Here is a 72,089-nt window from a genome sequence, read left to right as displayed (position 1 = left end):
TGATCCATAAACTTCAGTGAAGGGAGGTTATAGACTTCCAGAAATAAAATGACTCTTGGTTCAGTCTTATTCATGGAAAAAATAGGATGCCGTTACCTCATATCCATTCTAGGAAGGAAAATAATGTTATTCCTTAACTAAATTGCATGAAATGAAAACATGTATGAAGTATAAATTCATCACACGCTGTTTGGAATATTTTGTCATTTCTTAAGGTTGAAGCCGTATAATGTGCAAGTAATTTACACTAACAGTTGGAATATCTGATGCAGGTCCTAAATCAAGAGACATTTCCCAGTTATACATATTGAATGGACTTATGTGCCTATTTGCTTAACCCCCGTCATCTCACCAAAATCATCATGAAACTTCAGAAGCATTTGAATATGAAAGAAGCAACAGTTATAGCAAAGGAATGACATGGAATGAAAAAAGGAGTGAGAAAGGTTGGAAAAGATGAGGAAAAAGAAACAGAGAGAACATAATATTGGAGTGGCCCATAACCAAAAAAAAAAAATAATAAAGAGGGAAGAATAGAGCAGATATTTGGAAAAGGGAGACCTAAGGAATGGCATCTAGGAAAAGAGAGATGGAAAGCTATCAAAATCAAGAAAGCAATCATTTTAAGGTTATATGGGGATAAAGGACTGTCAGACAATATTTACCATTATTTCTCTGAAGTTCATCTGAAAATAAGATGGAAAAAATCAATATAAATAGTCTTATTATAAAAATCAGGGTTAAGAAAATTCCAACTTATGAAAAACACAATGCAAAGTTTAAACTCAAGATACAGGGACACACACACACATCAAGCACTGGAAAAATAATTTTGCCCAAGCAACATGCTGCACAGAATGAAATAAGAAAAGGAAGAAATTTGCTTCATTGAGGAAGAAAAGAAATATTAGTTCTATGGTTATCAATAAAATATTCTATTTTCTGTCTATGTTATTTAGGCTTTTATTACTAGGGTTCTTATCTTCAATACTGCCTTTGATTCCCAGTAAATCTATGATATTAATTCTCATTATCATGGTAGCAATTTGTATTAAGTCACCATCAACCCTGAGTTAGAGAGTCCTGGGCCACTGCTTCTGGAAAAACAAACAAACAAACAAACAAAAAAAAAACAAGTTCAGAAGCCTCTAAGTCTCTGGCCACCACAGTACCAAAATATCATTTTGTTTTATATGCTTATATGTCAAGTATCTGACACAGATAAATCAATGTTTACAGGGAACGGAAGGCATTGCTGAACAAGAAAGAAAGGGAAATGATGGAAAGTGGAGGGAAAAAGAAATAGAGAAAACGTACTATGGGAGAAGTCCATTAGTCAACATATGGGGTAGAGAGTAGATGTTCAGGAGAAGGGTGAATCATGGAGCGCAATTACGGGAGCAGAGAACAAACGTTAAAGATACCAAGAGAGCAGTCATTTTAATGTGGCATAAGAGTTAAGGCTGTCAGGGGATATTTACCAGATTTTCTATGACGTTCTGAAAAATAAAATGGAAAACTCATATAAATGTCAGGGGGCAACATGGGTGTAGTTAGAGTACTTTAACACATGAAATCTTAAAAAACAAGTATCACAGAAACAGTGTACAAGGTTTATTATTAGAAACTGAAGGGGCCTGAAACTTCAGGTATGGAATACATGAAATTTGTATACCTTAAATAAAATTTAAAAAAAAGAAGCTGGAGGGAGGGAGGAGGGACAGGGAAAGAAAAGAGGTTGATCAAAATGTACAAAGTTTCAGTTAAAATGGAGGTCAACAATTTAGACTATAATGTAAACACAGTTCCTAACAATATGAATTTCAAAGTTCTTCTAAAAGGTACATTTTTAATACTCTTACCACTAAAATTATAAATTGATGACAAATATATTAATTAACCTGATTGAGTTTTTCTAAAATGTATACATGAATCAAAACATCACATTATACTCCATAAAATGCAAAATTAATAATTATCAAATAAAATTCAAGAATTTAAGGGAAATCAACAATGAAGATGAAAATGGGTTAAATTTCTACTGTAAAGGATATATGCATAGAATTAATATGATTTGTAGGATAAATATAACCATGAACAAATCAATAAAGTGACAAGGAAGCTTATTTCTAGCTTAGGAAATTGAAAAGGGGAATATAGAAAAGCTAAAACTTGATAAAAGAATTTAAATGATGGGAAAGAAAGATTAAAATTTATACTAATTTATACTAATTTTATAGATTAAAACATTAAAGTAATTCAACTAATCCAACACACATACACATGAGTGGAAGGGCTTTAAAAAGTGGAAAAATGGAATTAAAAGATGATACCTCTCTGTTTTTCTCCCTGTGCCCCTACCTTTCAAATACATGAATAAATACATAAACTTTTTTAAAAAATGGATTGTGCATTTGGAGCAGTTGTTAACCCACTGCATGGGATGTCAGCAAGGGTTCAAGTCCTGTCTCCACTTCTGAGCCCAGCTTCCTGCTAATGCACACCCCAGGAAGCAGTCATGATTACTCAATGGTTAGGTCCTGGCTACACCACATGGAAGACCCAGATGACTTCCTGTCTCCTGGCTGTGTCCTGGCCCAGCCTGACTTTTGTATGCTTTAGGGAATAAAGCAGAGAATTGGAAATCTCCCTCTGTCTCTGTATAACTCTCTGTCTTTCAAAGCAAATGAATAAATAAAATTTAAAAATAAGTAATGAGAATTTTCCATGAACTTCTTGAAGCCTCTTGTATGGGATGGTGCATTGCCTTCCTCTATAGGTAATGTATATTTTATAACACATGCCATCTTGGTATTAGTGTATTGGCTTTTATATTTTAATTTTCCAAGATTTCTCTTAATATGTCAGAAGAAACAAGATAGCTTTAAATAAAATATAATTTTCATAATTAGTATTCATCATTAGAGTGTGATCAAGATTTTTAAAAATGTTAATAGACATATAAAAATATACATATTTGTGAGGCACATAGTGACGTTTTGGTACATGTATAACTTCTAATCAGGGTAAACGTGTTCAAATCCTCAAACATTTAGCATTTCTTTTTAAGGAAAACACCCAAAGTCCTATCTGCTGGGTGTTTTGAATTAGAGAAATGTACAGTACATTAATACTATCTGTTATCACCCTACTGTGCAGTAGCATCCCAGCACTGTGCACTCCTATCTGACTATAACTTTGTACACATTAATCAACCTTTTTCCATCTCTCCTTCCCCCTTTGTCTCCTCAGCCTTTGATAACCTCCAAGTGCTTCTTAGAAAATATTAGAGCCATTAAGAAAGCAAATTACTGTAACATCTGGGAAGAATATTTTTGCAAGGATTATAGTCTATAGTTCTTCATATTTATTGAAATTCATTAGAGTTTAATTGAGTTGTCAATTGACAGAACTTTTAAATTTATCTTTGATAAACAGTTCTTCTGTGGTGTTTATCATTTACCTCAGGAGCCCTTCAAACAATCTGGTGACATTGCTTTATTAAGATCTTTACTATTCCTAATACTTATATATAAGAACGCAATTTCTCAGCCTACAAATCTTAATTTAAAAATAAGAAAATAAATGGAATAAAGTTGATATTGGTCACTGACTCAGGTGATTGAGAGAAATAAAATTAAATGAGGAAGAATAAGAAAGGAGGAAAGACAGAGGGATGGGAGGGAAGCATCATTATGCTCCTGCATCTGTATATGTGAAATACATGAAATATGTTCACTTAAATAAATATAACAACTATAAAAAATTAAACATGAGTGAATCAAGGTTAAAAATACTATGAAAATTGTAATTACAATATAAATGTATATCATGCATATTATGTGAATAAAAATCGATAGTGGGGCCAGTGCTGTGGCATAGTGGGTAAAGCCTCCACCTACAGTGCCAGAATCCCATATGGGTGCCCGTTCTAGTCCCAGCTGCTCCACTTCCGATCCAGCTCTCTCTATGGCCTGGGAAGGCAGTAGAAGATGGCCCAAGACCTTGGGCCCCTTCACCCACGTGGGAGACCCAGAAGAACTCCTGGCTCCTGGCATGGCTTTGGCTGTTGCAGACAACTGGGGAGTGAACCAGCGGATGGCCTCTCTCTCTCTCTCTCTGCCTCTCCTTCGCTCTCTCTGTAAATCTGACTTTCAAGTAAAATAAATAAGTCTTTTTAAAAAACCTGATAGTTTTATTTAAAGAATAACTTGAATAATTCACTGAGAAATTCATGAAGAAGAATTTGAGAGAATATTTAAATTGTTTGAGATAGACTTAGTTTTTCACAATTATTTTTAGGATTATATGATCAAAATGTTTGAAGACTGTGCTTTAAACTTTCTTATCCCATCTATTTCCCTATACATGACATTAAGCTTCAGTGATATTTCTTAAAAAGTTCACATGTACTTTAGAAGGATGAGCGCATAATCAAGAACACATAGGTATTGTTTTGATTGCTCCTTGGCGATTTTTGTACTTTATAATACTTCAAGTTTTTATATGATACTTAATTCTTTATTTGCTTCACATTCTTTAAAGAAACCCATTTTGTTGTGGTATTTCATCCTGGTTCTTTTGCCATTTCTCCTGAATGATCCATAAACTTCAGTGAAGGGAGGTTATAGACTTCCAGAAATAAAATGACTCTTGGTTCAGTCTTATTCATGGAAAAAATAGGATGCCGTTACCTCATATCCATTCTAGGAAGGAAAATAATGTTATTCCTTAACTAAATTGCATGAAATGAAAACATGTATGAAGTATAAATTCATCACACGCTGTTTGGAATATTTTGTCATTTCTTAAGGTTGAAGCCGTATAATGTGCAAGTAATTTACACTAACAGTTGGAATATCTGATGCAGGTCCTAAATCAAGAGACATTTCCCAGTTATACATATTGAATGGACTTATGTGCCTATTTGCTTAACCCCCGTCATCTCACCAAAATCATCATGAAACTTCAGAAGCATTTGAATATGAAAGAAGCAACAGTTATAGCAAAGGAATGACATGGAATGAAAAAAGGAGTGAGAAAGGTTGGAAAAGATGAGGAAAAAGAAACAGAGAGAACATAATATTGGAGTGGCCCATAACCAAAAAAAAAAAAAATAATGAAGAGGGAAGAATAGAGCAGATATTTGGAAAAGGGAGACCTAAGGAATGGCATCTAGGAAAAGAGAGATGGAAAGCTATCAAAATCAAGAAAGCAATCATTTTAAGGTTATATGGGGATAAAGGACTGTCAGACAATATTTACCATTATTTCTCTGAAGTTCATCTGAAAATAAGATGGAAAAAATCAATATAAATAGTCTTATTATAAAAATCAGGGTTAAGAAAATTCCAACTTATGAAAAACACAATGCAAAGTTTAAACTCAAGATACAGGGACACACACACACACATCAAGCACTGGAAAAATAATTTTGCCCAAGCAACATGCTGCACAGAATGAAATAAGAAAAGGAAGAAATTTGCTTCATTGAGGAAGAAAAGAAATATTAGTTCTATGGCTATCAATAAAATATTCTATTTTCTGTCTATGTTATTTAGGCTTTTATTACTAGGTTCTTATCTTCAATACTGCCTTTGATTCCCAGTAAATCTATGATATTAATTCTCATTATCATGGTAGCAATTTGTATTAAGTCACCATCAACCCTGAGTTAGAGAGTCCTAGGCCACTGCTTCTGGAAAAAAAAAAAAAGTTCAGAAGCCTCTAAGTCTCTGGCCACCACAGTACCAAAATATCATTTTGTTTTATATGCTTATATGTCAAGTATCTGACACAGATAAATCAATGTTTACAGGGAACGGAAGGCATTGCTGAACAAGAAAGAAAGGGAAATGATGGAAAGTGGAGGGAAAAAGAAATAGAGAAAACGTACTATGGGAGAAGTCCATTAGTCAACATACGGGGTAGAGAGTAGATGTTCAGGAGAAGGGTGAATCATGGAGCGCAATTACGGGAGCAGGGAACAAACGTTAAAGATACCAAGAGAGCATTCATTTTAATGTGGCATAAGAGTTAAGGCTGTCAGGGGATATTTACCAGATTTTCTATGACGTTCTGAAAAATAAAATGGAAAACTCATATAAATGTCAGGGGGCAACATGGATGTAGTTAAAGTACTTTAACATGTGAAATCTTTAAAAAACAGTATCATAGAGACAGTGTAGAAAGAGAACATGTTATGAGTCCAGCAAGGAGCCTTTTGGGGAACAGAGTACTTGCAGACCCAGTTAAAAAATTGACACATTTCTCTCTCTCCCTATCTCCCCCCACACAACGGCTCCAGGCAACATTTTGGGATTCACAACAACTGTAGAAATGCTTGTACACATGCCCAGCAACTATACATCTCGTCAGCAGTAAATGCAACAGCAGCTCAGGTGTGTGCACCCTGCAATCATCAGGGAGATAGCAATATTTGGACAGAAACTTGCCCATGCATGGCATCCACGTTCCTCACTGACTTTGACTCTGGCTGGAAGAATTGACGAGGGACTGGGCACAAATGCAGGACTGTGAGCTGCTCCCAGTCTCTCAATATATCACAGGCTCCAGGACACAAATCACATAGGCAGAGCACCCATGGACAGCTAGCTCAGGGAACATCTCTGCCTCTCTATAGATGGGACAGACTAGTAGTGTGCAATGAATCCTCTACACTCTGTGACTGTAGGAGAGTTATGTGCTGAGACTGTAGGAAATTTGTGACTACATGAGAGGGTGTAGCTGGGTCTCTGTGCAATCAGTATGAGTGGCTCCGCAAGCTCAGAGCTCCCTGATTGCCTGGGATGGGTCACTGCAAGGTGATCCATGCTCATGCTGAGGGCTGTACAGATCCTTCAGTTCCTATGGCAGCATGGGATAGCACTCAGACATTGATCACCTTGGAAGAGAAGAGGGGAGAGTGTAATTACATGAACAGAGGTGATCATAGTCACCTTTCTGCTAAACAAGAAGAGATCTACCACACCCAACTTCAATGTCACCCTGGAAATATACCCCACCCTGGAGCACTGACCAGAGCTCCCTGACCACACCCAGCACATACCTCTGAGTATTCAATGAAAGAGCAGAAACCCCAATAAGCCACAGAGGTATAGTTCAAAGATAAAAGCCATCAGAGGAAAAAGCCAACAAGTCTTTCCACAGATGTCTAAAAATAAACACAGAAATACAAAAAAAAATAAGGAAGACAACATTACCCTTAACAAAGGGACAAAACAACAATTCAATATTAGTACATAAATATGAAGAGATTCATGATATGTCTGAAATAGAATTAAAAAGACTGATCATAGGAACAATGAGAAAAAATTCACAAATTAAACAAATCCATATATGACATGAATGAAGAATTGTTCCATGAAATTGAGATTTTGAAGAGAAATCACAATGAAATATTACAAATGAAGAATTCAACATATCAAATAAAAAATAGAGTGTAAGTCCTTAACAAAAGACTTAGTGAAGCAGAACAAAGAATATCCAATCTAGAAGAAAAATCTTTACAAATTTTTCAGTTAGGCCAAAAAAATAGAAACATTAAAAACAATGATTAGGATCAAGGGATATTATCAAATGACCCAACATATGGGTCTGAGGATTTCCTGAAGGTGTGGAAAGAGAGAAAGGATTAGAAGGCATTTTTAGTGAAATACTAGCAGAACACTTTCCAGGTTTAGAGAAAGAAAAATATGTCCAATTACAGGAAGCACACAGAACTCCCAGTAAACATGACCAGAAAAGATCCTCACCATGACAAACTGTAATAAAACCCACCACAGTGAAACATAAAGAAAAGATTCTAAAATGTGCAAGAGAGAAACACCAGATTACTCTCAGAGGATCTCCAATTAGATTCATGGCAGAATTCTCATCAGAAACCCTGCAGGCTAAGAGAGAATGGCAAGATACAGCCCAAGTCCTAAGAGAAAAGACTGCCATGCCAGAATACTATACCCTGCAAAACACTCATTTGTGAATGAAGGTGAAATAAAGATCTTTCATAACAAACAGAAATTGAAAGACCAGCCATCCAGCACTGCAAAAGATGCTTAAGAACACACAGAAACACAAAAACATGGTCATCAATACAAAAAAAGGTAAAGGAAGAAAATTTCTCAATAAAAGATCAAAGGAAGTTCAAAGTATAAATGAGGAATATCTTTGGGAAAATGGCAGGGCAAAGTCACTGCTTATCAATAGTCACCTTGAAGGTAAATGACCTCAACTTGCCAGTTAAAAGGCACAGACTGGCTGCAGGGATTAAAAAACAAAATCAATCTATTTGCTGCTTATAAGAAACACATGTTACCAATAAAGTTGCATGCAGATTGAAAGTGAAAAGTTAGAAAAAGGTATTCCATGCCAACAGAAACCAAAATAGAGCTGGTGTGGCTATCTTAATGTCAGGAAAAATATACTTTAACACAAAAACTGTTAAAAGAGAAAAAGAATATACTGATTAAAGTATCAATTCAACAGGAAGATGTAACTATTATAAACTTATATGCACCTAATTACAGGGCACCTGTCTACTTAAAAGAAAGGTTAAGGGATTTAAAGGGAGACTTAGACTCTAATACAATAGTATAGGGGATCTTAAATAATCCACTTTCAGCAATAGACAGATCAACAAGACAGAAAATCAACAAAGAAATAGCAGATTTAATCAACACTATAGACCAAAAGGACCTAACAAATAACTATAAACCGTTTCATCCTACAGTTATAGAATACACATTCTTCTCAGCAGTGCAGAGAACTTTCTCTAGGATTGACCACATATTAGGCCATAAAGCAAATCTCAGTAAATTCAAAAACATCAAAATCATACCATGCATCTTCTTTGACCACATGGAATGAAGCTTGAAATCAGAAACTCAGGGAGCCAAGATGGCGGAATAGTGAGGACACGCACTGATAGTCCCAGAAAAGATAGGTTGATAAAAGAGGAACTACAGTAATTACAGGGAAAGGCTCGACAGAAAAAAATGCAGAGGAAACCCTTCTGGATCTAGTGGATGTGACACAGACGACCAGCGGGGAGAGCAGGGACGCCCACGGTTCGGAGTCCACACATTGGCACTGGAAGGGGAGGTGAGCTCAGTAACCCAAGACATTGTGGGGGAAACAGCGGACAGAGTCTAGAGGGAAGCAGGCTTGAGGCAGGAAAGTTCACCAGACTGACTACAGGAGAGAAGGAAGAAAAAAAATGGTGGAGGGGTACTGGTACTTGCGAGTTTCTCTCTCAGACGACCTTGCAAAGGCAAGCAAAAGACAAAGAGCAGGCGCCATTCTGGATATACATAACAAAAGGGTAGAGCTAATGAACTGAGGCCAGGGGGAAAAAAGAGACAGCAGGTGAGAGGTCACGTGAGTACTCTCCAGAGACGCTACAATTCAGTAACCTAGGCAATCCGCTGGGAGACCCCCAGGCCAGAGCTCTCTGGCCACACCCATCTCAAGCCTCCAAGGCTCCTCCAACAGCAGGCAGTCCACTTAACACAGACATAGTAAAAAAAAAAAAAAAAAAAAAAAAAAAAAAAAAAACTCACAGTGAGGGAAGAAGAATTAACTATGCCAAGCAACAAACACAAAAATCCAGGGAACAAGATCAATGAAGACACTATGACGCCTCCAAATAAACAAAACACCCCAAGCCAAGATTATGAAGATGATGAGATAGAAGAAATGCAAAAAACAGATTTCAAAAAAATTATGATAAGAACATTTAGAAGTTTTCAAAAGCAAATTCTTGAACTACAGAAATCCTCACTGGACAGGATAGAAAATCTCTCTCGTGAAAATGAAATTTTAAGGAAGAATCAAAATGAAATGCAGAAACTAGTAGAACAGGAAAGTGTGATAGGGAAGAGAAATCAAAATGAAATGAAGAACTCAATAGGTCAAATGACAAACACATTAGAGAGTCTAAAAAACAGAGTCAGTGAAACAGAAGAGAGAATATCGGACTTAGAAGACAGAGCACAGGAAAACATACAGTCAAACCAAAGAAAAGAAGAGGAAATTAGAAATCTAAAAATATTGTTGGCAATCTACAGGATACTATAAAAAAACCAACATTCGAGTTCTAGGAGTTCCTGAAGGCATGGAGAGAGAGAAAGCATTAGAAGGCCTCTTTAGTGAGATACTAGCAGAGAACTTTCTGGGTTTGGAGAAGGACAGAGACATCCTAGTACAGGAAGCTCATAGAACCCCCAATAAACATGACCAAAAGAGATCCTCACCACGACACATTGTAATTAAACTCACCACAGTGAAACATAAGGAAAATATCCTAAAATGTGCAAGAGAGAAACCTCAAATTACTCTGAGGATCTCCAATTAGACTCACAACAGACTTCTCATCAGAAACACTACAGGCTAGGAGGGAACGGCGAGACATAGCCCAGGTGCTAAGAGAGAAAATTGGCCAGCCCAGAATATTATATCCTGCTAAGCTCTCATTTGTGAATGTAGGTGAAATAAATACCTTTCACAGCAAACATAAATTGAAAGAATTGATCAAAACTCGTCCAACCCTGCAAAAGATACTTAAAGATGTGCTACACTCAGAAACACAGAAACACAGCAATCAATATGAAAGAAGGTAAAGGAAGAAAACCTACCAGTAAAAGAGCATAGGAAGCTCAAAGCATATACTAGAAAATATCTCAGGGAAAATGGCAGGGCAAAGTCACTTTGTATCAATAGTCACATTAAACATTAACGGACTTAACTCTCCAGTTAAAAGGTACATACTGGCTGAATGGATTAAGGAACAAAACCCAACTATTTGCTGCCTACAAGAAACACATCCTTCCAACAAAGATGCATGCAGACTGAAAGTGAAAGGTTGGAAAAAGATATTCCATGCCAACAGAAACCAAAAAAAGCAGGTGTAGCCATATTAATATCAGACAAAATAAACTTTAATACAAAAACTGTTAAGAAAGACAAAGAGGGGCACTATATAATGATTAAGGGTTCAATACAACAGGAAGATGTAATGATTATAAATGTATATGCACCTAATTACAGGGCACCGGTCTATTTAAAAGATATGTTAAGGGACTTAAAGGGAGACTTACACTCCACTACAATAGTACTGGGGGACTTCAATACTCCACTCTCAGTAATAGACAGATCATCCAGACAGAAGATCAGCAAGGAAACAGCAGATTTAATCGACACTATTGCCCAAATGGATCTAACAGATATCTACAGAACTTTCAATCCTACATCTAAAGAATTTACATTCTTCTCAGCAGTGCATGGAACCTTCTCTAGGATTGATCACATACTAGGCCATAAAGCAAGTCTCAGCAAATTTAAAATAATTAGAATCATACTATGCAGCTTCTCAGACCACAGCGGAATGAAGCTGGAAATTAACAACTCAGGAAACCCTAGAAAATATGCAAACACATGGAGACTGAACAACATGCTCCTGAATGAACACTGGGTCATAGAAGAAATCAAAAGAGAAATCAAAAACTTTCTGGAAGTAAATGAGGATAACAACACAACATATCAAAACTTATGGGATACGGCAAAAGCAGTATTGAGAGGCAAGTTTATAGCAATAGGTGCCTATATCAAGAAATTGGAAAGGTACCAAAGAAATGAGCTTTCAGTGCATCGCAAGCACCTAGAAAAACTGCAGCAAACCAGACCTGAATCTAGTAGGAAAGAAAAATAATTAAAATCAGAGAAGAAATTAACAGGATTGAATAAAAAAAAATTGCAAAAAATCAGCCAAATGAAGAGCCGGTTTTTTGAAAATATAAACAAAATTGACACCCCATTGGCCCAACTAACTAAAAAAAGAACAGAAAAGACCCAAATCAATAAAATCAGAGATGAAAAAGGAAATGTAACAACAGACACCACAGAAATAAAAAGAATCATCAGAAACTACTACAAAGGGTTGTATGCCAGCAAACAGGAAAATCTATTCAGAAATGGATAGATTCCTGGACACATGCAATCTACCTAAATTGAATCATGAAGACATAGAAAACCTAAATAGACCCATAACTGAGACAGAAATTGAAACATTAATAAAGGCCCTTCAAACAAAGAAAAGCCCAGGACCAGATGGATTCACTACTGAATTCTACCAGATATTGAAAGAAGAACTAATTCCATTTCTTCTCAAACTACTCAGAACAATCGAAAAGGAGGAAATCCTCCCAAATTCTTTCTATGAAGCCAGCATCACCTTAATACCTAAGCCAGAGAAAGATGTAGCACTGAAAGAAAATTACAGACCAAAACCCCTGATGAACATAGACGCAAAAATCCTCAATAAAATTCTCGCCAATAGAATACAACAACACATCAGAAAGATCAACCACCCAGACCAAGTGGGATTTATCTCTGGTATGCAAGGATGGTTCAACATTCGCAAATCAATCAATGTGATACACCACATTAACAGACTACAGAAGAAAAACCATATGATTATCTCAATATATGCAGAGAAGGCATTCGATAAAATTCAACACCCTTTCATGATGAAACTCTAAACAAACTGGGTTTGGAAGGAACATTCCTCAATACAATCAAAGCAATCTATGAAAAACCCACAACCAACATCCTATTGAATGGGAAAAAGTTTGAATCATTTCCACTGAGATCTGGTACCAGACAGGGATGCCCACTCTCACCACTGCTATTTAACATAGTTCTGGAAGTTTTAGCCAGAGCCATCAGGCAAGAAAAAGAAATTAAAGGATACAAATTGAGAAGGAAAAAGTCAAACTATCCCTCTTTGCAGATGATATGATTCTTTACTTAGGGGATCCAAAGAACTCTACTAAGAGACTATTGGAACTCATAGAGGAGTTTGTCAAAGTAGCAGGATATAAAATCAATGCACAAAAATCAATAGCCTTTATATACACAAGGAATGCCACAGCTGAGAAAGAACTGCTAAGATCAATCCCATTCACAATAGCTACAAAAACAATCAAATACCTTGTAATAAACTTAACCAAGGATGTTAAAGATCTCTACGATGAGAATTACAAAATCTTAAAGAAAGAAATAGAAGAGGATACCAAAAAATGGAAAAATCTTCCATGTTCATGGATTGGAAGAATCAACATCATCAAAATGTCCATTCTCCCAAAAGCAATTTATAGATTCAATGCAATACCAATCAAGATACCGAAGACATTCTTCACAGATCTGGAAAAAATGGTGCTGAAATTCATATGGAGGCACAAGAGACCTCGAATACCTAAGCAATCTTGTACAACAAAAACAAAGCCGGAGGCATCACAATACTATATTTCAGGACATACTACAGGGCAGTTGCATTCAAAACAGCGTGGTACTGGTACAGAAACAGATGGATAGACCAATGGAACAGAATTGAAACACCAGAAATCAACCCAAACATCTACAGCCAACTTATATTTGATCAAGGATCTAAAACCATTTCCTGGAGCAAGGACAGTCTATTCAATAAATGGTGCTGGGAAAACTGGATTTCCACATGCAGAAGCATGAAGCAAGACCCCTACCTTACACCTTACACAAAAATCCACTCAACATGGATTAAAGACCTAAATCTACGACCCGGCACCATCAAATAATTAGAGAACATTGGAGACACCCTGCAAGTAATTGGCACAGGCAAAGGCTTCTTGGAAAAGACCCTGGAGGCACAGTCAGTCAAAGCCAAAATCAACTATTGGGATTGCATCAAATTGAGAAGTTTCTGTACTACAAAAGAAACAGGATAGTGAAGACACAACCGACAGAATGGGAAAAAATATTTGCAAACTATGCAACAGATAAAGGGTTAATAACCAGAATCTACAAAGAGATCAAGAAACTCCACAAAAACAAAACAAACAACCCACTTAAGAGATGGGCCAAGGACCTCAATAGACAGTTTTCAAAAGAGGAAATCCAAATGGCCAACAGGCACATGAAAATATGTTCAAGGTCGCCAGCAATCAGGGAAATGCAAATCAAAACCACAATGAGGTTTCACCTCACCCCGGTTAGAATGGCTCACATTCAGAAATCTACCAACAACAGATGCTGGCGAGGATGTGGGGAAAAAGGGACACTAACCCACTGTTGGTGGGAATGCAAACTGGTCAAGCCACTATGGAAGTCAGTCTGGAGATTCCTCAGAAACCTGAAGATAACCGTACCGTTCGACCCAGCCATCCCACTCCTTGGAATTTACCCAAAGGAAATTAAACTGGCAAACAAACAAGTGGTCTGCACATTAATGTTTATTGCAGCTCAATTCACAATAGCTAAGACCTGGAACCAACCCAAATGCCCATCAACAGTAGACTGGATAAAGAAATTATGGGATATGTACTCTTTAGAATAGTATACAGCAGTAAAAAAAACGAATGAAATCCGGTCATTTGCAACAAAATGGAGGAATCTGGAACACATCATGCTGAGTGAAATAAGCCAGTCCCAAAGGGACAAATATCATATGTTCGCCCTGATCGGTGACAACTGACTGAACACCAATAAGGAAACCTGTTGAAGTGAAATGGACACTATGAGAAACGGTGACTTGATCAGCATAGCCCTGACTGTCGATGAACAACTTAATACGTTATCCCTCTTAGTATTTTTTCTTTGTCTGTTCTACTTAATACTATTGGTTTAATTCTGTAATTAATACACAGTTATTCTTAAGTGTTGAAATTTAACTGAAAAGTGATCCCTGTTAAATGTAAGAGTGGGAATAAGAGAGGGAAGAGATGTACAATTTGGGACATGCTCAAGCTGACTTGCCCCAAACGGTAGAGTTAGAAACATACCAGGGGATTCTAATTGATCCCATCAAGGTGGCATGGACCAATGCCATCTCACCAGTCCAAGTGATCAATTTCAGTTCACAATTGATCATAATGAAAGGACTAAGAGTGTGTTTCTGTGTGGGTGTAAACTGTTGAAATCTTTACTTAATATATGCTAAACTGATCTTCTGTATATAAAGAGAATTGAAAATGAATCTTGATATGAATGGAAGGGGAGAGAGAGCGGGAAAGGGGAGGGTTGCGGGTGGGAGGGAAGTCATGGGGGGGGCATTGTAATCCATAAGCTGTACTTGGAAATTTATATTCATTAAATAAAAGTTAAAAAAAGAAAAAAAAAAGAAATCAGAAACTCAGGAATCTCTAGAGTATATGCAAACACATGGAGACTGAATAACATGCTCCTGAATGAACACTGGGTCATAGAAGAAGCCAAAAGAAAAATCAAAAAATTTCTGGAAGCAAATGAAGATAACAATACAACATATCAAAACGTATGGGATACACCAAATGCAGTGTTAAGAGGAAAGTTTATAGCAATAGGTGCCTACATCAAGAAATTTGAAAGGCACCAAACAAATGAGCTTTCAATGCATCTCAAGGATCTCGAGAGAAAAACAGCAAACCAAACCCAAAACTAGAAGAGAAATCATTAAAATTAGAGAAGAAATTAACAGAACTGAATCCAAAAAAACCATTACAAAACATAAGCAAAAGTAAGTTGTTTTTTAAAAAAATAAACAAAATTGCCATACCATTAGCCCAAGTAACCAAAAAAAATAAAAGACCCAAAAAAATAAAATCAGAGATGAAAAAGGGAATGTAACAACAGAAACCACAGAAATAAAAAGAGAACCAACAGCAAAGGAAGAGCTTTCTCTCTGTCTCTCTTTCTCTAACTGTCCACTCTGCCTGTCAAAAAAAAAAAAAAGAAAGAAAGAAAGAGAATTACAGACCAATTTCCCTGATGAACATAGATGTAAAAATCCTCAATAAAATTCTGGCCAGTAGAATGCAAGAACACATCTACCCAGTCCAAGTGGGATTTAGCCCTGGTATGCAGGAATGGTTCAACATTCACAAATCAATCAATGTGATACATCATATTAACAAACTGCAGAAGAAAACCATATGATTAGCCCAATAGATGCAGAGAAAGCATTTGATTAAATACATGTTGAAAATGCTAAGAAACTTGTGTTTAGAAGGAACATTTCTCAACACAATCAAGGCAATTTATGAAAAACCCACTGCCAGGATCATACTGAATGGGGAAATGTTGGAAGCATTCCCACTGAGATCTGGTACGAGACAAGGACGCCACTCTCAATATTGCTATTCAAAATAGTACTGGAAGTTTTAGCAAGAGCAATTAGGAAAAAAAAAGAAACAAGAGGATACAAATTGGGAAGAAAGAAGTCAAATTATCTCTCTTTGTAGATGATATGATTTTTTATTTAGGGGATCCAAAGAACTCCACTAAGACTATTGGAACACATAGAAGAGTTTGGAAAAGTAGCAGGATACAAAATCAATACACAAAAACCAATAACCTTTGTATACACAGACAATTCTATGGCTGTGAAAGAACTTCTAAGATCAATCCCATTGAAATATCTACAAAAAAGTCAAATACCTTGGAATAAACTTAACCAAAGATGTAAAAGATCTCTACGATGAGAATCACAAAATCTTAAAGAAAGAAATAGAAGAGGATACCAAAACATGGAAAGTGAGATACACAGCAGACCCATAGAATGGCAAATTTCATAACAGTACTCTGGCCTCAGAATCAGCCCTTAAGGCATGCGGATCCGGCTGAAAAGCCCATGAGACTATTTCAGGCATGGAAAGCCAAGACACTCTGGGGGGAAAAAAACCTAAATGAAAGATCTCCACGAGTGAGATCCAAGTGGAAAGAATGGGTCATCAAATAAGGAGGTACCTTTCTCTGAAGGGAGGAGAGAATTTCCACTTTAACCATGGTCTTGTCTAAAAATGCTCAGAGTCAGTGAACTCAGGGGGCTTCCATAGCCTTGGCAGCTCATGACAAGAGGCTAGATTGATTACTGATGCCATAGACAAGTTGTCAATTTGTTAAGTCAACAACAGGAGTCACTGTGCACTTACTCCTCATGTAGGATCTCTGTCCTTAGTGTGCTGTACATTGAGATTTAATGCTATAACTAGTACTCAAATAGTATTTTTCACTTTATGTTTCTGTGTGGGAGCAAACTGTTGAAATCTTTACCTAATGTATGCTAAACTGATCTTCTGTATATAAAGAGAATTGAAAATGAATCTTGATGTGAATGGAAGGGGAGAGGGAGTGAATAAGGGGAGGGTTGTGGGTTGGAGGGACGTTATGGGGGGAAGCCATTGTAATCAATATTCTGTACTTTGGAAATTTATATTCATTAAATAAAAGTTAAAAAAAAATGGAAAAATCTTCCATGCTCGTGGATTGGAAGAATCAATATCATCAAAATGTTCATTTTTCTGCTAAAAACAATTTACAGATTCAATGTGATACCAACCAAAATACCAAAGATATTCTTCTCAGATCTAGAAAAAATGATGCTGAAATTCATATGGAGGCACAAGAGACCTCGAATAGCTAAAGCAATCTTGTACAACAAAAACAAAGCCAGAGTCATCACAATACCATATTTCAGGACATACTACAGGGCAGTTATAATCAAAACAGCATGGTACTGGTACAGAAGCATAATTAGACCTACTGCATTTGGATCTAACTAAAAAGCCCATGAGAGTTTGTCAGGAATGGAAAGCCAAGCCATCTTGGCAAAAAAATGACCTAAATGAAAGATCTCTGTGAGTGAGATCCCAATGGAAAGAAGGGGCCATCAAAGAAGAAAATACCTTTCTCTGAAGTGAGGAGAGACCTTCCACTTTGGTTATGTCCTTGTCTAAATAAGGTCGGAGTTTGTGAACTCAACAGGCATGACAAGAGCCTCGGGTGATTACTAAATTGTAAGTAAGAGTGTCAATTGATAAATCAACAACAGGAGTCACTGTGCACTTGCTCCCCATGTAGGATCTCTGTCCCTAATGTGTTGTACTATGAGGATTAACAGTAAAACTATCTTCAAACAGTACTTTATATTTTGTGTGCTTGTGTGGGTGTAAATTGTTGAAATCTTTACTCAGTAAAGAGTTGATCTTCTGTATATAAAAATAATTAAAAATGAATCTTAATGAAGAATGTGATGTGAGAGGGAGTAGGATATGGGATGGTTTGCAGGTGGGAAATTCTTACTTTAATAAAAATTTCTTAAACAATGGAAAAAAGACATCTCTGTACTGTTTTCCACAATGGTTTTAGTAACTTATATTCCCATCAACTATGTAAGAGTTGCTTTTTCCAATATTCTCACCAGTTATTTATTACTCTCTGTCTTTTTGATATTAGCTATTCTAACTGAAATGAAGTGATAGCTCATTGTGATTTTGATGGCTAGTGAAACTGAGCATTTGTTCATATATGTTGGCCATTTGTATTCTGTCTTTTGAGAACTGGTATTTGTTCTGCCAATTTTTCAACTGAATTGTTTTGTTGTTGTTGAGTATTTTGAGTGCCTGATATATTTTGGATATTAACCTTATGTCAGAAAGAAGATATTTGCTCCACTTTTGATTGTGGAACTATTAATAATAACTGGAATAAGGAATCTACAAGGTATCCATCATCAGATGTATGAATAAAGAATATTTATGTATTTATATATACATATATGTATAGTTCATATATACATATACGTGTATAGTTCATATATATGTATATATACACATATATAGTTCATTGTATATATAGATACAAAGCTGTATTTTGGAAATTTATATTTATTAAATAAAAGTTAAAAAAAAGAGAAAAAATTCTTAGGGGTAAATTATTAAACATAGAAGAGTAAACCGTGATTGGAGCAGGGATATATGCCTAGTTGTTTTCTACAGTTATTTACCATAGAGTTGGAATTTTATCCAAAGTAATTTTGACATCAACATTGATGGTTTGGGGGCTGTCACTGTGCATAGTGTGTAATGCCTGCCTGCAACGCCAGCATCCCATATGGGTGCAGTTTTGAGTCCCAGCAGCTCCACTTCTGACCCAGCTCTGCTATGGCCTGGGAAAGCAGTAAAAGGTGGCCCAAGTGCTTGGGTACCTGCAACCACATGAGAGACCTGGAAGAAGTTCCTGGCTCCTGACTTCAAATCGGCCCAGCTCCGGCCATTTCAGCCATTTGCAAAGTGAACCAACAAATGCAAGACCTCTCTCTCCCTCTCTCTCTCTCTCTCTCTCTCTCTCTCTACCTCTGCCTCTATGTAATTCTGCCTTCAAAATGAATAAACAAATATCAAAAAGAAGTCAAGAAAGTGAATTGCAATTGATAATACAGGAGAAAGCATTTGAAAATTTAAAAGGCTGTAGTATCAATAATAAGTAATCAACTCAATAAAAGAAAAAACCATTTTTTTAAAAAAGGACAGAGATATTGAATAGACATTTATTCAAAAAAGATATATAAATAACAACAAGTGTATGAAAAGGTGATAAACTTCTTTAGTGATTAGGTAAATTATGATGAGATACAACTTCACAGAAAATAGTTATACAACGATGTTCATCCAGTGCTATTTAAAGTAGTCAATAGTTGGGGAAACCAAAATTTCCATCAACAGGTAACACAAAAACAAAATATTCATACAATCGAGCATTATATACAAGAGTGAACCTCAAAAACTTTAGGAAGTGAAATAAAGTGGATACAAATGCCACGTGTCATATAAATCCCATGGCTATGAGAAAACCATAAGTACATTGATGGAGACATAAATCAGACAAGTGGTTGTCAAAGGCTTTGGGATGAGGAAGTGATTTCTCAATGGGCACTGAGTTTAGTTTTAGGGTGATTACCTTCTTTTGGAAATATATGCAGGTGATAGTCACACAATATTGTGAGTGTCCTAAATGTCATTCAGTTATGTATTTCAACATGGTTAATTTAATATATAAATTTTACCTTGATAAAAATAAAAACATCAATAGACATGGTATACAAGTGGAATGACAGAGGATAAAATCAATCCATGAGCTAAATTCTTGAGTACCTTCAGATAATACCAAGATATATGAATATTGCTTCTTGCCTACAGTCAATGGTTGCCATTGCTCAGTTACTTAATTTGTATTTATAGGAAGATATAAGACATCTCATCTTACTCTCATTTTTACGAAAAGTAATTTATTCAAGAGTTTGAACAGTTCAGAAAATCAAGCCAGAAAATGTTTAGTACCAGTTAAATGGGAGCAAATTGCAAATGGAATAATAGCATTTCAAATAGATTCGTATATTAAATGGAAAATTTTATCTTACATATTATCATAACCTGATGCTTTTATTATTGTCTAAAACTCAATTTGCTGCAACAATATACTTTGTAAACAGATCAAGATTTGAAACTTACCATATTCTTTTATAATTTTCTCAGCAAAAAAATAAGGGAATATTATTAAATAAAATAAGTGAAATTTCTCAGAGGATTAAATATTAGCTCTATTTTTACAAAATGACAAGGTACCAAGAGCATTGCTTTTACATAATCCAGGGTGTGATTTCCTTCAATTATAAATTTAGGGTAGAGATGAAAAATTTAATTTTTTTCCTTCATTTTCTCTGAAAGATACTCTGGACACATTCATTTATTTCCAATAAACGAATACAGTTTACAAATGAATTTCAAAAGGTTCAAAATGATTAGCTTGCAAATTATCTTTTTTGTGTGGAGGAAAAGATAACACACTTACCTTGCCATTTCTTCTGTAACTTCATTTTTACTAAAAAAAATAGATATTGGAATAATTGTGATATTCTTAGAATTGACAGATGTGTCCTCATTTCTATATATTATGCTCTTTCTTCATTTTACTCCCTTGCTGTCATCGACTTTGGCTTACAAAACTTTCTTTAGTATTTCTTATTAAGCAAATTTTCTTATGGCTTTTCCCTAGCTTTTGTTTCTTTCATGCATGATCCTCTTTATTTCATCCTTATTCCTGAATATATAGATTATTGGAGAGGTCCAAGATGACTGAATAGGGAAAAGACATGCTGATTTTGACCACAGTAAGCTATTAGAATAGAAGAGGAACTGCTTTCCCAGGGGACACTTGGAGAGCAGTTTGCCGTGGAGGGTGCACAGAAAGAAGAGATACTGTGGAGCAAGAGGGATCACACAATCATGCAGCAATTAGCGGGATACCACCAGCAAGTCATGCAGCCAGTGGCTGGTGAAAATGAAATCTTCTCAGGGTGAGGTGAAAGGAAACTGCAGCAGCCTGTATGACACTGGTGATATCATCTGGGCTAGAATATTGCAGTCCCAACCACATGAAGGGAGAGCACATTGCTTTCCTCCCCTCCCACCAACATCAAGCCCAGTAAACAGCAGGGGGTAGGTACCATCTTAGTAAGACAATTGAAGGCTACTGTGGCCTGAGGGCCCTGGTGGATTTTGTTGGAGGGATAAATCAGTGCAAACCTCTGCCTTTATTTCTGGCCTGGAGAGTTGGCAAGGTACGGGGTGCCCACTTAGGTCAATTAGAGAGGGCATATTGCTCTCATCCCTGTTCTCCAGCAATGTGTAGGACTCAGTTGTCAATGCAGAGCACTGACGGATCTCTGCCAGGATGCTGACTTTCTCTGGGAGCAGGATGGCTCTCTCGATGAGTAGGAAGGTTTATGGGGCAGAGAGTGGATCCCCTGCTCCCTGGGACTGTAGGATACCTGCAACTTCTGACTGCATGATAGGTACCAGGGTGTAACTTGGTCTTTGGGCAATCACTGGGTATGGCTATAGAGGCTCAGAATTCCTTGAGTGCTGAGGAGGATCTTAATAGAGGACTATGCTCAAACTGAGGAGTTCATAGATCCTTTATGAGGTTCATGCACCTGAGGGGGTAGAGCACACAGGCACTTTGGGGTCACCCTAAGCCATTGGTCTACTATGGAGGAAAGTAGCTGGGGTTGTGAACACACTAGCTGGTGCAATTATACTCTACCCCCTGTGACAATAGAGGGGATCTACTATGCCTAACTTGGGGGTCACTTTGGATCCTTGCCCACCATCAAGCACTGGCCTGAGCTCCCTGGTCCCCATCAAGCACATACTTTTATTTATTTATTTATTTTGACAAGTAGAGTGGATAGTGAGAGAGAGAGACAGAGAGAAAGACTTCCTTTTGCCGTTGGTTCACCCTCCAATGGCCGCCACGGCTGGCGCGCTGCAGCTGGCACACCGCGCTGATCCAAAGCCAGGAGCCAGGTGCTTCTCCTGATCTCCCATGGGGTGCAGGGCCCAAGCACTTGGGCCATCCTCCACTGCCTTCCCGGGCCACAGCAGAGAGCTGGTCTGGAAGAGGGGCAACTGAGAAAGAATCCGGTGCCCCGACCGGGACTAGAACCTTGTGTGCTGGCACCACTAGGTGGAGGATTAACCTATTGAGCTGCGGCGCTGGCCAAAGCACATACTTTTAGATATCTGCTGAAGGACTAGATATTCCCCTAAGCTATAAGGCACATTTTGAGGACAAAGTCCTCATAGTCAGAAGAAAAACATAAAAGTGATTCCACTCATGCCTAAATATAAAGTACAAGAAAATGAACAAGGAAGACAATATGACTCCTCAAAAGGAAAACATCACACTTTGATATTAGAACATGAAGATGAAGAGATGGTTGAAATACCTGAAAAAAAAAAAGAATCATAACATCACTCAAAACACAGAGAAGCAAATCCATAAGTCAAAGTAATCCATGATGTGGATGATAAATACTGCCAGAGGCAAGAGATACCAAAAAACAATCAAACTAAAATATTAGAAATAAAAATTGCAAAATATCAAATAAAAAACACAGTAGAAAGCCTTAACAAGAGATTTGGCGATGCAGGTGAAAGAATATCTGAGCTAGGTGACAAATCTTTAGAAATATCTCAGTCAAATGAAAAAGAAGAAAAAAATAGAAAAACAAAAATAGTGCATGACATTTATGGAACAGAAACAAATATTATATGTGTCTTAGAAGTTCTTGAAGGTATGGAATGACAGAATGGGTTATAAGACCTATTCAGTGATATAATAGCAAAATCCTTCCCTAATTTGGAGAAAGTTAAAGATATCTAAGTATAGAACGCACTGCAGAGACACAGGCAGTCAAAGCCAAAATTAACAATTGGGATTACATCAAATTGAGAAGTTTCTGTACTGCAAAAGAAACAGACAGGAAAGTAAAGAGGCAACCAACAGAATGGGAAAAAACATTTGCAAATTATGCAAACCAAAAAAGGATTAATAAACAGAATCTACAAAGAGATCAAGAAACTCCACAAAAACAAAACAAACAACTCACTTAAGAGATGGGCCAAGGACCTCAACAGACATTTTTCCAAAGAGGAAATCCAAATGGCCAACAGGCACATGACAAAATGTTCAGGATCACTAGCAATCAGGGAAATGCAAATCAAAACTACAATGAGGTTTCACCTTACCCCGGTTAGAATGGCTCACATACAGAAATCCAACAACAGATGCTGGCAAGGGTGTGGGGAAAAAGGGACACTAACCCACTGTTGGTGGGAATGTAAGCTGGTCAAGCCACTATGGAAGTCAGTGTGAAGATTCCTCAGAAACCTGAAGATAACCGTACCGTTCGACCCAGCCATCCCACTCCTTGAAATTTACCCAAAGGAAATGAAATTGGCAAATAAAAGAGCTGTCTGTAACTTAATGTTTATTGAAGCTCAATTCACAATAGCTAAGACATAGAATCAACCTAATGTCCATCAACAGAAGACTGGATAAAGAAATTATAAGACATGTACTCTATAGAATACTATACAGCAGTCAAAAACAATGAAATCTGGTCATTTGCAACAAAATGGAGGAATCTGGAAAACATCATGCTGAGTGAAATAAGCCAGTCCCAAAGGGACAAATATCATATGTTCTCCCTGATCACTGACAACTAACTGAGCACCTAAATGGAAACTTGTTGAAGTGAAATGGATACTATGAGAAACAGTGACTTGATCAGCCCTTGTCCTGATTGTCCAGGATCAACTTACTATTTTATTCCTTTTAGTATTTTTTGTTCTACTTAAGGTTGAACTCTGTAATTAATACACAATTATTCTTAGGTGTTTAAATTTAACTGAAAAGTGATCTCTGTTAAATATAATAGTGGGAATAGAGAGGGAGGAGATGTACAGTTTGGCACATGCTCACTGGGACTTACCCCTAATGGCAGAGCTGGAACGTGCCAGGGGATTGCATTCAATCCCATCAAGGTGGCATGTACCAATGCCATCTTACTTGTTAAAGTGATCAGTTTAAGATCATAATTGATCAAAAATGTAGGATTAAATGTCAAAGGGATTACATAAATAATATCAGTGTCTGCAAATAATTAATATGATTAAAAAGGAGAGAATGATCCTACATGGGAAGCAGGATACACAGCAGACTCATAGAATGGCAAAAGTCCTAAACAGCACTCTGGCCTCAGAATCAGTCCTTAAGATATTTGGGTCTGGGTAAAAAGCCCATGAGAGTTTCACAGGCATGGAAAGCCAAAACATTGTGGCAAAAAAAGAATGACCTAAATTAAAGACCTCTGTGACTATGATCCCAGTGGAAAGAATGGGCCATCAAAGAAGGAGGTACCTTTCTCTGAAGGGAGGAGACAACTTCCACTTTGATTATGTCCTTGTCTAAATAAGATCGGAGTTGGTGAACTCAAGAGGCTTTCATAGCCTTGGCAGCTCATGACAAGAGCCTCAGGTTATTACTGACGTCATAAATAAGAGTGTCAATTGTTAAATCAACAACTGGAGTCACTGTGCATTTACTCCCCACGTAGGACCTCTGCCTTTAATGTGTTGTACTAAGAGAATGAATGGTAAAACTACTACTCAAATAGTACTCTATACTTTGTGTGTTTTTGTGGGTGCAAACTGTTGAAATCTTTACTTAGTATGTAATAAATAGATCTTTTATATATAAAGATAATTGAAAATGAATCTTAATGAAGATTGGGGTGGGAGAGGAAGTGGGAAATGGGGTGGTTGCAGGTGGGAGGGAGGTTATTGGGGGAAAATCTGCTATAATTCAAAGGTTGTACTTTGGAAATTTATATTTATTAAATAAAAGTGGAAAAGAAAAAAAAAGAAATCCTAACAAACATGATCAGAGAAGAGCTTCACAAGACACATTATAGTCAAACTTTCAAAGGTATGATATAAAGAAAACATCCTAAAATATACAATAGATAAATTCTAGATTGCCTTCTGAGTGTCTCCAATTAGGTTCACAGATGATTTCTCATCAGAAACCCTAGAGGCAGGAGAAAATGGGGAGATAAAGACCAAGTCAAAAAAAAAAAAAAAAAACCTGATTCCAGAACAGTGTACCCAGTAAAGCTTTTATTTTTATATGAATGTGAAATAAAGACCTTCTACCTCAAAAAAGAAATTGAATTTGTCACCACAAATTCAATTCAAAAAGCTCAGGACCAAATAATTTTATGCTGAATTCTACCAGTTTTTAAATAAGAATTATTCTCAATTCTTTTTTAGCTATTCAAAACAATTTCAATGGATGGAATTCTCAGAAATTTCTTTTATGAAGCCAGCATCAACTTAGTTCCAAAACTACAAAAAGATACAATAATATATATATACCAATATCCCTGATGAACATAGATGCAAAAATCTTCAACAAAATACTAGCTAACCAAAACCAACAACACATCAAAAAGATCATTCGCCTGGACCAAGTGGGATTTATCCTTGGTATGCATGAATGGTTCAACATTCACAAATCAATAAATGTGATACATCACATTAACAAACTGAAGAATAAAAAACATATGATTCTTTCAATAGATTCAAAGCATTTGATAAAATACAACACCTTTTCATGATGACAACATTAAGCAAATGGGGTTTAGAAAGAAAATCAACACAATTGAGGCAATTTATGACAAAACCACAGCCAGCATCTTATGGGATGGGTAAAAGCTGAAGCATTTCCACTGAGATCTGGAACCAGAAAGGATGCCCACTTTCACCACTGCTATTCAGTATAGTCCTGGGAGTTAGGCACAGCCATTAGGCAAGAAAAAAAAGAAATCAAAGGGATTCAAATTGGAATTGAGGAAGTCAAATTATCCCTGTGTGCAGATGATAATTCTATATACAGGGGATCCAAAAGACTCCACTAGAGACTATAGTAACTCTTAAAAGAGTTGGTGCAGTGATAGAATATAAAATCAACACTCAAAAATCAATAGCTTTTGTATTCACAGATAATGATATGGCTGAGAAAGAACTTCTAAGATCAGCCTAAGATCAATCCCATTCACAATAGCTACAAGAAAATTAGATATCTTAGAATAGACCTAAACAAGGAAGTCAAAGATCTCTAAAATGAAAATGACAAAACATTAAAGAAAGAATTAGAAAAATACTCAAAAAATTGAAAAATCTTTCATGTTCATATATTGGAAGAATTAATGTCATCAAGATGTCCATATTACCCAAAGGAATTTACAGATTCAATACAATCAAATTGAAAGCACCAATTACATTCTTCTCAGATCTTCAAATAAAGTAAGAGACCTCAAATAGCTAAAGCAATCTTATAAAACAAAAACAAAGCCACAGGCATCACAATACCAGATTTCAAGACATACTACAGGGCAGTTATAACCAAAACAATCTGGTACTGGAAAAAAATAGACTTACAACCCAACAGAATAGACTAGAAACTCCAGAAATCAACCCATACCTCTATAATCATCTTATCTTTGACAGAGGAGCTAAACTCAATCTTTGGAGCAAGGACAGTCTCTTCAACAAATCATGTTAGGAAAACTGGATCTCCACATGAAGAAGTAGGAAACAAGATTCCTGCATTAAAATTTATAAATGTGATACATCACATTAACAAACTGAAGAATAAAAAACATAAGATTCTTTCAATAGATTCAAAGCATTTGATAAAATATTACATCCTTTCATGATGGAAACATTAAGCAAATTGGATATAGAAGGAAAATCTTCAACACAATTGAGGCAATTTATGACAAATCCACAGTCAACATCTTATGGAATGGAGAAAAGCTGAGGCATTTCCAATAAGCTCTGGAACCAGACAAGGATGCTCACTTTCACCATTGCTATTCAGTATAGTACTGGAAGTTTAGCCAGAGCCATTAGGCAAAAAAAAAAAAAAAAGAAATCAAAGGTATTCACTCAAAATGATAAAGGACCTAATTATACAATCTGATGGCATTAGGAACATTCTGCAAGACATTCAAACAGGCAAAGACTTCTTGGGAAAGACCCCAGAAACACAAGCAATCACAGCCAAAATTGACAAATGGGATTACATAAAGCTGAGAAGCTTCAACACTGCAATAGAAACACGCAGCAAAGTGAAGAAACAAACAAAGGAATAGGAGAAAATATGTGCACAGTATGAAACTGATAAATTATTAATATTCAGAATCTATAAAGAGCTCCAGAAACTCAACAACAACCAAACAATCCAGTTAAGAAGTGGACAAGGGACTTAAACAGGCACTTTTCAAAAGAGGAAATCCAAATGGCCAACACACACATGAAAAAATTCTCATGATCACTATCCATCAGGGAAATGCATTTCTAAACCACAATGAGATTTCACCTCACACTAGTTCGAATGGCTCTCATACAGAAATCAACAACCCATAAATTCTGTTGAATACATGGGGTAAAAGGTACCCTAATCCACTGTTTGTGGGCATATCAAATAATACAGCCACTCTTAAAGTCCATATGGAGGCTGGCGCCAGAGCTCACTAGGCTAATCCTCCGCCTGCAGCACCGGCACTTCAGGTTCTAGTCCCAGTTGGGGTGCCGGTTCTTTCCTGGTTGCTCCTTTTCCAGTCCAGCTCTCTGCTGTGGCCCGGGAAGGCAGTGGAGGATGGCCCATGTGCTTGGGCCCTGCACCGGCATGGGAGACTAAGAGGAAGTACCTGGCTCCTGGCTTCAGATCAGTGTAGCACACTGGCTGTAATGGCCATTTGGGAAGTGAACCAACAGAAGGAAGACCTCTCTCTCTCTCTCTCTCTCTCTCTCTCTGAAAAAAAAGCTTCCTCCAAGATGGCAGAAAGAGGGAAAAAACTGCAGAGGAAACTCTTCTGGAATGAGTGGGACACCGTAGACCCACAAGGAGGGCACGAGCACCCACAGCTTGGGACCCCAGCCTCCGAGTCTATGCATGAGCACTGGAATGAGAGGTGAGGCGAAACCTCAGTAGCCCGAGACACTGGCGGGGAAACAGCAGGAAGAGCCTAGAGGGAATGAGGCTTAAAACCCCGTGAGGGAAAGTTCACCAGGCTAACTAGAGTAGATAAAAAAAGGGACCAGTACAGACATGATTTTCTCTCTCAACTCACCTTACAAAGGCAAGCAAGACAGGCCAGTGCAGAGGCTCAATAGGCTAATCCTCTGCCAGAAGCACCAGCACCCTGGGTTCTAGTTCCAGTCGGGGCAACAGATTCTGTCCTGGTTGCTCCTCTTCCAGTCCAGCCCTCTGCTGTGGCCCAGAAGTGCAGTGGAGGATGGCCCAAGTCCTTGGGCCCTCTACCTGCATGGGAGACCAGGAGAAAGCACCTGGCTCCTGGCTTCAGATCAGCACAGCGCACCAGCCATGGCGGCCATTTGGGGGGTGAACCAATGGAAAAGGAAGACCCTTCTCTCTGTCTCTCTCTCTCTCACTGTCCACTCTGCCTGTCAAAAGAAAAAAAAGGTGAGCAAGACAAAGAGCAGGCACCATTTTGGACATACATAAAAGTTGCATCACCTCTGGGCTGTGCCCACCTTCAGCTAAGCAGAAAATAACAGCAGGTTAAGACCTAGTGAATGTGTGGAGCTAATGAACTGAAACTATGAGAAAAAACTGAGGGTGTGATAGAACTCACGGAGTGCATGAGATGCCACAAACTCCGCAATCTTGGCAACCCAGTGGGAGATTACATGGGAATTTGAGCTTACACTGAGCACTGCACAGATTCTTTGTGTGGTCCTTGGGACAGAGCAGACAAATATTATACACACAGGGGCCAGAGCTCAGACACTGCATGCCTTCAATTCCATTCAGCTATGCAGAATTACTTCCCTTCTGAATAAAAAAAGAGAGAGAGAGAGAGAGAGAATGAGAGAGAGAAGATTTACCACGCCTAACATGGGTGTGTTTCCTTTTGCACATCCTTAACCCTGAAGAACCAAACAGAGCTCTCTGGCCACACCCATCACAAGCCTCTAAGTAACAATCAAAAGCAGAAAGTTCACTTAATCTAGAGTCATAAAATAACGAGAAAAATCACCACAGCGAGGAAAAAAAAAGGAAGAGACCAAAGAATATCTCCACAATGCCAAGCAACAAACACAGAAACTGAGGAAACAAGAACAAGGAAGACACTATGACACCCACAAATGAACAAGACATCCCAATTCAAGATTATGAAGATGATGAGATATAAGAAATGCAAGAAACAGATTTCAAAAAAATTATGATATGAACATTTAGAAGTTCTTAAAAACTAATTCTTGAACTACTGAAATCCTTACTGGACAAGATAGAAAATCTCTCTCATGAAAATGTAATCTTAAGGAGGAATCAAAATTGAATGAAGAAACTAGTGGAACATGAAATTGTGGTAGTGAAGAGAAATCAAAATGAACTGAAGAATTCAATAGATCAAATGACAAACACATTAGAGAGCCTTAAAAACAGAATCAGTGAAGCAGAAAAGAGAATATCAGACTTAGAAGACAGAGCACAGGAAAGTATACAGTCAAACAAAAGAAAAGAAGAGGAAATAAACTGGTGCCCTGTAATTAGGTGTATATACATTTATAATCATTACATCTTCCTGTTGAATTAATCCCTTAATCATTATATAGTGCCCCTCTTTGTCTCTCTTAACAGTTTTTCTGTTAAAGTTTATTTTGTCTGATATTAAGATAGCTACACCTGCTCTTTTTTCATTTCTGTTGGCATGGAATATCTTTTTCCAGCCATTCACTTTCAGTCTGCATGCATCTTTGTTGGAAACATGTGTTTCTTGTAAGCAGCAAATAGATGGGTTTTGTTCCTTAACCCAATTAGCCAATCTGTGTCTTTTAACTGGACAGTTGAGGACATTAACATTCAATGTGACTATTGATAAGTAGTAACATTGCCCTGCCACTTTCCCAAAGATATTTTCTAACATATGCTTTGAACTTCCTGTGATCTTTTGCTGTGAGGTTTCCTTCCTTTACCTTCTTTCATATTGATGACCGTGTTTTTGTGTTTATGTGTGTAAAACATCGTTAAGCATCTTTTGCAGGGCTGGATGAGTGATGACAAATTCTTTCATTTTCTGTTTGCTATGAAAGGTCTTTATTTCAGCTTCATTCAGAAATGAGAGCTTTGCAGGATATTCTGGGCTGGCCGTTAATAAACAGAATCTACAAAGTGATCAAGAAACTCCACAACAACAAAACAAACAACCCACTTAAGAGATGGGCCAAGGACCTCAATAGACATTTTTCAAAAGAGGAAATCCAAATGGCCAACAGACATATGAAAAAATGTTCCAGATCACTAGCCACCAGGGAAATGCAAATCAAAACCACAATGAGGTTTGACCTCACCCCGGTTAGAATGGCTCACATACAGAAATCTACCAACAACAGATGCTGGTGAGGATGTGGGGAAAAAGGGACACTAACCCACTGTTGGAGGGAATACAAACTGGTAAAGCCACTATGGAAGTCAGTTTGGAGATACCTCAGAAACCAGAATATAACACTACCATACAACGCAGCCATCCCACTCCTTGGAATTTATCTGAAGGAAAATAAACTGGCAACCAAAAGAGCAGTCTGCACCTTAATGTTTATTACAGCTCAATTCACAATAGCTAACACCTTGAATCAACATAACTGCCCATCAACAGTAGACTGGATAAAGAAATCATGGGAGATGTGCTCTACAGAACATTATACAGCAGTGAAAAACAATGAAATCCGGTCATTTCCAACAAAATGGAGGAATCTGGAAAACATCATGCTGAGTGAATTAAACCAGTCCCAAAGGGACAAATATCATATGTTCTCCCTGATTGGTGACAACTAACCAAGCAACAAAAAGGAAACCTGTTGAAGTGAAATGGACACTATGAGAAACAGTGACTTGATCAGCCCTTGTCCTAAATGTTGATGTACAATTTAATACTTTATCCCTTTTAGTATTTTTTGTTCTAGTTAATACTATTGGTTGAAAATTTTAATTAATACACAATTATTCTTAGGTGTTTAAATTTGAAAAGTGATCCCTGTTAAATATAAGAGTGGGAATAAGAGATGGTAGAGATGTAAAATTTGGGACTTATTCAATCGGACTTACCTCAAATGGTGGATTTACAAATGTCCCAGGGGATTCCAACACAATCCAATCAAAGTGGCATGTACCAATGCCATTTCACTAGTTAAAGTGATCAATTTCAGTTTACAGTTGATCACACTGATAGGATTAAGTTTCAAAGGCATCACACAAACAAGATTAGTGTCTGCTAACACTAACTGATAGAATAAAAAAGGGAGAGAACGATCCAACATGGGAAGCGAGATGCACGGCAGACTCATAGAATGGCAGATATCCTAAATAGCACTCTGGACTCATAATCAGTCTAAAGGCATTTGGATCTGGCTGAAGAGCCGATGAGAGTATTTCAGGCATGGAAAGCCAGGACACTCTGGCAAAAAAAAGGGGGGGGGGGCCTAAATGAAAGATCTCTGCGAGTGAGATCCCAGTAGAAAAATGGGGCCATCAAAGAAGGAGGTACCTTTCTCTGAAGGGAGGAGAGATCTTCCACTTTTACTATGACCTTGACTGAATAAGATCGAAGTCGGCAAACTCAAAAGGCTTCCATAGCCTTGGCAACTCGTGACTAGAGCCTAGGGAAATTACTGACACCATAAACAAGAGTGTCAAATTGTTAATCAACAACAGGAAACACTGTGCACTTACTCCTCATGTGGGATCTCTGTCTTTAATGTGTTGTACAAATGTGAATTAATGCTATAACTGGTACTGAAACAGTATTTTACACTTTATGTTCTGTGTGGGTGCAAACTGATGAAATCTTTACTTAATATATACTAAATTGATCTTCTCTATATAAAGATAATTGAAAATGAATCTTGATGTGAATGGAATGGGAGAGTTATTGGGAGATGGGAGGGGTGTGAGTGGGAGGGAAGTTATGGGGGGGCACCCATTGTAATCCATAAACTGTACTTTGGAAATTTATATTTATTAAATAAAAGTTAAAAAAGAAATAAAGAAAAGATGAGGAAATTAGATCTAAAAAATATTGTTGGAAATCTACAGTATACTATTTTTAAAACGCAATATTCAGGTTCTTGGAGTTCCTGAAACTATGGTGAGAGAGAAAGTATTAGAAGGCCTTTTTAGTGAGATGCTAGCAGAAACTTCCCGGGTTTGGAGAAGGACAGAGACATCCAAGTACAGGAAGCTCATAGAAACTCTAATAAACATAAACAAAAGATATCTTCAACACAACACCTTGTAATCAAACTCACCACAGTGAAACATAAAGAAAAGATTCTAAATTGTGCAAGAGAGAAACATCAGATTACTATCAGAGGATCTCCAATTAGACAAACAGCAGACTTCTCATCAGAAAATATACAGGCTAGGAGGGAATGGCGAGATATAGCAGAGGTACTAAGAACGAAAAATTGCCAGCCCAGAATATTATATTCTGCAAAGCTCTCATTTCTGAATGAAGCTGAAATAAATACCTTTCATAGCAAACAGAAATTGGAAGAATTTGTCACCACTCGTCCAGCGCTGCAAAAGATGCTTTAAAGATGTGTTACACACAGAAACACGGCCATCAATATGAAAGAAAGTAAAGGAAGAACACCTCCCAGTAAAAGATTACACGAAGCTCAAAGCACATATTAGAAATATCTTGGGGAAAATGGCAGGGCAATGTTACTACTTATCAATAGTCACATTGAACGTTAATGGCCTCAACATTCCAGTTAAAAGGCACAGATTGGATGAATGTGTAAAGGAACAAAACCCATCTATTTGCTGCTTACAAGAAACACATATTTCCAACAAAGATGTATGCAGACTGAAAGTGAAAGGTTGGAAAAGGATATTCCATGCTAACAGAAATGAAAAAAAGAATGGTCATAGCCATATTAATATCAGACAAAATAAACTTTTACACAGAAATTGTTAAGAGAGACACAGAGAGGCACTATATAATGATTAAGGGTTCAATACAACAGGAAGATGTAATGATTATAAATGTATATGCACCTAATTACAGGGCACTGGTTTGTTTAGAAGATATGTTAAGGGATTTAAAGGGAGACTTAGACTCCAATACAATAGTATTGGGGGACTTCAATACTCCACTCTCAGAAATAGACAGATCAACCTTACAGAAAATCAACAAGAAAATAGCAGATTTAATCGACACTATAGCCCAAATGGATCTAACAGATATCTACAGAACTTTCAATCCTACATCTAAAGAATTTACATTCTTCTCAGTAGTGTGTGGAACCTACTCTAGGTTTGACCACATACTAGGCCATAAGCAAGTCTCAGCAAATTCAAAAGAATTAGAATCATACCATGCAGCTTCTCAGACCACAGTGGAATGAAGTTGGAAATTAGCAACTCAGGAATCCCCAGAGCAATGCAAACACATGGAGACTGAACAACATGCTCCTTAATGAACACTGGGTCATAGAAGAAATCAAAAGAGGAATAAAAAACTTTCTGGAAGTAAATGAGGATAACAACACAACATATCAAAACTTATGGGAGGCTGGTGCCGTGGCTCAATAGGCTAATCTTCCACCAGTGGCACCGGCACACCAGGTTCTACTCCCGGTCAGGGCACCAGATTCTGTCCTGGTTGCTCCTCTTCCAGTCCAGCTCTCTGCTGTGACCAAGGAGTGGAGTGGAGGATGGCCCAAGTCTTTGGGCCCTGAACACGCATGGCAGACCAGGAGAAGCACCTGGCTCCTGGCTTCGGATCAGTACAATGCACCAACTGAAGCGTGCCATTGGAGGGTGAACCAACGTTAAAGGAAGACCTTTCTCTCTGTCTTTCTCTCTCACTGTCCACTTTGCCTGTCAAAAAAAACTCATGGGATACAGAAAAAGCAGTGTTGAGAGGAAAGTTTGTAGCAGTAGCTGCCTACATAAAGAAATTGTAAAGGCACCAAATGGATGAGCTTTCAAGGCATCTCAAGGACCTAGAAAAACTGCAGCAAACCAAACCCAAATCTAGTAGGAGAAGAGAAATAATTAAAACCAGAGAAGAAATTAACAGGATTGAATCCAAAAAAAATTACAAAAAATCAGCCAAATGAAGAGCTGGTTTTTTGAAAATATAAACAAAATTGACACCCCATTGGCCCAACTAACTAAAAAAAAAGAAGAGAAAAGACACAAATCAATAAAATCAGAGATAAAAAAAGGAAATGTAACAACAGACACCACAGAAATAAAAAAAAAAAAACATCAAAAAATACAACAAAGAGTTGTATGCCAGCAAACAGGAATATCTATCAGAAATGGATAGATTCCTGCACACATACAACCTCCCTAAAATGAACCATGAAGACATAGAAAACCTAAACAAACCCATAACTGAGACAGAAATTGAATCATTAATAAAGGCCCTTGCAACAAAGAAAATCCCAGGACAGGATGGATTCACTGCTGAATTCTACCAGACATTTAAAGAAGAACTAAAACCAATTCTTCTCAAACTATTCAGAACAATTGAGAAAGAGGGAATCCTCCCAAATTCTTTCTGTAAAGCCAGCATCACCTTAATCCCTAAGCTGGAAAAAGCTTGCCAGAGCCATTAGGCAAGAAAAAGAAATTAAAGGGGTACAAATTGAGAAGGAATAAGTCGTACTTTGGAAATTTATATTCATTAAATAAAAGTTAAAAAATGCATATATAAAAAAAGAAGTGAAACTATCCCTCTTTGCAGATGATATGATTCTTTACTTAGGGGATCCAAAGAACTCTACTAAGAGACTATTGGAACTCATAGAAGAGTTTGGCAAAGTAGCAGGATATAAAATCAATGCACAAAAATCAACAGCCTTTGTATCCACAGGCAATGCCATGGCCGTGAAAGAACTTCTTTTTTTTTTTTTCTTTTATTTAATGAATATAGATTTCCAAAGTACGTCTCATGGGTTACAATGGCTTTCCCCCCCATACCGTCCCTCCCACCCACCACCCTCCCCTTTCCCACTCCCTCTCCCCTTCCATTCACATCAAGATTCATTTTCGATTATCTTAGTATACAGAAGATCAGCTTAGTATACCTTAAGTAAGGATTTCAACAGTTTGTTCCCACACAGAAACATAAAGTGAAAAATAATAGATGATTTTTTTTTTAAATGATGATGAAATCAGATCAGACCTATTGTCATGTTTAATCCCAGTGAGAGTCAAGTTGGGAATTGATAGTTTCTTTCTTTTTTTTTTTTTTTTTTAACAGAAGATCAGTTTAGTGTACATTAAGTAAAGATTTCAACAGTTTGCACTACGGCCATACCACCCTGAACGCGCCTGATCTCGTCTGATCTCGGAAGCTAAGCAGGGTCGGGCCTGGTTAGTACTTGGATGGGAGAACTTCTAAGATCAATCCCATTCACAACAGCCACAAAAACAATCAAATACCTTGGAATAAACTTAACCAAGGATGTTAAAGATCTCTGCAATGAGAATTACAAAATCTTAAAAAAGAAATATAAGAGGATACCAAAAAATGGAAAAATCTTTCATGCTCATGGGTTGGAAGAATCAATATAATCAAATGTGCATTTTTCTGCTAAAAACAATTTAAAGATTCAATGCGATACCAATCAAGATACCAAAGACATTCTTCACAGATCTGGAAAAAATGATGCTGAAATTCATATGGAGACACAGGAGACCTTGAATAGCTAAAACAATCTTGTACAACAAAAAAAAAAGCTGGAGGCATCACAATACAAGATTTCAGGGCATACTACAGGGCAGTTGTAATCAAAACAGCATGGTACTGGTACAGAAACAGATGGATAGACCAATGGAACAGAATAGAAACACCAGAAATCAATCCAAACATCTACAGCCAACTTATATTTGATCAAGGATCTAAAAACAATTCCTGGAGCAAGGAAATTCTATTTAACAAATTGTGCTGGGAAAACTGGATTTCCACATGCAAAGCATGAGCAAGACCCCTGCCTTACACCTTACACAAAAATCAACTCAACATGTATTAAAGATCTAAATCTATGACCCTAGAGCATCAAATTATTAGAGAACATCAGAGAAACCCTACAAGATTTAGGCACAGGCAAAGGCTTCTTGGAAAAGACCCTGGAGGCACAGGCAGTCAAAACCAAAATTAACAATTGGGATTACATCAAATTGAGAAGTTTCTGTATTGCAAAAGAAACAGTCAGGAAAGTGAAGAGGCAATGGACAGAATGGGAAAAATATTTTCAAATTATGCAAACTATAGAGGATTAATAGCCAGAATCTACAAAGAGATCAAAAATCTCTACCACAATAAAACAAACAACCCACTTAAGAGATGGACCAAGGACCTCAATAGACATTTTTCAAAAGAGGAAATCCAAATGGCCAACAGACACATGAAAAAATGTTCAAGATCACTAGCAATCAGGGAAATACAAATCAAAACCACAATGAGGTTTGACCTCACCCCGGTTAGAATGGCTCACATACAGAAATCTACCAACAACAGATGCTGGTGAGGATGTAGGGAAAAAGGGACACTAACCCACTGTTGGTGGGAATGCAAACTGGTCAAGCCACTATGGAAGTCAGTCTGGAGATTCCTCAGGAACCAGAATATAACACTACCATACAACGCAGCCATCCCACTCCTTGGAATTTACCCAAAGGAAATTAAATTGGCAAATAAAAGAGCTGTCTGCACCTCAATGTTTATTGCAGCTCAATTCACAATAGCTAAGACCTGGAATCAACCTAAATACCCATCAACAGTAGACTGGATAAAGAAATTATGGGATAAGTACTCTACAGAATACTATACAGCAGCCCTACCCAGCAGTAAAATAAATGAAATCCAGTCATGTGCAACAAAATAGAGAAATCTGGAAAACATCATGCTGAATGAGATAAACCAGTCCCAATGGGACAGATATCATGTGTTCTCCCTGATCGGTGTCAACTAACTGAGCACCTTAAAGGAAACCTGTTGAAGTGAAATGCACACTATCAGGAACAATGATGTGATCAGCCCTTGTCCTGACTGTCGAGGATAAACTTATTATTTTTATTCCTTTGAGTGTTTTTTTGTTCTACTTAATACCATTGGTTGAAAACTTTAATTAACACACAATTATTCTTAGGTGTTTAAATTTAACTGAAAAGTGAACCTTGTTACATATAAGAGTGGGAATAAGAGAAGGAGGAGATGTACAGTTTGGCACATGCTCACTGGGACTTACCCCTAATGATAGAGTTAGAAAAGTTTAGTGGATTCCAAATCAATTCCATTAAGGTGGCCATGACCAATGCCATCTTACTAGTCAAAGTGATCAGTTTAAGTTCATAATTATTCATAAAGATAGGATTAATTGTCAAAGGATCACATAAACAAGACTAGTGTCTGCTAATACTAACTGATAGAATTAAAAGGGAGAGAATGATTCAACATGGGAAGCGGGACACACAGCAGACTCATAGAATGGCAGATGCCCTAAACAGCACTCTGGCCTCAGAATCAGCCCTTTAAGGCATTTGGATCTGGCCCATGAGAGTTTCTCAGGCATAGAAAGCCAAGACACTGTGGCAAAAAAAATGACCTAAATGAAAGATCTCTGTGAGTGAGATTCCAACAGAAAGAACAGCCCATCAAAGAAAGAGGTACCTTTCTCTGAAGGGAGGAGAGAACTTTCACTTTGACTAAGACCTTGTCTAAATAAGGTCAGAGTTTGTGAACTCAAGAGGCTTCCATAGCCTTGGCAACCCATGACAAGAGCCTTACATCTGACATCATAAATAAGAGTGTCAATTGTTAAATCAACAATGGATGTCACTGTGCACTTACTCCCCATGTAGGATCTCTGTCCTTAATGTGTTGTATTATGTGAAATAATGGTAAAACTTGTAATCAAACAGTACTTTATATTTTGTGTCTCTGTGTGGTTGCAAACTGTTGAAATCTTTATTTAGTATACACTAAGTTGATCTTTTGGTATATAAAGATAATTGAAAATGAATCTTGATGTAGAATGGGATGGGAGAGGGAGTGGGAGTTGGGATAGTTTCAGGTGGGAGGGAGGTTATAGGTGGAAAAGCCGCTATAATCCAAAAGTTGTACTTTCAATATTTAGATTTATTATAAAAGTTTAAAAAAAAAAAAAAAAGAATTGGCCTGACCAAGCCAGAAGCCAGAAGGTTTATCCAGAACTCCCACATAGGGGTCAAGCACTTGGGCCAACTTTCACTGCTTTTCCCAGACCAATAGAAGGGAGCTGAATTGGGAGTGCAGCAGCTGCGACGAACTGGCACCTATACGGGATGTCAGCATCACAGTTGATGGCTTTACCTGCTACACCACAATGCCGGCCCCAAAATTGTGCTTTACTTATTATTTTTGTTAGATAAGTGAGTATGTGTTGCTCTTTACACAAAAAAGTCGACTACATGAGATAATACACATATGTTAATTTGCTTCACCCCAGCAATATTCTATTATCTGTATGTATCCATAATGTCATATTATAAACTTCCAATATACACAATAAAACTTATTAATAACTTAGCAATATACTCTGCAGTGTTACAAAAAACAATTCCTCTATCTGGCCATTAAGATTTTGATTAAATGTTTCAATGAGAGTGAACTCATGAGCTTATTTTCCTCAAAATATTCAATATTGAGACAGGTATCATCATTAAGATAATTTCCTGTATTGAGAACCAATTATTTATAACCATAATAGCAGAAATTTTTCAGAAGATAATAGGTAGAAAACAAATAGTTTATAGATAAATAATAGGAATCTTCTCTCAAAGAGTAATTATATATAGAGTTAAAAGGTTTCAAAAGTACCTCAAATATTGTGCTTTTACCTGTTAAACACATTATTTATTTATACTATGATTTCTAAGGTAGTGTTTTTCAGGACATTGACAATTCAAAATTAATGGATCACAGTTTCTCAGTCTCTCAAACTATATCCCTATAACTAAATGAATGAGGATTGGAGCATGGGTGGCAGGAAGAGGGGGCAGGAGGAAGTGCTACTAAGTTCCTAAATCTATATATATTAAATATTTGAAACTTGCATAACAAGTAAAATTTAAAAAGGAACTAAACGAATGAGTTCCTAACAGAAGTGAACAGTAAACACTAGTGTGAGGCTGTCACATCTTTCTTCCAGTTTTGTTTCTATTATGGGAAGGTCAAATCTTGCTCATCACTGTTTGCATCACCATTCAGCAACCATGTCAAAATCTGTCAGAGTAGTGGACAGTTCCTTAACATATCATTACTTAACATACTTGGTAACTTACCATACTCATATGGTTTTCTCAACACTTCAATAATAAATAATATCATGCACAATTGGAGAAGGATAGCTGCAGTGTCGGCGTCTACATTGTATACTTCAGGTAGGAGTTCTGAAAAGTAAATGCCAAATAATTTCCTTAATAACATCCAGATCATCCTTAAGACAGTCTCTACACTATGAGTTTATTCAATAATTCAAGAAAATTTAAATATATGACCAAGTTTTACTCTTTGTAGATAGAGTTGAGGAACACCATTGTCCCAGTAGTAAATTGCACCAGTCACTCAGAGGACAGTACAGAATGGAATATTTGTCAAAGAGTCAAGGATAAGACAGATACTTCTCGCACGAATTTTGAGGAATTCCTGGGTGTAGACACTCCAGTGTAAATGAAGGAATCCTTGCAAAGTTCCAGATCTGCCCACATCACTCTCTTGTCCCCTTTGAAGCCAAAGATAATAGAAGGCAGGGATTTGCAAAATATATAGCTCTTGGCCCAAACCAAGTCTGATGTATATTTTTGGGAGACCTGTGATTTCACAATGGATTTTAAATTTTTCAGTCATTGAAACAAGAATAATATTTCATAACACAAAAGTTATATGAAATTTCATTTCAGTGTCTTAGAACTCAATCATGCTCATTCATGAAAATATGATCTATATCTGCTTTTGCACAACAATAGTAGAGTAGTTGCAGCCCAGAGACCATAGAACAGTGTGTCATTACAACTCAACAGCATTTTGAGTGGCATGCCCATTTGGTCACCACAACATTTTGCTTTATATCTCTGTTTAATTACTAAGGAATTCCAATCACTGCAAAATGAGAACTTAAAGCAGAACTTTCAGGGGACTGGAATTGTGGCACAATGGGTTAAGTTGCTGTCTGCAATCCCAGCATCCCATATGGGTGCTAGTTTAAACCTGAATGCTCCACTTCCAATATCGTTACCTACTAATGTGACTGGGAAGGCATCATAAATGGTCCAAGTGCATGGACCCCTGCTGGCCACATGGGAGACCCAGATGGAGTTCCTGATTCCTGGCTTTGACCTGGCTCAGCCCTAGCTGTTTCCGACATTTGGGAATTGAAGCAATTAATAGAAGATCTCTTTTTTGTTTGTCTCTCCCTAAAATATCTTAAGGTATATTGGAGAGTGGATTAATTTATTATTGAATTAAGTGTATATATTATACAATGACATTACAGCTAAAAGAGTGAAATACATATTAACATTTCCAGACTAGCACTCTAAACAGTATTTTCAAATTATGGTAAAGGAAGTACAAGAAAAATTATAAAAATTTAAATTGAAATATCTCCATAGAATTTCTTCATGTAAATATAAAATAAACATGAGGCTGCAATTAAAGCAAATTTTCAAATGGCTCATTTCTTAAGCAGAAGAAGCCATTGATCCATGGAGAGTTAAATGAAATCATGTTTGGAATAGCCAAAGAAATATGTACTGAGAAAATCAATTTAAGACTTTTAATGTTTTGGTGAGAACATTTATTCTAATAATTGAAATATTGAGAGAAATATCAGTATTCAATTAAGAAATCAAGGAATTACCTAGTTAGTCTTAGACAAGACTGAGTAGACAAACTTGTCTCTGTTCCTCATAATAATAATAACCTAAAACTCTGAACATTTTGCAGAAAAAAAAAACCTGAGAAGTTGTTGGAAGAAGTTAGATATGCTGAGGACTTTGGTATGCAAGGAATGACACGTGATGAGTTCTAAAGTTTTCCTTTTGCTTAATACATCCCCACTGGGTTGTGGAGAAGCCAGCAACCCAGAAATGCCAATGGACAAACATAAAATAATCATCAAGGAAAATCCACATTTTCTAATAGCCTAGTAAAACAGAAACACATCTTAAATAAAATCTCTTCTACTCAAACAGCACCACAGAAAAAACTGTAGCTGTATTCTCACTCTTCAGCAACGAGTAAGGGAGGAACCTAGATATTCACCTGTGCATCACTAATAATACACTTCTTTACCTCCTGGGATGGTGACAGTGAGGACAAAATGTAGAGCTGGAACTTCCACTTTAACTTAGCAATAGTGAGGCCAATCTCTCATCATTACTACAGTTGACCGGAGACCACATGGAAAACACTAATAAGGTGGTTTGCGCTCTATTAGTGTGGTGGGATTAGTGAAGAAGTGACGGAGGTGGGGATGGGTGGAGGGAATCTGAACCATCAGCCCTACCCAGCAGTAGAAAGTGTCTCCAGTAGAGAACCTGTAGTTTTATACCCAGTTTAGCATTAGCAAGGTGATGTCTTCCTACTCCTATGAAGATTTAAATAAAATCCAGAATCTCATAATAAATACTCAGCGTGTGCAGGATTGAAAATCACACTTCATACTTGGGAGAACCAGGAATACATCAACTTGAATGAAGATAATCAAGAAGCACAGATGCCAAAATGACTAAGATGTTTGAGTTATCTGACAAAGACCTTAAAGTGGCCATAATAAAGTTAAGCAATTGGGAGCACACTTGTAAAAGATGAAAAAAATAATAGTCTTAACAAGGAAATAGTAGTTATAAAAGAGAACCAAATAGAAATTTAATAACTGAAAAAAATGCAGTAGCCATAATAGGGATAGACATTTGGCTCAGCAGTTAAGTTGCAGCTTAGGATGCCTGCATCTCATATTGGAGTGCCTGATTCAAGTCTATTTCTTTACTTTCAATCAGATTCCTGACAAAACACACCCTATGAGAGAGCAGATGATGGCTCAGGTACTTGGGTCCCTGCCACCCACATAGAAGATCAAATGCATTCAGGCATTTGGGGAGTGAACCAGTAGATGGAGGATCCCTCTCTCTCTCCCCTCTCTCCCTCTCTCTCTCCCCTCTCTCCCTCTCTCTCTCCCCTCTCTCCCTCTCTCTCTCGGGATGCATGTGTGCGTGTGTGTGTGTGTGTGTGTTACATTTCAAATGAAGTAAATATAGATGAACAAAATTTAAAATAAAATATCTGCTGCATAGGCTTAACAGAGACCAGAATTGATAGAAGACTCAATCAGTGAATTTATGATAGAACAATACTAATTATCCAATTTGGACAACAGAGAGAAAATAGGCTGAAATAAATGGAAACTCAGGGTTCTATGGGCTAAAACAAAGAGCTAATGCTAATGGCATGGAAATTACAGAAGGAGACAAGCAAGAATGTGCAGATAAAGTATTTTAAAAAGGCAATGACTGAAAATTTCCAAATTTGGAAAAATATGTTAACCTACAGGTTCAAGAAGCTGAGTAATCCACAACTAGGATAAAGCCAAATAAATTCAAGACATATCCTAATCCAATTTCTGAAAACTAAAAACAAAAGAAAAAATCATAAAAGCTGATAAATAGCATTTCTTTTGAATTTTAATAACTGTATTGAAAGGTATGTTACTTAATACCAAATATAATGATGTTTGGTTGGGTTACCTCTGCAATTCAGAATTGACATTGGTGTATCCAAATGTTAAAATACAGCAGTCTGCCGGCACCGCTGCTCAATGGGCTAATCCTCCGCCTGCGGCTCTGGCACCCCGGGTTCTAGTCCCAGTTGGGGTGCCGGTTCTGTCCCGGTTGCTCTTCTTCCAGTCCAGCTCTCTGCTGTGGCCTGGGAAGGCAGTGGAGGATGGCCTAGGTTTTGGGTCCTGCACCCGCATGGGAGACCAGGATGAAGCACCTTGCTCCTGGCTTCAGATCAGCGCAGTGTGCCAGCCGTAGCAGCTATTGGAGGGTGAACCAACGGTAAAGGAAGACCTTTCTCTCTGTCTCTCTCTCTCTCTCTCACACTGTCTAACTCTGTCAAAAATTAAAAAATAAATAAATAAATAAAAATAAATACAGCAGCGTTTTAGGAAAACTGAAGTTATCTGTAAAACATAGCTTGCAAAATTTAAGGATAATATATGCTGTGATTCTTTGATTTTTACTTTTGTATTATGTATTTATTCACAGCATGATCTCAAAATTGATTACAGCCACTCCGAATGAGCTCAGGCTATGCACTGCTGTTAACCATAAGTGACACTATCACACTGTAGATCTCAATACATTCACTGGCTTACTGCAGGGGGTTTATTGCACACTGACTGAGTGATCTCCTATTTAGGAACTGTCCACTTACTTTCCTTAAGATGCAGGATTGGTGCCAGCGCTGTGGTGTAGCGGGTAAAGCCGCTGCCTGCAGTGCCAGCATCCCATATGGGCACTGGTTCGGGTCCCAGCTGATCCACTTCCAATCCAGTTCTCTGCTATGGCCTGGGAAAGCAGTAGAAGATGGCCCACGTGGGGGACCCGGAGGAAGCTCCTGGCTCCTGGCTTTGGATCGGCGCAGCTCCGGTCATTATTGCCAATTGGGGAGTGAACCAGTAGGTGGAAGACCTCACTCTCTCTCTCTCTCTCCACTTCGCCTTCTCTCTGTGTAACTCTGACTTTCAAATAAATAAATAAATCTTTAAAAAAATATATGCAGGATGGGCATTAGTGAAAGTATACTCTTTTTAAATAAAATTCTCATCTAGATTAGAAGCAGCAGCAGTTTTATAAAAACGCTTACTTAGTAAAGACTTCTGGAGTGTTAAATCTAGTTGTTTTTTGCAAAGATTTATTTATTTTATTTGAAAGTCAGAGTTAGAGAGAGGGAGAGAGAGAGAGAGAATCTTCCATCTGCTGGACCTATCCTGAACCAAGAGCTTCTGGGTCTCCCACATGGTTGCAAGGACTCAAGCACTTGGACCATCCTCCACTGCTTTTCCAGGCCATGAGCAGAGAGTTGGATTGGAACTGAAGCAGCTGGGACTCAAATCTATGCCCATATGGGATGCCAGCACTGCAGGCTAAGACTTATCCTACTATGCCATAGCGCTGGCCCCAAGTTAATCTTATGAGTATAAAGTAAACTGAAAATAGATCACTGTAAAAATTAAGAGAGGTAAAAGAGAGGAAGGAGAAAAGGGTGGGATCATGGGTGGGATGGAGGGTAGAGTGGCAATAATCACTATATTCCTAAATCTGTATATAAGTTACACATGAAATTTGTATACCTTATATAAAATTTTTAAAAAATTAGAAATACTATATAAATACAAATACTAGCGATAGAATAAAAAAAGGGAGAGAACAATCCAACATGGGAAGTGAGATACACAGCAGACTCATAGAATGGCAGATGTCCTAAACAGCACTCTGGCCTCAGAATCATCCCTTAAGGCATGCAGATCCGGCTGAAAAACCCATGAGAGTATTTCAGGCATGGAAAGCCAAGACACTCTGGGAAAAAAAAAACTAAATGAAAGATCTTCACGAGTGAGATCCCAATGGAAAGAATGGGTCATCAAAGAAGGAGGTACCTTTCTCTGAAGGGAGGAGAGAACTTCCACTTTGACTACAACCTTGTCTAAATATGATCAGAGTCAGTGAACTCAGGAGGCTTCCATAGCCTTGGCAGCTCATGACAAGAGCCTGGAGTGATTACTGATGCCATAAACAAGAGTGTCAATTTGTTAAGTCAACAACAGGAGTCACTGTGCACTTACTCCTCATGTAGGATCTCTGTCCTTAGTGTGCTGTACATTGAGATTTAATGCTATAACTAGTACTCAAACAGTATTTTTCACTTTATGTTTCTGTGTGGGAGAAAACTGTTGAAATCTTTACCTAATGTATGCTAAACTGATCTGTATATAAAGAGAATCAAAAATGAATCTTGATGTGAATGGAAGGGGAGAGGGAGTGGGAAAGGGGAGGGTTGTGGGTGGGAGGGATGTTATGGGGGGGAAGCCATTGTAATCCATAAGCTATACTTTGGAAATTTATATTCATTGAATAAAAGTTAAAAAATTTAAAAATTTTTTTAAAAAGAGAAATATGGCCTTGCCTTTCATGAGTTTCTAGTCTTTCAAAATAAAGGCTATTTCTCTTTGTAAATTCTCTTGAATGGAGAATAATAAAGTTGCAGAAACTAGAAGGCCATGGTAGCTTTGACTTTCCAACACACCTTCTCCAGTACATAGTTTTCCATTCTCATCAAGTCTGATACCATGAACCTAACACTGACTTGTTCCAATCAAGTCAGTTGCCATGGGCTACTCCTTCCCTCATCTATTGATTTTACAGCGGAATAAAAACAGCTCAGACTGACAAGTCCAAGGTTCTTGGGCTGTACCTTCACATTAGGCAGGAATCTGGCCATTAAATTCACAGCTAGGGAAAATGTTTCCATGTCGAAGTAAAAAAAAAAGCTGAGTATACTGAAGAGCTTTTACTTCCAATTCCCTCAACCATGCAGGAATTCTGAGGAAATTAGGGTGTGCAGACTCAAGTAGTTTCAAGCTGCAGACCTTGGGCTGACATCTAGACTCTTGTTCCAACAGAGTATTGAGCTGGTGTCGCAGTTTCTCAGAGTCAGTTGTTGTCCACACCCCCATCGTCTTGATAGTGTCTACAGCTCCTCAGCAGTAACCTCCTTCCCCTCTCACCTCATCCCAAGATATCAGCTCTCACTTCATCACAGGATATAAGGTGAGGTGATGCAGTGAGCAGGGAGAGGTCTGGGGAGGGCGTGCCTTCCTGGGTGGAGGTCTCAGCAGAGCCACTGAGAAGACACTGTCCTCCTAAGTGTCAGCACATAGCCTGATGAATTATACTTTTAAAATCTGAACCACAGAATATTTAAAAATAAGAACTGCTTTCCACCGATTCACTCCCTAAATGCCTCTGCAGCAGCTAACACTTGGCTGACCTGAAACTGGAACCCAATCCAGGCCCTCACGCGATGGCAGTGATCCAAACACTTGAACCACCACTTGCTGCCTCCCAAGCTGCACATTAGCAGGCAGCTAGAATCAGGATTGGAGATAGGACTTGGACATAGGCACTCTGGTATGAAATACAGGTGTCTAGAGCAGTGTCTTAGATGCTATGGCAAATATATTCTCCCAGAATACTTCTAATCAGAATTCATGAAAACCAGAAGGAGATGGTAATACTTTTAAACTTATGGAACAAAAGTGTTACCTATCAGAATTTTAACTCTCTGAAAATATATTTCAGGAATGAATGGAAAAAAGACATTTTAGATCAATATTAACTGAGAGAATTTCTTACTGCAGATCTGTACTAAAAGAATGGCTAATTTTCTTAAAATTGAAACATGATAAAATAAGGAATCTTGGAATATCATAAAGAAGACATAACAGAAAAAATATAACTATAGGCAAATGTGATAGATTTTTCTTTTTGAATTTTATTAAATACATTGAATGATTGAACTCTGTAATGTTACATGATGTAAGTATGTATATTTAATACAATTATAAATAAGGTTGAATAAAAATACCTAAAGAAAGGTAATATCCTCACAGTTTATTGAAACTAGTGAAATGTCAACATGAGTAGGCTGTGATGAGGGATTTATATGTAATGTAGTAGTTAGAGCAACTACTAATAAATATTTTCAAAGAGATACAAAAGGGGCTGGTGTTTCACATAAGATATCACTTGAGATGCCCAAATCTCATATCACAGCGCCTAGGTTTCAGTCCTGATTCTGTTTCCCATTCCAGTTTCTTTTGGCTTCATCTACATTATATTTCTCATACTTTTTAAAATTTTTAAAACTGTGGGGAGCAACTCGGACTAGACTAAGTTACTGGAATTAAGACTTATTCTATGCATCTGCTCTCCCACAATATGGCGCTGAGAAGAGAGAAACAGCTTCTACACAGCTGCCTCCAGTTCAACCAATAAATTGTAGGACTTGCTCCTGATTGGAGGAGAGCAGCGTACTCGGCGTGTGGGTAGCAGAGTTGGGATTGGTGGAAGAGGACTATAAAGGAGGAGAGAGACAACATGCACCAGGAACATCTATCTGAAGGAACACCTGTGCAGCCCCCGAGAGAGCCGGCCGGCGGTGTGCCGCTCCCCCGCGGAAGTGGGGAAGGTGGCTAGGGGGAACCGCCCTTCCACGGAGGTGGAAGGGACGGTAGCCAACCCGGGAAGAACCAGCAGCAAACCCGGGGAGGGCCGAGCAGACAAAAGAACAGCCCAGGGTCCTGTGTCGTTCCTCCACGAAGAGGGGGAGCGACAAAAACTTATTTGAAAGGTAGAGAAAGAGGGAGGGAGGGAGGGAGAGAGGGAGGGAGGGGGTTAGAGAGAGAACTCTTGTATATGCTAGATCACTCTGCCATCAGGCTGAGTGGCACAGGTTAAAATGCCACTTGTGATGCTGGCATTTCATATCAGAGTGCTGTTTCTAGTCCTGGATGCTCTGCTTCCAACCCATCCCCCTGGGAAAGCAACAGAAGATAGCCCAAGTACTTGGGAGCCTGACACCCGCTTGGGAGACCTGGTAGAAGTACCTGGTTCCTGGCTTCAGCCTGGCCCAAACCTGTTGGTTCAAACATTTGGGGAATGAACCAATGGATAGAATCAATCTCTCTCTCTCTCTCTCTCTCTCTCTCTCTCTCTGCTCCCTTTCATTCTCTTTCTCCCTCCCTCTCTTTGTATCACTCTGCCTTTCCAATAAATAAAATAAATCTTTAGAAAGATTACCAAACTATATGCTATCTGCAAGAAAGTCACTTCCAAATATGATTAGGGTATATTGAAAATGAAATTATGGAAAACTACAATATGATACAAACATTAAAGAAAAGAAAGGGGAACACTTTTTTTTAATTTGCAGGAAGAATTTATAGTGTGTGCCACAATGGCAGAAAGTAGACTGTAGGACTGAGACAAGCAAAGAAAAGGAGACAGGGAATCCGAGACTAAACAGAAAAATGTAGAGAGCAGTACCAAAAGGTGTGGGATGGATGCAGGAGTTATAAAGTTTGCGGGGCTCAGCAGGAACTTTCAGAATGAGGCCAAGTGTAGCAGTGCAGACCTTTTGCCTAGAAAACTGGCTTTGGTGGGTGCACAACAGATGCAAAGGACATAGAACAGATGGAGCAACAAGAGCAACAACAACAAAACTCGGAGCATGGAAAAGACAGGAGATTCGGGGGAGAGCACAGTGGAAAGATGTTTCATGCAACAGATCAACAGATGTGTGCTAATATAGCCCTTCTTGTTTTAAACAGCGAAATTTTACTCATAGAAATACTATAGGAATAAAGACAAAATATTTTTACTGTGGTTTTCCCCAGAAGATTTTTAAAGTAAAGAATGAATTAATTTTGTTGTTGCAAATATTTTTCTCACAAAAGTGCAATGGTTAGTAAAAATCTTATTAAACTCAGAATTTTGATTTTAAATGAAGAATGATCAACCTTAATATATTAATGCAGATAAACTTGCATATCCTAGTCTAGGCTCAATATCATCATCTTCATTAACATTTCCTTCACAAAACTTCTCATTATCTTGTGTTAAGACACAAGGCTGGGTACTTCAAATACTTGGCCTCATTTAATACAGATAAGGTCTTTGGAGCCAGGAGTCATTTCACAGATATTGAATCTAGGAACAGAGAGTTTAAGGGCATTGTACAGTCCTACAGTAAGAGAACACCAATCATTTTCTAATGGCTGAATCATGTGCACTTTAATGCACATGATTAATTAATTAATTAATGTCTGTGTTCTCTCTGGAGGATTTGCCATAGAAGTATTATGCACCACTTCCTCCACCTCTGTTGTCCTCCTGCAGTTAGGTCATTTTTGTTGGAAATCATCATTTGGTCAACAGTTAAAATTGTTATAGAAGAATTACCCAAAAATTTATTTCAAAATAAATGAGATGCAAAATATGTGAAATTTGGCAATGCAATAAAACGTTTTAAAAGAGTATCAAATTTTGCTGACAAATAACAGAAACATTAGAAATTACCAATCAACAACAGCAAAAAAACCTTTTTTACCTGTAAATCTTATCTTTACTTTCAAAGTCTACATAAAAATTTGTATATCCTTAATAAATGCTACGCATTTTTAATGATTTTTATCTCTGAAAGCAATAATGTGGTCTTGCATGACATTCAAATTATTTAGTTACTGTTTGTGAAAGAACATTAATTTAAATAGTTGAGATAAATTCCAAGACTTTAAGCAACTGACAAGTATCTTTCCTTAATCCGGCTGTGATTTTACTCAATTTCTACTTCTTTTGTTCAGTTTCATCCTTTTTCTTACTACAGATCAACTATTTTATATTTATTTTCTAGTCAAATGTCAGATGAGGAAAATTGGACATTTTTCAAGATTTATTTATTTATTTGAAAGGCAGAGTTACAGAGAGGGGTGAGAGACAGAAAGATCTTCTATCCATTGGTTCACTCATCAAATGGCCGCAACATCCAGGGCTGGGCCAGGCCAAAGCCAGGAGCCAGGAAATTCTTCCAGGTCTCCCACATGGATGCAGAGGTCCAAGCACTTGGGCCATCCTCCACTGCTTTCCCAGGTGCCCTAGCAGGGAACTAGATCAGAACTGGAGCAGCGGGTATTCGCTCAAACCAGCACCCACATTGGATGCCAGCCCTACAGGTCATGGCTTTAACCCACTGAACCACAGCACCAGCCCTGAAAATTGCAAGTATTTACATTATTCACTGTTGGTACTATGGAAAGGAAAGCTTGGTTTAGTTGTCCTCCTAAGTGAATGGACATCTCACAGATTGGTTCCTTTGTTTGAAGGTTCCATTTATGCTCTGAAAGTTCTAATCACATTCCTCCAAAAATCTCCAGACACTATCCTGGTCTTATTTTTCCTTTATGTTGTATTTTTTTCTTTTTTTAAAAACTTTTTAAGTTTTAATTAATTTTGAACAGATTCAATGTGACTTGTAGATACAATTCTAAGAACATAATGATATTCCTTTCTTTCCTCCTTTCCTCCTCCTTTTTCCCTCGCACCCTATTTCCTTCTCTCTCTCTTTTTTTAGTTTTTTTAGGTGAAATATTTTAAAATGACATAACATTAAAAAGGTTTAACACTTAACCAAATAAGAACTTTAACGTTTTGCTTTCTGTTCTAACCTTATTGATGAACTGCAATGTTACACTGAAAATGATCTGGCAAAGTCCTGCTAAACCAGAAGCTCATTTTTCAATGTTCTTAAATTTTCTAGAGCAAATATTGTATTTACCACTCTATTCTTTGACTATAACGTGATTTGTTTTCCTATTACAAAATTGTTTCTGAATTTTCTTCTTACCCATCTGATTCTTATTCTGTTACCTTTTTGTCCTTATATTTTGCTACTACTGAATATAAACATAATTTTGACATTAAATATTATGAGATAACTTTTATTAAAAATAATATGCATTATCATTGAAGAAGATAACATGAAAATTATATTTAGCTTCCTATTACATTCGCATAAATTTATATTTCAAATATACTCAGTAAAATAGCTTTTGGCCGGTGCCGCGGCTCACTAGGCTAATCCTCTGCCTTGCGGTGCTGGAACACCGGGTTCTAGTCCCGGTCGGGGCACTGGATTCTGTCCCGGTTGCCCCTCTTCCAGGCCAGCTCTCTGCTGTGGCCAGGGAGTGCAGTGGAGGATGGCCCAAGAGCTTAGGCCCTGCACCCCATGGGAGACCAGGAGAAGCACCTGGCTCCTGCCATCGGATCAGCACGGTGCTCTGGCGGCAGCACACCAGCCGCGGCGGCCATTGGAGGGTGAACCAACAGCAAAGGAAGACCTTTCTCTGTCTCTCTCTCTCACTGTTCACTCTGCCTGTCAAAAAAAAAAAAGCTTTTATATGGTCTTCTGTACAAAAGAATAAATTTACCTCTACATTCCAATGATTCTGAGACAAATGAAAAAGAAAATTAATCAGCTTAGAAGGACTTAATTATTACAGCTTAATTTAAACTTCTATCATTTTTTTACAGACCTACTAAGTAGCCACGTGGTTTCCTGCTTGTGCATCCAGAGTCAGGCAACTTGTGCTGCATTATAGAAGTCTCTATTCTATTTTCAGACAGCTGTGATAGTTTAAAAAATCATTCATTATTTCATCTAAAAATAAATAAGTACACTGGGAGTGATGAGGAAGAAGGAGAAGGAAGAGAAAACAATGTATATTGGAAATGCGGTTAATGAGTTGAGAACTCCTTAAGGGAGCTTTAGGAAAAGAAAGAAATGAGAAGTCAATTGATCATATCTTAGACCAACTTAGACCTGCACTTTGTAACTGTAACTAAAATATTTCCCTTAGAAGCACTAGCCACACAGACTCTGTGTGTGTGTGTGTGTGTGTAACGTCAACAGTAACAGCAGTAACAAAGCAAAACTCACCTTCATGTCTCCCATGCTCCACTGACCGAATTGCCATCTAGGCATGGAATCCGTTTCACGTGTGACACTTCTGATCCACGAGAAATTACTAGGTCTCCTCAAATCTGCTTTTGTAGGGGCCCAGAAATTCTTTGCACTAGCTAGACTGGGAAAGAATCTACCACCCCGGTAATATCACCAAGTCAGAGGGAAACTTCAGTACTATGAACCAGGTTTCTTGATCCTGAGGTCTGCAGCCAGGTGCAGCTTAGAATTAATTCAGAAGCAGGTAAGGAGACTCTGGACCATGAACCCATAGGATCGTAAAACAGCATTTCAGTTACAAGTTTGCATTTGAACACTTGCACAGATAATCACAGGTACACACAAAGACCAATTCATATTTGGCAAACATTTGAGAACTGGGTATTGAGATCCTTTTCCCATTTCTTAACTAGATTGGTTGCCTTTTGTTACTGTTGAGTTTTGTTTTGTTATTGTTGAGTTTCTCATATATTGTAGATACAAGTAAATATTAGCTCATGATCTACTGAGAATGATTTAGGCTTACTCATGAAGTCTTGCAGCCATGATTGACCTAGGATGGCCTCAGCTAGAACATCTAGATCAACTTACCTTTGCTACATATTTCTCATCCTCCAGTGGTCCAGTCTGGGTGTGTTTTTTTAATGTCAAAGAAGAGTGAGAGACAAGAGAAACATGCAAGTTCGTTTAATGCACAAGTTGTAACTGCTGACGTGCCTTAATAAATAAACTTACATTATCAAATTTGAAATTAAGAGGAAGGGATTATATACTTCTTAATGGGAAAAGTCACATACAGAGAGAGGACGAATTTGGACTACTAGTGAAATTAATAAACTTCTCAGGTATAGAGCATTGACGAATAATAAATCAAATAGCATTTTTAGTGTGCCTTACAGTTTTATTTTTAAGCATTTGCGCCTAACAGAAGAGCCGGAGATCTTTGACTTTGTGAGCTCAAATTATTTCAAAATATTTAATGCACATTAGACAACCAAGTATAATTTGCCCTTGTTCTTTTTTTAAACTTTTTTTTTTGACAGGCAGAGTGGACAGTGAGAGAGAGACAGACAGAGAGAAAGGTCTTCCTTTGCCATTGGTTCACCCTCCAATGGCCGCTGCAGCCGACGCACTGCGGCCGGCGCACTGCACTGATCCGATGGCAGGAGCCAGGTGCTTCTCCTGGTCTCCCATGGGGTGCAGAGCCCAAACACTTGGGCCATCCTCCACTGCACTCCCTGGCCACAGCAGAGAGCTGGCCTGGAAGAGGGGCAACCGGGACAGAATGCGGCACCCCGACCGGGACTAGAACCCGGTGTGCCGGCGCCGCAAGGTGGAGGATTAGCCGCGGCACCAGCCATTTTTTTAACTTTTATTTAATAAATATAAATTTCCAAAGTACAGCTTTTGGATTACAGTGGCTTTTTCACCCCACAACCATCTCCTGCTCCCTCTCCCACCCATTCACATCAAGAGTCATTTTCAATTATCTATATATACAGATAAATTTAGTATATACTAAGTAAAGAATTAAACAGTTTGCACCCACACAGAAACACAAAGTGTAAAATACTGTTTGAGTACTAGTTATACCATTAATTCACATAGTACAACACATTAGGGACAGAGATCCTACATGGGGAGTAAGTGCACAGTGACTCCTGTTGTTGACTTAACAAATTGACATTCTTGTTTATGGCGACAGTAATCACCCGAGGCTCTTGTCATGAGTTGCTAAGGCTATGGAAGCCCTTTCAGTTCGCCAACTCATTTCTTATTTAGACTAGGTCATAATCAAAGTGGACGTTCTCTTCTCCCTTCAGAGAAAGGTACCACCTTCTTTGATGGCCTGTTCTTTCCACTGGGATCTCACTCATAGAGATTTTTCATTTAGGTCTTTTTTTGCCACAGTGTCTTGGCTTTCCATGCCTGAAATACTCTCATGGGCTTTTTAGCATGGTCTGAATGTTTAAGGGCTGATTCTGAGGCCAGAGTGCTGTTTAAGACATCTGCCATTCTATGAGTCTGCTGTGTATCCCGCTTCCCATGTTGGATCATTCTCTCCTTTTTAAGTCTATCAGTTAGTATTAGCAGTCACTATCTTGTTTATGTGATACCTTTGACTCTTAATCCTAACATAATGATCAATTATGAACTGAAACTGATCAATAGGGATAGTGAGATGGCATAGATACATGCCACTTTGATGGGATTGAATTGGAATTCCCAGAAACGTTTCTAACTCTACCGTTTGGGGCAAGTCAGATTGAACATGTCCCAAATTGTACATCTCCTCCCTGTCTTATTCCCACTCTTATATTTTTTTTTGACAGGCAGAGTTATACAGTGAGAGAGAGAGAGACAGAGAGAAAGGTCTTCCTTCCATTTGTTCACCCCCCTAATGGCTGCAACGACCAGTGCTGCGTCGATCCAAAGCCAGGAGCCAGGTGCTTCCTCCTGGTCTCCCATGTGGGTGCAGGGCCCAAGCTCTTGGGCCATCCTCCACTGCACTCCCGGGCCACAGCAGAGAGCAGGACTGGAAGAGGAGCAACCAGGACAGAATCTGGTGCCCCAACTGCAACGAGAACCCGGTGTGCCTGCGCCGTAGGCAGAGGATTAGCCTAGTGAGCCACAGCACCAGCCTCCCTACTCTTATATTTAACAGAGATCACTTTTCAGTTAAATTTAAACACCTAAGAATAATTGTGTGTTAATTACAGAGTTCAACCAATAGTATCAAGTAGGACAAAAAAAATACTAAAAGGGATAAAGTATTAAGTTGTTCATCAACAGTCAGGACAAGGGCTGATCAAGCCACTGTTTCTCATAGTATCCATTTCACTTCAACAGGTTTCCTTTTTGGTGCTAGGTCAGTTGTCGCCAATCAGAGAGAACATATGATATTTGTCCCCTTGGGACTGGCTTATTTCACTCAGCATGATGCGTTCAGATTCCTCCATTTTGTTGGAAATGACTGGATTTCATTGTTTTTGACTGCTGTATAGTATTCTATACAGTACATGTCCCATAATTTCTTTATCAAGTCTACTGTTTTTGGGCATTTGGGTTGATTCCAGGTCCTAGCTATTGTGAATTGAGCTGCAATAAACATTAAGGTGCAAACAGCTTTTTTGTTTGGCAAATTAATTTCATTTGGGTAAATTCCAAGGAGTAGGATGGCTGGATTGTATGGTAGGGTTATATTCAGGTTTCTGAGGACTCTCCAGACTGACTTCCATACTGGCTTTACCAGTTTGCTTTCCCACCAACAGTGGGTTAGTGTCCCTTTTTCGCCACATCCTTGCCAGCATCTGCTGTTGGTAGATTTCTGTATGTGAGCCATTCTAACCGGGTGAAATGAAACCTCATTGTGAGGTTTTGATTTGCATTTCCCTGATCACTAGTGATCTTGAACATTTTTTCATGTGTCTGTTGGCCATTTGCATTTACCCTACACCATCAGATTATTAGAGAACACTGGAGAAATCCTGCAAGATTTTTGAACAGGCAAAGACTTCTTGGACTAGACCCCAGAGGCACATGCAGTCAAAGCCAAAATTAACAACTGGGATTGCATCAAATTGATAAGTTTATTTACAGTCAGGAAAATGAAGAGGCAACCGACAGAATGGGAAAAAATATCTGCAAACTATGCAATAGATAAAGGATTAACAACCAGAATCTACAAAGAGATCAAGAAACTCCACAAGAAAACAAACAACCCGCTTAAGAGATGGTCCAAGGACCTCTTCTATTTCTTTCTTTAAGATTTTGTAATTCTCATCATAGAGATCTTTAACGTCCTTGGTTAAGTTTATGCCAAGGTATTTGATTGTTTTTGTAGCTATTGTGAACGGGATTGATCTTAGCAGTTCTTTCTCAGCCGTGGCATTGCCTGTGTATACAAAGGCTGCTGATTTTTGTGCATTGATTTTTTTTTTGAACATGGTAATTTATTTTATGCAGTTGTTCAAATCTGTTGCTTAAAAATTTTCAAAAGGCACTTAAAAAACATTTAGAAATACATTTTTCTGACTTAATGGTGATCACTTAAAATAAGCAAGTCACCAGACATTTCAAACCATTCATGACACTATTACCTTAAATAATTTTAAAATTCCAAAACACAGACATTCACTATGTAGTACAACACACTGCTTAGCAGTAAGATTAGTTTCCCTCTAACAATATACTCCACATAGATTATTACTTGGCAGGGCCCTGCAAAGTTATTCAAACTTAGCTAATATCAACTGAAAACTAGGGAGGTAAAGGAGCTGAAAAATAGAGCAGTTCTCTCAAGAGAGTTTGTAAAATTTCTTCTTCCCATCTGTGTTAAAATTTTTTTCAACTCAGATATAAATAACTCCTTTTTTTAATCAACAGAACTTACATTTAGCATAAAATATACCACAGATTGTCCCCCAGATTTCTTAAGTACAGTTCTGTCAGGTCTACTGTAAGGAAGTAGAGAAATGAAGCAGGGTTTTGCTGTTTGTTTCTGAGAAAAGGGTGAGTGGTGACAGGATCAATGATTGTAGATGTAGAAATAGTTTAAAAACTATAGGCTTTGAAACAACACAAGCCTCCTGAGAGCCAACAGGCATTATTCTTAGATGTTTACTTTCAATCTCATAGGGAAACCTATAGTTAATTAAGCCAAATTAACCTTGTAAAGGCAGCTTTAAGAGTAGCTAGAAAACAGAAGTTAGTTTTAAAAGAAATAAAGAAGGGTGTTAACAGAAACAAATGATCAAAGACAGAACAATGGTCTAACAAACTGAAACTTTAGAATAAAAGGTTAGATAGGAGCTACCACACTGAGGATTCTTTCAAGTACAGTAGCGCCTCAATCTGGTAACGGTGGTTTGAGAGGCGCAAGGAAGTGCAAAGCTGATACGCAAACAATTATGGAAAGTAACCAGTTAGCAAATCCAATGCCCAATTTTAATTATCATATTCAAAAAATATTAAAAACTGGTTAGTGATTTATTAGTGAAGCTTTTTACAGTAGTAAAACCTCCTCTGAAGTTTTAGGATTTGGAAGGAAACTCTGGGACAAAAATTTGCCTTGTATCTATGAACTTGCCATTAGAGAATACACGAATACTGCTGTAAGAGAACCCAAGAAATCAAAGCCTTATGTTCTGAGAGCACATCAAAAGCATTCGCTCAAATGACGAAGATCTTAATCTAAGATGATAAATCATTATCATGAAATCTGGTTTGATGTACTCTATCAAATACTAGAAGAATTTTTTTTTTACTTATGTCACCTAAGACAAATGATTCTTAAAAGTGATGAAATTTTAAATTGATATTATGAATTAGCAGGAAAATGCTCTGCATATTATAAAATACCATTTTGCTACCCCTATTTAAAAACTCTAGTTACAACAGTGGATACTTTTGATTACATTTATGTATGCTTTTAATGAAGCAGTATGTACTTATTAATACTTAAGGAACCCTGCCTGCCCCACTGTGAAATTGCTGAACTTGAGAGAATTACAGATTTTACTGTGGGCTTTGATATCAGTCTGGAGGAGCTAAAGAATTTTGCTAAAATGAATGATCCAGTGACCACTGAAATTGTATTTTAAGTATTTTACACTGAATATAGTGTAATCCTGGACTATACTGATTTAAAACATTAGTTATTTAAGTGTTTGAAAAATATGTATAGTGCAGTAAGTAACCTTTGGTGTGTGCCAGATGTCGGCACCAGAACCATGTAAGTAGTTGGGTTCTCAAACTAGAGTGAAAATGATTCACCTCTAGTGCTTGTTTAAACACAAATGCTGGGCTCACCTGCAAAGTTTCTGAGGCAGTGGCTGTAGGGTGAGGCCCGAGAGAGGCTGCATCTTGGACAAGTCTCCAGGTGGTACTGATGGGGTTTGTTGGGACCACACCTTGTGGCCACTGCCCTAGGCCGTCTAGTAAGAATGGAGACTCCTGGGCAACAAGCTAAAGTTAGAGATCTGGTGGACTAGGGTTTTGAGATCTGTACTTCAACAGTTCCCAGGCAAGAGTGAGAGACTCAAAATAAGAACCACTATGACAACAATTTGGCTGGTTAATCTAGTACTGGTTGATGTACTGTCACATACTATAAATTAAAATGGAAATAATGCTACACGACTAACACAGGACTTGAGCGTAAATCCTAGCTCTGTTAGCTCCTAGCTTTGTGACAGTGGAAAAGTGATCTTAACTCTGAACTTCAGTTTCCTCATCTATAAAATGAGATTATCACCTAAATGGTGAGGATTCACGCTGATACACACAGAGCATCTAAGCACAGTACCTGTCAAATAGTAGGCACTAGATAAATGCCAGCTATTACTTATAAGTAATGTATAAAATACTTACTTCAGTGTCTCATTTAATCATCTATTTAAATATTTACACACAAAGGTAAGAGAATAAAAATAAAATCTTATTGCTCCCTGTTCTGGGCCAGTGTTCTGAGCCTTACATACATGCACTTATTTAATCCTCATGTAAATCCTGTGAGGTAGGTAGTAGTAATATCTAACTTACAGACAAGGAAACTGAGGCACAGAGAAATAAGTAAATTGCTCAAGGTAGCAAAAACAGTGATGAAGCGAGACTTTCAACCCAAGCTGTCTAACTCCAGAGCCCAGGATTCTCCTCAACATTTACCTTTTTATGAGTAAATTTTAGGGTTTCTGGATGTTTACGATAAAGAATTTATACTTCCAGTAAAGAAAAGAAGCATATATAAAAATTTCATGTCCACATCACGGTGAAGAGCTAGCTGTTCAAAGAACAGAATGAATACCTTGAATTCTTGGCAGATGATACTATCATGAAAACAACAAACAACAACTGAACAGATAACAAGTGGTACGTGTTTTCATTATGCAGAGAGTACTCCACAACCAGCCACTGAAATGAACATCTTCTCAACAGACCATCCAGGGAGGTCATGGTTTTGACATGTTTTGGCACAATAAATATATTTAGGGAAGCAGCACAGTCAATGGTGTGACAGCCAAGTAAAGTTAGCATAATGACATGAAAAATGCAAATAATTTGTAACATAAAAAGTAATCTGATAAAGTCTAATATATTCTGTTACAATACACTCAGCACTTAGATTACTAAAGACAACAAAAATTGAGAATTTTCTTTCCTTCCAGAAACTCTTTAGGGAGTCACTACAATGAAAATGGAATTACTTGTGACTATTTTTGACAACAGTATTGGATGGGTATTCTGCTGTCCACTGGCAAGACAATTACCCCACAATTGTAAGTCAGCATCAAACTTTCCATTGTGACCCATAAAGTATTTGGTTTTTAAATAGGTGACAGTTTAGCTTGTTTAAGCATTCTGCATTTTCTAATGTTTTTAATTAACAAAATCTCCCATTCAAAATATCTTGCCAGAGTATTAGCCACCTGCGATCCTAAAAGTGCTTTACAAACTTTGCTTTAAACAAGTTATCTCTCAACAGAAAAATAAAATGAAATATAATTATGTAATTGGAAAAAGTTTTAAATAATCAATTTAAAATGTCACTTAATGATTCCTGAGAGTGGCACTGATACAAAAGAATGCCTAAACGGCATGAAATTTACTTATTCGTTACCTAAAAGTAACGAGAAATGTGGGAACCAAGTAACTTAAAATGCATGTTTACAGAAAGCTATTAATGCTGTGAGTAAATAAATATTAAAAGTGGAGAATAGTATTCAAGAGTGGTTAAACATATTTAGAAAAGAAATAACCAGGAACTGGAGGGTTAACTGCTAATTAGAACCCAGGATACAATATAGTCAAGGCCCAGGATAATTTCAAAATGTGGTTTTATTAATGCACTTTAGGAGAAGTGCCATTCTTACTCTACGTTCTTCTGGAAGAAATACTGCCAATTATAAATAATCTCAGCCAAACTTTCACTTGACAAAAATGCTGTTTGTTGGGGTTTGGTTCATTTATATCATACTGCAAATATAAACTCATTTTTTGAGTTTATAAACAACACTGAGCAACAATATTTCCTTCTAGAATTTTCTTTAAGGCAGATCAGTTTAGCATCATGTGTGTTACTAACAGTGCAGTACTGCTCTAGCAATTAACTGTTTGAGTTTCTCAGTGACAGTAATAAACATGGTCAGGAACAGGCAACAAAATCTCTCTTGGTTCCTCTCCCTGGCCACCATTTTAAAAACACAAATTATTCATATATATATATTTATATATTACTGTATGTATCAAAACACATTTTAACAGACTTCACAGCTCATTTAAAGCTTCAGTTTACAGTCATTTATATGTCAAAGATCTCTATTATGGAATGGTCACTTAGAATTGCTCACTGAGATTCCAGGGTTCTGTATGTCAAAAATGCAGAAGTCCTCCTTCAATGCAATGACAGACATTTTATCTCTGTCAATTCATGGTTTCTTTCAAGGGTTTCCTAATTTTACTTTTGAATCTTCATTTTTGTTTGCTTGACTTATTTCCTTTAATATATTTTCAGGTAATTCAGGTTGGTATCTGTATAAATAACCATATGGACGAAGATGATAAACGAGGTATTCTAATTCATACATAGTTGTAGAATCAACATAATGAAAAGAAACTGCAAGATCAGAACAGCAACCTGGACCCTCTATAGGAGGATAATAGTTATAATTCCAGTACCAAAAGGTTCTGGGGAGATAACCTTTGATTAAGTGGTGTTCCGGTACAAAGGGATGAAAAGTTTCTTTTCCAGTGGTGTCTCTGGAATCTCCTGCTTGGACATTTATAATTTCCATGCATCTTCCCAGCGCTAAGTCTTCAATGGAGGAACTATGTGTACATTTGTCTGTTTTGAATGCATCAACAAATCTCCGTAGGGCTTCTTTGCTTAGTACATATCCCGCTCCTCCACTCATGTAGCCCTGCTTTACATAGGGCTTAAATCTTCTCCCGAAGTAAATGGGTTCTTCAGGGTCATATTTTGAAAGAAGCCATCTCAAGTTGTCCAGTATGACATATGTATCATCATCAGCTTTCAGAAACCAATCGGCATCTTCTAAATAATGGTCATGAACATACTGAAAAGCTTTAATTGTTTTCCAGTATAGCTGATCTCTGCCTTCTTTGGTTTTTAATCCCACGGTAGGGAAGTCTTTATTTTCTTCTGAACTCATAAACAGCACTTTATTACAACGCTGGGCCCATGTTACTTTGACGTGTCTGGCCTTTTTCTCTAGATTTTGAGGGCCTGTCATAACCCAGCAAAGAATTTTAACTTTCTGATAGAGGTTTTCAGCGATGTCTGTGTTCTCATCTTTATGTTGGCTGGAATCTGCATTGAAGTTCATTTGTCCTTCTAGATGATTCTGTCCATTATCATCTGAATGCCTAGCATGAGGGTCATTATGAAGAATGTTAGGCTGGGTGTCACTGTGTTCTCCCAGCAAAATACTAAACAGTTGAGAACATAAAAAAAATCCTATTGCTGATCCACAGAGAAAGACTAAAAAATTCAGCCAAGATTTAGAGGCCATTTCCCGAAAGTTTATTTCTGACATCAGCCGCAGCTCCCTCGCGCCCCTCCCGGGGGGCGGAGAGGGGGACCTGTGCATTGATTTTATATCCTGCTACTTTGCCAAACTCTTCTATGAGTTCCAATAGTCTCTTACTGGAGCGCTTTGGATCTCCTAAATAAAGTATCATATCATCTGCAAAGAAGGATAATTTGACTTCTTCCTTCCCAATTTGTATCACTTTAATTTCTTTTTCTTGTCTAATGGCTCTGGCTAAAACTTCCAGAACTATATTGAATAGCAGTGGTGAGAGTGGGCATCCCTGTCTGGCACCAGATCTCAGTGGAAATGCTTCCAACTTTTCCCCATTCAATAGGATGCTGGCCGTGGGTTTTTCATAAATTGCCTTGATTGTGTTGAGAAACGTTCCTTCTATACCCAATTTGCTTAGAGTTTTCATCATGAAAGGGTGTTGTATTTTATCAAATGCTTTCTCGGCGTCTATTGAGATAATCATATGGTTTTCCTTCACAGTTTGTTAATGTGGTGCATCCCATTGTTTGATTTGCAAACATTGAATCATCCCTGCATACCAGGGATAAATCCTACTTGGTCTGGGTGGATGATTTTTCTGATGTGTTGTTGCATTCTAGTGGCCAAAATTTTATTCAGCATTTTTGCATCTATGTTCATCAGGGATATTGGTCTGTGATTTTCTTTCAATGCTGCTGAATTTGGTGCTATTGCCCACCCTACTCTCCCACCTGCCCATGCTCTCACCCTGCCTCCTCCTTCATTTCTTATCCTTTCTTTTAATTTTTACAATGACATACTTTCTGTTTGTTTCATAATCATAAGATTGACCCTCCACTAAGTAAATAATTCAATAAATAGTAAGAAGAAAATAGGTTAGATGGATATACCTCTGAGAGAAACTAATACTTGAGCCAAGAGTAGGGGAGGCAAGAGAGTTATCTAAATGGATTTATGGGTGAAGAGTTTGCCATGCAGAGGAAAGAATTTCAGCAGAGGCCGTGAGGTAGGAATATGCCTGCTGTTTCCAATGATTGTTAAGGGATCAACATGGCTGATATGAAATGAGCCCCAGAAAACAATAGAAGAAGTTATGAAGGCAGCATATCATGTAATATCTAGTAAGTCATGACATGTGATAGGCCTTTGATTTTAACTTTAGTAAAATAAGGAAACACTGTGGATCTATTATAGAAATTGCATACTCCCCTTATGTCTGAATTAAGACATAAAACAATCAATATTGCTGCTCTGTTAAAAAGAGAGAGTAATGGAAGGGAAAAATAAAACGTGTAAAATATAATTACAATGGCCTAGGCAATAACCAATTGTAACTTTGTCTAGTTTATGAACTGCTAAAGTAGTAAGAATCGGTTGAAATTTTCATTTTTCCCTTTCTTCAGCTAAGGGGATGACTCCAGGATACTACTAATGCCTGGGCCTCAAAGAAAGGATAGTATGGAGGTTGGAATATCAAATATATAAGGGTTGAAAGGATTAAGTATGTATCTAAGAAAATGTCTGGGGGCTGGTGCTATGGCTCAGTGGAGTAAAGCCCCAGCCTACAGTGACAGCATCCCATATGTGTGCGGGTTTGAATACCAGCTGCTCAACTTCTGATCCAGCTCTCTGCTATGGCCTGTGAGAGAAGTAGAAGATGGCCCAAGTCCTTGGGCCCCTGCACCCATGTGGGAGACCTGGAAGAAGTTCCTGGCTCCTAGCTTCAGATCAACTCAGCTCTGGCCATTGCAGTCATCTGGAGAGTGAACCAGCTGATGGAAGACCTGTCTGTGTGTGTGTGTGTGTGTGTCTCTGTCTCCCCCCCTCCCCCAGCTCTACCTTTCTCTGTAACTCTGTCTTTCAAATAAATAAAATAAACCTTTTAAAAAGAAAATGTCTGAAAACCAGAGATGAGAAGAAATGTGAATTGGAATAGAGTATGTAGGAGGAATTGTTAGAAAAGAAATCACAATCAAAGTGTATTTTGTTTATATTTTATGCTATAATTAAACATATTTAGATTCTCAAAGCTTTAGGAAATATAGAAAGAGTTACATATTCAAAACCACAGATTGTAGCACCATGAATAATACAAGGGCTATGTAGAGTCTAAGGTTGGCATCCGTATTAGGTAGGCATTATTTTTTTCTAAAGATTTATTTTAGCCTAAACAAGAGTGTCAATTTGTTAAGTCAACAACAGGAGTCACTGTGCACTTACTCCTCATGTAGGATCTTTGTCCTTAGTGTGCTGTACATTGAGATTTAATGCTATAACTAGTACTCAAACAGTATTTTTCACTTTATGTTTCTGTGTGGGAGCAAACTGTTGAAATCTTTACTCAATGTATGCTAAACTGATCTGTATATAAAGAGAATAAAAAATGAATCTTGATGTGAATGGAAGGGGAGAGGGAGTGGGAAAGGGGAGGGTTGTGGGTGGGAGGGACGTTATGGGGGAGAAGCCATTGTAATCCATAAGCTGTACTTTGGAAATTTATATTCATTAAATAAAAGTTAAAAAAAATGAAATAAAAAAAAACTTAAATTAAAAAAAAGATTTATTTTATTTATTTGAAAGACAGAGTTACGGAGAGAGGTAGAGACAGAGAGAGAGGTCTTCCATCCCCTGGTTCACTCCCCAGATGGCTGCAACAGCCGGAGCTGCACTGATCTGAAACTAGGAGCCAGGAGCTTCTTCCAGGTCTCCCACATAGGTCCAGGGGCCCAAGGATTTGAGCCATCTTACACTGCTTTCTAAGGCCATAGCAGAGAGCTGGATCAGAAGTGGAGCAGCCAGGACTCGAACCAGTGCCCATATGGGATGTGGGCCTTGCACCACAGCACCAGCCCCTAGGTAGGCACTATTATCCTCATTTTATAGTTGTTAAAACTGAAACTGGAGCATAAAGAAGTTAAGTAATTTCTCACAATCATGCAAATAGTTATTGATGCAGCTAGCATCCCATTTCTGTTCTACTAGGTTACAAAGCACCAAGTTCATACCCATTCTGCTGCACTTTCTCCCTTGAGTTAAAAACTCACAAGAGTTCTAGACTTTTTAAAAAATTCTGTGATATTAATATTTTAAATATCAGAAACTTCTTTTTTCATTTTGCTTTCAAATATACCTTCTATGAACTAATTATTATAACATTCTACGAACTAATTATATTCTAGCAAGATTTCCTCATTTGCAACAGTTCTTCCATGTGACTTGAGAAGGTTTGCTGCAGCCTGGTCCATCAGACACCCCCAATCATCAAGCCACTCCTTCAGTTCTGATACCTATAACATCTTTGGTTGTGGTAGTCTAGTTTTCCTAATAGTTTTATTAATGTTTTGTGAAACACTGAAATTTTCAGTATGCAATGTATATGATATTAAATTGTGAATTGGTGAGATGTATGTAACAGCAACATTTGAAGATAATGGTATTTGATATCCTCTTAAAGAAAAGTTGCCTACAAATTTGAAGCTAGAAAGTCACTGTATTAACTTTAAAAATTAAAGAATGACAATTCATGGCTTTTTAGATTTTTGAATCAGGCAGTAGTCAGTGTATCTGAGGAAAGCCAGCTCACCAAGTCCTCCCAGGCAGCAGTAGGAGAAAAATGTACCTAGAACTGCTCTGATAGCTTTGGAAAGTCCATCCATACTCACTTTCAGTTTAACAGCAGAGGACAACAGAGGTGGTTCTGGAACAAAGTACTGTGAAAATAATAGCCATAAGCAGTGGCTCAGAGACCCCTGACACCTTGTTGAACATCCTTAAGAATGCTGATCTCAGCCTGGCATTTCAGACCTACACAGTACACAGACCAGGTTCAGAAGGTTCTTTTTATTTTTTTAAAGATTTATTTTTATTTATTCGAAATACAGAAGTACAGAGAGCAGTAGTGGGAAAGAAAGAGGTCTTCCATCCACTGGTTCACTCCCCAAATGACCACAACGGCCAAAGCTGGGAAGATCTATAGTCAGGAGTCAGGAGTTTATTCCAGGTCTCCCACACAGGTGCAGTGACCCAAGGACTTGGAACATCTTCTACTGCTTTCCCAGGTCATAGCAGAGAGCTGGATCAGAAGAGGAGCAAATGGCGCCATATAAGATGCTGGCACTTTAGGCTGGGACTTTAATGTGCTGTGCCACAGCAGCAGCCCCAGAAAGGTTCTTGAAACGTCCTCTTGTCTGAAGAAACAGAAACATCAGACAATGGTGATGGAGATCACAATTCTATCATTTTGGATCCTGAGATATTGGAGCCTAGGCAGAATGAGGAGGACATGGACTTTGAGGAGGTTGGTGAGATTTTTTTTTTTTTACCATGAAACTCTCGAGGTGGTGCCCCTTTGGAAATATGTGAATCAATTCAAGATGACGAATAATGAAGTTAAGCCGTTTAGTTGCGGTCCCATCACAGCCTGCAGGACAGTGGGCCAGGGGCAGTCAATGAAGGAATCAGGAGGATTAGGAGGGTGTGAGGGTGCAGGGGGTGTCACAGACCATGAGCATGCCAAGTCCGAGAGGTGTTTACTGTATTGAGATTTATTAACACAGGCTTCTTAGTGTCAGTTATGCAGATAGCAATTTATTAGAAGAGTGTAAGTCCATTAACTATAGTAGATTCCAACCTTAGACACTTCACCCTAGATATTTCTGTTCCCATTGACTTTTAAGATGGAATTTCTATTTATTTAATTATTTGATATTTATTTTAAAATTTTTTCTTAATATAAACAGAATAGATTTCATGTATTTCATAGATACAATTCTAATAAAATAACCGTACTACCCTCCCTCTATCTCCTCTCCTTCCTTTCTCTCTTTTTTGTTCTTGTAATTTTTGCAATAGCATACTTTCAATTTACTTTATAAGCACAGGATTAAAATCCACACTCCACACTTGCAAGTGTATTTTCTTTTACTTCAGGTCTCAGGATCTCTGTATTGAGCCTATATGGCATAGACATGTTCTAATAAGAAAAAGTGTCACTTGGCCAAAGATAGTTGGATCTAAGCAATTGGCAAATCTAGTTTTGATTTTATCTCCTAACTTCTAGAATAATAGGAATATGTTAATCTCAATAGTTCAATCACAAACACTAGTAAAAAAAAGATAAAAAAGATACATATCACAGCTGAGGACTCACACCAAATACTGGAATAGAAGAAATAAAAATGTCACATACAGATGAATTTTTTGCGCACCTAGAAACTGAATAGTCCCATGGTTTGAAATCTAAGGTTACAATCAAAATGATAGAAAGTGTTTGAAATCTTTTGATAACACTTGAGAGAGAATGGAAGTCTTTTTCTCCTTTTTCTTGATGTCTTTGCTAAGGTGAGAAATTCTGGCTCTGCTTTATGCAACAAGTTGATAGCAAGAAACAATTTATCCCAAAAAGAATATCCTTACCAGTGTTGTTCCCCAAGGATGTTCACCCACAGCCTACAGCAGAACGTATCTATGCTACTTGTTTCAGTACTTCTTAGGCAATGGCAATAGGAACCTTACTCTCTTCAAATCTGCTATCTTTCTAACTTTAGGTAAGGCCAGCTCTACAGTCTCTGTAATTTTCCAACCTTATCTTTAAAAAGGCAAAGGCTAATCATAGCAGGATCAGTCCCTACTGATCTTGAATTGGGTCAATTCATTACATCTCTTACCCACTCTGGGTAAAATAGGTAGGCAGGCAGAGGAAGGGGGTCAGGGAAAGAACTGCAGATTTCCTCTATGACACAATCATCAAAAAATATAAAATTAACCCCAAGTTCTAGGATGGAGGATATTAGCATCTTTGAAATTTTGACCATCCAACCAGTCATGTACCAACCCTCATTGTTCTTTCTGAGAAATACATATTCAGAGTCATAAGGCACAACGAACTGTGGTGTGAAATTCCTCTTGGCTTAAAATATTAACCTACTTATTGTCCATTCTCATTGTCATCCAACTAATCACCAGAGTCACCTGATAAGCTTTGTAAGTGGTGCTGCCAAGTTTCTACCTGAGACTAACCACCTAGAGATAAGTGATTTCACAACTGTGCTCAATAGATTATACTGTGCACGTAAGATCAAGAAGCACAGGCCTGTGCTGACAGCTCTGTGCCTCCAAACCTTATCTATCAGCTCAAGCAAAGTCTTCCAAGGTGGAGTGAATATCAGGAATTCATAGTTCAAAGACTGCCTTATCACAACGCCACAAAGGGAAACGACTAGTGTTTTTTGAACTCTGTTATCATTAAGAGTTTCACTCTTACTGCCTTTACCATACATTCATGCTCCATTTCATTATCTTTTTAGGTATATTGATACTGTGGTGCCTCATCATAAAATGAATCGTAAAACATAGTATATGATTCTAAAATTATTGAGGATAAGTATAATAGATCTTGGACTAAGCTAAGGAAATATCCTTTCATTCCATCTTGTTTTCCTCATTTTTGAATATTCTTTGAAGAATATATAAGACAAGAGTAGTCTGTGAAACGAGATTGCAAGGATAAGAGCTTTCTTGTGAAGAAATAGGTCTCTACTCTGTGATTACAGTTACTATATTTTCAGTCATCTTTCAAATAGAGAGAAACTAATATAAAGCTCCTTATATTATTAGAGTTGTTATAATTTTGCTGTGCTATTTTCATATAAAGATAGAGAATTGTGTCATTCTTGCTTGTAAGTTTATGAACCAATCCTAGAGGAATCTTTTAGGAGTAGCTTTTCCTCTTTCCTACTACTTCTATTGTTTCTAACTTGAAAACTCCATACATCTAATTTTTAATCTTGCAATCTTTATGAAAATCTTCACATGGTCTCAGATACATTGATAACAGTTAAGTTTACCTCTGTATCAAAATTGTGGGCTTTTAAAGATTGAACTACTTTTTTCTTGCTGTTAGACAAGTCTTAGCCAAGTGGAAGTATAAAGTAAATCTTAAAAAGTTTGTGAGAAATGCATACCATGAAGCAAAATACTTAGATTAAATTTTTGCCAAAACAAGCTTATCTTTTAATTCCATTTTTCCATGAGCTTTATGAAATACACTTTTATAATCTGTAGATTGTTTTAATGTCTTTTTGTGTCTGCTGTAAGTTCATGGAGATTTTTTTATAAAAAAAAAGATATAATCCCATTTGTCCAAGTTTTGCTTCTGATGCCTATGTTTTAGAAGTCTTATCCAGGGAGCCATCACCCACATTAATGTCTTTAAGTAGTTCTCCTACATTTCCTTCTAACAACTTCATAGTCTCAGGTCTTAAATTTAGGTCTCTGATCCATTCTGAGTTGATTTTTGTATAGTGGGAGAGGTAGGAATCTAATTCTGTGCTTCTACATAAATGCATACAGTGTTGCCAGCACATTTATTGAAGAGATTTTTCTCTCTCCAATGTATTTTGGGGCACTTTTGTAAGAAATCAGTTGGCCAAATGTATGGATAAATTTCTGTGTTCTTTTCTGTTCCATTGATCTATGTGTCAATTTTTATGCCAGTACCAGGCTGTTGAAATCACAGCTTTCTAGTGTACTTTGAAGTCAGGTATTGTGATTCTTCCAGTTTGATTTTTTTTTCCTCTCAGGATCACTTTGGGTATTCTGGGTCTTTTGCGATTCCTTATGAATTTTAGGTTTTTTTTTTCTAATTCGATAAAGAATGCCATTGGTGTTTTGACAGAGATTGCATTGAATCTGTAAATTACTCTGGGTGATATAAACACTTGAATGATTTTAATTCTTCCAACCCATGAGCAAAGGAGTATCTTCCCATTTTTTTGTGTCTTTGATTATTTCCTTCATCAGTGTTTTATAATTTTCTTTGTAGAGATCGTTCATTTCTTTGCTTGAATTTATTCCTAAATATTTGATTTTTGCGGCTATTGTAAATGGGATTTATTGATATCTCTTTCAGTTAGTTCATCCTTGGTGTATAAAAAATTACTGTTCTTTGTATATTGAAGTGAGAAACTCTCTTGCTTCTGATCAGGCTAGTAATGTCTTATATATGCAAAGCCTATAGTCTTGGCATATAAAATTTAAAAGGACTGTGGGGAAGACCATGCATACAGAATATTGAACATAGAACTGACTTCAGAGAGTTTAAGTCTATATGACATCTCTGGGAGAGATTTACCATAAGCAGCGGTACAGTCTGCCTCAAAAATTTAAGGCAGAAAGAAAATTCTTATAGTTAGCAAAGTCATTCTCCCAAATGCTAAGTATTCAACAACAGCAGTAATAAAAAATAACAATATGTATGTTATGAATTTTCTCCATAAAGGTGATAGATAATCAATTTTTTAAAAAATTGAATTTAATATTTTCCCTGAAAGAACAAAAAATATACACCATATGACTTAATGCGAGGGCCACAACTCCAACTGAAGGCCATGTTGTCTTTCACGTTGGCTTTGTATAGACATACGGCGCCTCTGTATGGTGGTCCATAGTGGTAGCAGGCTCTGTCTTAAGTCCAACAAAAGGCGTTGAGCTTTCTCATATTAGTAGTTCTCTCATAAATGCAGATTCCCTCTGAATGGATCAGCTTGAGTAAGATTCTTACTCCTGAAATAATTACTTGTGACTAAGAATACTTGGTACATGAACTGGCTGGATCTTAGTCACCTATTTCACCAATAGTTCTTACTCAAATTTCATGCACAATGAGGCATGGTCCCTAAAAAGATCTAGAAAATGCTGGGTAGACAAATACAACACATTTTCATTTAAAGGTACAGGAGTGGGAAAATATCAGTTATGGAGTGTTGATGCATTCTTGCTCTACTCTTCTTGAGCATTGACCATAGTGTATAATAGAGACCTTATTTCTTTGGCCACAACAGTACTTTCCAAGTTCTATTGCTTCTCCTTTCCTGTGTGCTCTCATGGAGACTTTACATTGCTGCCACAGAGGGATTCTAATGCCTCTTTCTTCTTATCCTTTTACTCAAATACTGAAGGATTCTTTAAAATGCCTGATTTAAAAGTGGCCGTTAATAGCCCTACTGTTCCCTGATCTCCCATTATTTCAGGAATATATAGTAATTATTATTGTGGAGGTGTTACTCATAAGTAAGGAACTTACAACTTTATAAAGATCCAATTGACACGAATTCTTGCTTAGATAAAAAAGTAAAATATATCAGAAGAGTAGCATAAAAGTCCACCAGATAATTAATATGTTACAGTTGGATTCTAACTTAATTCTTTAGCAAGCCATCTCTGTCATAAAACTTACTCTTTCCCAAAGTGTAGAATAAGATAATACAGTTCTGTAAAATGAAAATTGGAATATGAAAGTATATTCACTGTGTCATACTTACGGGAAATGTTAAAACATTACTTTTTGCAGTGGTTCAAACAAATTTCTTCTGCCTCATACCTCTCAAGAATTTATATCAGTTTATTGCATTTTAGTTCCATTTATGAGATTGGAGAGTTGGGCTTCAAGTTCCTTAATATTTTCTCTCTTAAGAACTTATTTTAGTCATGCTGAAATGATTTATCTGCCCCATTTTGTCAGGAGGAGTCATTTAGACCTGGCAAATCTAGAATCTTAGTATCCTGATATGTTGCAGATCACCAAAAACATTCATAGCCACATTTCTATTCCTTTTATCTATGTATTTTACTTTGGGTACAAACCATCATAGCATATACTCCACCATAGACAGGAGGAATAATGAGAAAACATTGTTTTTAGTCTTCGTTGAATAAAGCTTTTAGCTACATAGAAAAGAGAAAGAAGAGATGATACACAAAAGTGAATGAATCTTGTACAACAAAAACAAAGCCGGAGGCATCACAATACCAGATTTCAGGACATACTACAGGGCAGTTGTAATCAAAACAGCATGGTACTGGTACAGAAACAGATGGATAGACCAATGGAACAGAATTGAAACACCAGAAATCAACCCAAACATCTACAGCCAACTTATATTTGATCAAGGATCTAAAACCAATTCCTGGAGCATGGACAGTCTATTCAATAAATGGTGCTGGGAAAACTGGATTTCCACGTGCAGAAGCATGAAGCAAGACCCCTACCTTACACCTTACACAAAAATCCACACAACATGGATTAAAGACCTAAATCTATGATCTGACACCATCAAGTTATTAGAGAACATTGGAGAAACCCTTCAAGATATTGGCACAGGCAAAGAATTTCTGGAAAAGACCCGGGAGGCACAGACAGTCAAAGCCAAAATCAACTATTGGGATTGCATCAAATTGAGAAGTTTCTGTACTGCAAAAGAAACAGTCAGGAGAGTGAAGAGACAACCGACAGAATGGGAAAAAATATTTGCAAACTATGCAACAGATAAAGGGTTAATAATCAGAATCTACAAAGAGATCAAGAAACTCCACAAAAACAAAACAAACAACCCACTTAAGAGATGGGCCAAGGACCTCAATAGACATTTTTCAAAAGAGGAAATCCAAATGGCCAACAGACACATGAAAAAATGTTCAAGGTCACTAGCAATCAGGGAAATGCAAATCAAAACCACAATGAGGTTTCACCTCACCCCGGTTAGAATGGCTCACATTCAGAAATCTACCAACAACAGATGCTGGCGAGGATATGGGGGAAAAGGGACACTAACCCACTGTTGGTGGGAATGCAAACTGGTCAAGCCACTATGGAAATCAGTCTGGAGATT

At 37.6% G+C, this 72,089-nt stretch overlaps 2 pseudogenes; both read right to left on the bottom strand.

Moving 5' to 3' along the window:
• Positions 1 to 22,560: 22,560 nt before the first annotated feature.
• Positions 22,561 to 46,647, bottom strand: LOC103345331 (cyclin-G1 pseudogene; annotated as a pseudogene).
• Positions 46,648 to 55,811: 9,164 nt separating this feature from the next.
• On the bottom strand, positions 55,812 to 61,503 carry LOC100350700 (glycoprotein-N-acetylgalactosamine 3-beta-galactosyltransferase 1 pseudogene; annotated as a pseudogene).
• Between the last annotated feature and the right edge of the window lie 10,586 nt (positions 61,504 to 72,089).

Source organism: Oryctolagus cuniculus, chromosome 5 (assembly GCF_964237555.1).
Source record: "Oryctolagus cuniculus chromosome 5, mOryCun1.1, whole genome shotgun sequence".
Lineage (NCBI taxonomy): Eukaryota > Metazoa > Chordata > Mammalia > Lagomorpha > Leporidae > Oryctolagus > Oryctolagus cuniculus.
The sequence above is the reverse complement of the archived record's forward strand: the minus strand, read 5'-3'. Positions and strand labels throughout refer to the sequence as shown.